The sequence below is a fragment of the Anguilla rostrata genome, chromosome 14 (genome assembly GCF_018555375.3).
Source record: "Anguilla rostrata isolate EN2019 chromosome 14, ASM1855537v3, whole genome shotgun sequence".
NCBI lineage: Eukaryota > Metazoa > Chordata > Actinopteri > Anguilliformes > Anguillidae > Anguilla > Anguilla rostrata.
The window spans coordinates 613,871-674,818 of NC_057946.1; the positions used below are offsets into that span (position 1 = coordinate 613,871).

A 60,948-nucleotide genomic window follows, 5' to 3' on the forward strand; every position below is an offset into this window, starting at 1 on the left:
ACTTTCTCTATCCTGTGTTCAGACTAATGGCAGTGTAACTAACGCACCTTGTTAAATGCATTAGTTAAAAATGAGCAGGAGCGTTCTGTACCCTGTGCTCCGTAGTAGACTCCTCTCAAGCACATTAGAATTGTCCAGTTACTGCACGTACCTACCAGTGTTCAGGTCAACCACATACGCCCCCCAGAGCTTTGCACTTCCTGCCTGCCTCTCAAGCTGAGTGAAAATGTTCAATAAGAGGAGCGAAAAAGAAAGAAAAAAACCATGGCAACGAGTGGTCTCTTACAGCACAATAAATGCAGATCATGTTATCAGTCAAATGAAGCTGCATGGTGGTGATTCTGATTGGCTGCCATTTGACCACCATGCTAAATAGGTGATCAATAGTGATCGATTATAAATGCAAATGATTCAAAATGGTAAATTCTGACACAACATCTCAATGTTACAAACATCGGGTTTTCAGAACAATGCCTTAATATCTTAGAAGTTCCTCTAATCTTGGTTCCTCAGGAATTCCGATTTAACCACAGCAAAAAGTGCGTCTTAATTCAAGCAGCCCAGCAAAGCCTTGATTAATCTCATCATAAAACTCTGTATGGGAATTCAAGTCAGTCGCAGAAGGTTGAGAGACATTCTGATATTCTGTGTCGTTTTGAGTACTGGAAACTGTAATACAGACAAACCATCTTTCATGGGAGGCCCCAGTGTTGACCAATCAGAAATGTGATGTATGGCCGTCATTGTTTGTAGAAGTTTCTAACATGCTAATCCAGGGCAAGGTGAAAACATGTGAAAGAAAGAAAAACAGATTTTTGGCAAAACTGCCTGTCTATCACCAGCACGGTCCACCACCGAGTACATGGAGCCATTTTCTTTTTGAGAACTGTAAGTATGTGCAAACTTTTATACAGCTGTACAGAACTTGAAAACTGGACCCTGAAGTTTGATGTGTTTTGGTGCCATAATATCATTTAAAGGTTCCTCATTTCATTGCAGACGCTGCCTTGCCACAAAACACACTGATTGGTTTGCCTTTCACTGCCATAAAAAAGAAAAGAAATCACCAAACTGGCACTTAACATGGAATTTGCTGCCACTTTTCTCCATCCGCCTGCAGTTGCCATGGCTGTCAGAGAGGAGAGTTAGGACCCCAACGGATGTAATATTACTGCTCAAGCGTTTCCATGCCAACAACCCCCCCCCCCAAAAAAAACAAAAAACAATGTGATTCATTACAACGCAGCTGACCTTTCACACAACTGAATGGATTGATTATTTAATCTACATATGAACGCATTAGTCAACAAATGAGTGATTGTTTAAAAAACTTCTCAATAGATTTTTGCTGTAAATACATGTGTTTTTAGGATTGTATTTTAGGCCTGCAGGTGGACCAGATTAATCTGTGTGATGTGTGAGCCAGAGGCACTGCTGACTCACCCATGAGCTAATGCTATTATTAAATTCTCTCTATGAAGTGGGGACCAAATTCATTCATGCCAGAACGCTGGCAAGCAGATTATCGATTTGAACTCCAAGCCTGATCGAAAGCTCTCCTGTACAGAAAGAACATTCGCAGTTAAGGGCATAACAGAAGAACAATGTGTGCTTGGAACATGCGCTGTATGCATTCGTAATGGATTATTATAAATATTCCACTTGTCTTTGTATTTGCCGTTTGTGTATGTTTCTCTCGCCCTATGCTGCACGCTGCTGGTTGGACGTTCACTGACTAAGGGCGGAAGTAGCGTTGTGTTCGTCCCAGTCGCATGTTGCAAAGAGATGAACAGACAGGCTGTTGATAAGATGTTTCTTGTTACAGAATAAAACATGAAAATGATGATGGATGCTAAGTAATTTATAAAACACAACGCAGAAGAGAAATGTTACACATTTAAGGGAATAATTCATCAGAATAATAATTTGTTTGATTCTGAATGGTGCTGGTGTCCGATCACACTAGAAATGAGCTCCAGTGTGTATAAGTGGAAAGATGAAATAGAGTCATTAACTGAGTCATTTGGCTAAATTATAGGCCTTATGATAGGACTGGACATAACTGCCTGTGGAGCCCAACATAATTAAATTGTCCTCAGGCACAAGTGAACCATTTTTTTGGAGAGAAGGGAACAGCAGTACATAGATATGACTCTACTAAATTAATATATTTTCAATCTCCTGGTCAAAAATAACCTTCCAAATGGCAACTCTTTAAAGATTTGCGTCATGTGTTTCCTTTGGTAATAGACTATCAGAACAAGATTTTCATTAAGGTCAAAGCAGGGGGTTCTTCTTTTGTATTTATTATTTAACATTATTCAAACAGGGAGAAAGCAGAAAAGGACACAGACAGAGAAGAGAGGACAGCTCAGATGGTGGCATTGCGGGGATCAAACTCGCAGCCGCGTGAGGGGACTTCAGTAAGGGGCTGCACCACGTGCCTCACCTGAAACAGGAGGCTTGTGAGTGGATCCAGTTTATTTGCTCTGAAAATGGTTCCCTTTTCATAGCAGTGCTGGCTACTAAACACAAAATGGCTCATAGATAGACACATGGTTATATTTATGACCCTGTGTGTGTCTATGGGCTATTTGGGTTCAGGAGCTAGGACTGCTATAAAAATGGAACGGTGGTTTTATGCAACATGTGGTTAAACAAGGAGACCGTTAAATCCATGAACATTACAGCAAAGTTTAATGAAATCGGGATAGCCTAAATGCTATGGACAAGTTGCTGGAATTCAGGCTATATCCAGTAAAGGTCTGAATATGATCTGAAGGCATCTGAAAGACAACGGCACAACTAGCAAGAGTCTGGCTGTTTGATGGATGTGTCCAGCCCATGCCCCCATCTTTGTGTTCTGCAAGACATTCCGGGTTTGTATTGGTTTGTATGAGGAGGAACTGGAGTGTGTAGAAAAGGGGCATCTTCTTTAAAGCTGTCACAGCCCAGCTCTCACACTACCCCCTCACAGTCTCTTACGTTTGTTGGAGACCTTTTCCTCGTCTCTGTACAGATTTTAAGAAAATTTGGATAGAAAAGGACGGTTAATCTGTACTTGTGTGAAGGGATTTATCCTGTATCCTTCCGGACAGTCCCGACATTCAGAGATTGTTCATTTCTGATCAGAGACGTTATGGACTTAGTGTCAAGCAGGCTTTTCATTTTGTGGATCATGGGATCCTGACAGAAAATACGAGAGCTTTTCAGTTTGGGGAGAGCATGGTTTCCTGGGTGCAAGGGTTTCCCTCATTAAGGATTTTCCAAGGGTGCAAAACTTGAATTTCTTTATACCTTCATGCTGCTTGAGTATTCATATTAAGAATATATTAACATTGTTCACTTTCATGCTTGTCATGTAAATTCCCTGATGGACTACAATCTGACTACAATGGCTACAATCTGACGTTCTCATTCATTTGCATTGTAGTCTGTGTATCTTGTTATTTTCTCCACCACATATGCCTGTGCTGAGCATATTTGTTCACCATTAATTCCCCGTTAATTCCTAGGCTTTACCGGCTGGCCCATCCTAGCCTCTCCAGTTGCTATATACGCGCAAGGCAATATATACTACAGATGCAAATACAGATAATTGTATTAATCCCGATGGGAAATTGGACAATTAAGAAGAATATCATTCTCACATTAAAACAGTAGGCTAAACAATAAGCACGCAGTGTAATAAATCTATGTTGGCGACAAGTACGTACAGATATTCATGTTTCTTAAAAAAGTAACAACTAAACTCATTTTCATTTTCTGCTTTAAATAAGAAACACAGCGATCGAAAATCAAAATAAAATTTATAAAACTTATAAAAAGTCATATATTCTTCATTGACTTCAATGGGAAGGTCCAATGTTTTGAACTCACAGTAGAGACATGCGCAGTGCAAGTTTACTTCCGGGTACTTGACAAATGAGGTTTGTTGAGGCACTGAGGCGGACCTGATACCTTATGATTATCACGGTCTCTCTGGGCGGAGACAGGTTATTAAAGTATCTCTGGGTCGCCTTTCTTTTTATAAACACGTGTATTATCGTCGGGAGCGACCACAGACCTGGGAGCAGCAGTATCAGTAACGTAACGGTAGAAAGATCCGCTTCCACTCAGAAAGTGTGTTAGGAAAGTAAGATTATAAGCATGCTATCCTTGTTGCAGTGTAAACTTTTTCGTTTTGAATAGTTCCTCAACGTTAAAACAACCCGAAACGTTGCATATAAAGCTCGTGTCAAGGGTAGCTGCTTGTTTTCTAAGGCATGAACTTTGACCGACTTTTTAGCTAGCCAGCTAGCAAACGCTGTACCTTGTGAGGTCGCAGGCATTCAGACAGAAATTAGAGAACCATTTTTATGTATCATAGCAGGTACATCCAACCGTGCAATGGTGCTTTCAGCTCGCTGTTTGCCCGGTAGTATGAATGCCTGTGTGAGATATAGCTGAATTAGCGAAATGTTTACAAATTTAAATTGAAATTCACCAGCATTTGCTGTGTCCTCATTTAGATTGATTTAGCTAATCAGTAATGAAATCAACTAGCTTTAGTGTAGTAGCCTGTCGTCATCTTAAGTAAACTTTTACCCATTCAGACTCATTTGATCTGTACTCCTGTGGTTTCCTACAGTAGCTATTCGGGTATGTCCCGTTCAGGTTCTTCTAAAACAATTTTTTGTCCCAACATGTCAGGTTACCAAATACCCTCTGACAATATAGTTTCATGAATAATCATTAGAAGGAAACACGTTTGTTACGGATATGTGCTACTTTATAATTTGCCTAAGTATTAGGCTTTACATTGTGAACATTTGTTGATGTTTGAACTTAATGTTTCCCCTATTTCTCTCCCAATTAATTGTAGCTTTATTTTTTCAGAAATAAGTGAAACCCTGCTTTTGTGCAGCAGAGAACCAGAATTCGTTCAGGTTAGTTGCATCTTCAAATACTTATTCACTTCAGAGCCAGTGTGCAGGAACATTAGTTTAAACTCGTGTGGATATTTGTTCGTGTGTATTCAACAAGGCAATGCCGAGATTAACGCATCTGCGCTACACTAGCAAGCAATCTCGCACTATAATCTAACCAGCAAAATATCATTTTAAATTAGGAGAACTGCTCCATGAAGATCATTTATTACCTCCACTTTTCGAAAAGGTCAATAATATTTTATTGTATCGCAACCACCAAAGCAGCTCTGTAATGTATCTTTTTCCATTTAAATAGCGAATCGAGTCAGTGAAAGTGTCAAAGCAGTTGAAGATGCCGATTAAATTAATACTGGAGCTACTCATTCGCTGATTCTGATTGCAGTTGTCTAGCTGCTATTGAGCTGGTCATGTTTAGCTTTGATGAGGTTAGAATACTGCACCAATGCATGTTTTAAAAAAAATTAGGTTTAACCAAGATTTCATATTCCGTAGCCGAAGTGATGGCATCCGGAACACAACGGTCTGAACGAGTAAAACACAGCAGATGCTCACATAAATTTGAGGGGCGTGTCCCATGTTCGACATAGGATTAGGACGGGCTCGTTCGTAGATAAATCGGGGGAAGACTCTTCACGTGCGGCTGAGCAGATAGACCTACAGCAACCAACAGGGGTCGCTGTAGGACGGTGTGACATGGATCTCGGCCGCTGAACCTGCTCTTGCCCTGGGCGAAGCTGCTGCCCATTTTACGTTGGTTATTAGCTAGTCAATACAGGGAAGGTCAGGATTTCTGCCGGGACCGTGGATAATAGAAATACTGCATTCACCCTTTAATTTTATTTAATTTTATTTAATTTTTTACCGCAAAGGCACAGTTGTGAGGACTCCTTTAATTCAACAATCTTTTCTTATTATATTCTCAGGGCTTGGAATACAATGTAATTGGAATTCTAGTGCCAGTATTTTTGTGCGAGTTTGCTTAACCTGAACAGGTTGACATTTTCCCTTGCTCCCAATATCAGAGGCAAGCAGGTGCACAGAGCAGGTCTGAATACCTGCTTGGAAAGCGTGTAACATAGCAGAGTGTTCAGAACTGCAGAGTACGGCTCGTGCCTTAAAGTGGGCTATTTTCAGATGGAGAGCTGGCCTGGCTCACACGCTTTTCCTTCCAGTCAACTGTGCCCACGTTATTAATTGGGCTTCATTAAAGTCAACAGTACAATCCGTTCTGCCTTTTAATGTGAATACAGCAGAATTGTCAGATTCTTATTGGTGCATTGAAGAGTGTGATTTTTTTCCTGTTTTACTTGATAACTTGGAAAATGCAGTTTTTCAGATGGGGGTGTGTCCTAAGAAAAGACATCTAGCGCTTTTGCACTCTGACAGTTGATGGCAGGAGAGACAGTTCACCTGTAAACTGGAGTGTAATTGTGTTGATGGCAGGAGAGACAGTTCAGCTGTAAACCGGAGTGTAATTGTGTTGATGGCAGGAGAGACAGTTCAGCTGTAAACCGGAGTGTAATTGTGTTGATGGCAGGAGAGACAGTTCAGCTGTAAACTGGAGTGTAAAGCCGCGTTTCCACCAAAATTACCCGGAACTTTTAGTCCCAGGAACTACTTTTCAAGGAACTAAAAGGTTCCTTCAGCCCATGGTTGTCTGCGTTTCCACCGCGGTCTAAAGTCCCGCGAAGATTAGGCAAATTAGCCCACTGACGTATGAAAAAACGACGTTGTCGTCGGTCCATCTGTCCTATGATTTCTTCTGTAACCCCATACTACCACCGAAGTAGCCTACATTATTTTCTAATAACCGGGACAGCCCAGAGGGGTTTATTCCACTTATATACAACGGGTCACCAACAATGATTATATATGGTTACTTTTGCATTTTTTTTATTTTTATCGATTTAATCACCTGGAATTGAAATATTCTTCTGCAGCCGTTTGGGCTTATTTTACCGTTGTCAAGCAAAACTGTTGTTGGTAGTTGAACTTGGACCGTTGTTATGCAACAAATAGGATATAACAGGCTAATAGTCAGATTGTAACTGTTTTATATATCCTCTCAAACACATTCATTATGTTTTTATGTGAACATTCGCTTTCATGTCTTGACATCCGAAGCGACCGAATGCATTCACATTTATATGTATAACTGGCAACAACAGCAGAAAACATGCACACGTTGTAAACAATTTGCTGTTTGATTACTTTCTCATCGTCAATTCCATATCGCAAATCACAAAATGACAAGAATAGAACGAAAACTCGGACTTGCGTGAAAATTTAAATTAGTAGTGGTACAGCCACCGTTTGCTTTCCTTCAAAGTTACTGCTAGCCGAGCAGCGAAGTGTGCCCTCCAGATGCGAACCATGCACCATAAATTAGTCCATAGTCTTTCTGGTCTTTTTGTGGAATTGAAGAATGGCAGAGTAAAATTACGGCAGTCTGAAAAAGCTAAAGGGACGATTACTAGAATTAACCTGTTATTTTACCCTGACAAAAAGTGCGGAAGGTGATTTCCAGTTTGCTTTTACTGTATCACCAATGTGAATTACGCAGAACTACCGCATACCTCACATAACTGTATCAAACGTTTTGAGACAATTACAACGGGCTAACAAAGAAAATCCGGAAGAAAATATTCAGCAACCAAATTAATCCGTTGAATGTTTTGGTACGTAATATGCTGTCCCAGCACGAATGCTTTTTATAAAAAAAAAATTATAAAACGAATACTAAAGCAAGAAAAGAACAGAAGAGCACACGTTATAATTCCAAGACGTTGGCAGGCTATAACCAAAACTAGGCTACTGCGCCGCATAACATACAAGTTATTATGAAAATAAATTGGTTTGCGGCTGCATATTTTTAAACGTGGCGGCTGAAAACAAACACAAAAAATGCTGCGAGTACTCGACCAATCAGAAATGTTCAGCGCTGTAAGCTCCACCCAAAAGGTTCCTGTACTTTCGGAAAGTACTACCCCCCGAGCAGGAACTTTTTGGGGGGTAAAATAAAGCCCCCGGATCTAAATTTAGACCCTAGTTCCTGCGGTGGAAACGCACTGAGTTCCTCAAAAGGTTCCTAGTTCCGGGGTAAAGTTCCTGCGGTGGAAACGCGGCTTACGTGTGCCCCAAACGCATTTACAGTAGGGTGTGAAAAATTAGGTGTTTCCTCATTAATCAGGAATCTGACACGGCGCTGTGCTGGTGAGGCCGGAAGGGAGAGGATTCGCTGTTAATCAAAGCCAGCTCGCTCTCCTGCTGTTCACAGGGATTATGGGTAAAGGAAGCTGGGAGATTAGCGTGGAATGCCTGGCGGATGGCGGATAGCGGATAACGATTCCTTCCTGGGGAAAAATCAGGCTGGCCTGAGTGATAAAGCCCGTCTCGGTCTGCAGACGTCAGCTCCACACTTGGTTCTGTAGCCAGCTTTGTAGCCCGGGATGATTGGCAGCAGGGGGATGCACGTACTGCTCTCTGGTTTCTGTGCTCTTATTTGGAGCTGTATTTGACTCTTGCTGTTCTTTGTTTTGCCCTTTTATGAATTTAAAAGCCTCGATTAAATTACCCCTACGTCTCTTTTTACCGTGCTTGAACAAATTCCTCATAACTTTTGTCTTTCATACCGGAACCAATTTGGTTGCCCTTCTTTAAACCTTTTCCAGAGCCTCTATATCTTTTTTGTAGTATGATCCCCAGAACTCCACTCATTACTCTTAAATGTAGTCTGACGAAAGTATCGTAAAAGATAAGTTTAACTTCCTTGGATTTATACTCAATACTTGGCTATATATCTTAGCATCTTGTTTTTTTATTTTTTTCACTGCTACAGCACAGTGCCTAGATCCTGAAAGGCTTTGATCAACCATTACTCCCAAGTCTTTTTCAAATTGAGCATATTCCACTTTTTTCCTCCCATAAAATAATCCTGCCTAAAGTTTTTAGTTCCCACATGCAGAACTTTACATTTGGCTATATTGGCTAAATTTAATTTGCTTGTTTTCCTCCCACTTCTGGATTCTCTTTCAGATGTGGACAGAAACCTGGCAAATGAAATTCCTCAGGTTGAGTTCTGTTAGTGGAGTGAGGGGACATAAATTTGCATGAAGGTTCAGTTTAACTGTTTAGCTAATTCCAGATAAACTTCTGTTTCCAGAAATTTTTCATGCACTTGAATTATTTACTTTTAAGAATTTAATTTTTAAAAATTAATTTCTTTGAAATATTAATTTTCCATGCCGAGTTTCCCCCTCTCCCTGAGTGGGAATGTGCAGTTATCTGTTTACAGCTGCATTCCTGTTGCAGTCCCTGTGGTTGTATCGGGAAAGCGTGGATAACTGCACTTCTCCTCCGAACCACATGGTGTCGCCATCCTGCCTCTTTCACACCGCCTCTCACAGGCCAAACGTAGACGTTACTGAATCAGAGGAAGCTTCCTCATGTCCAGAGGCTCTTTTCAATCGCTTATTTTATCCGTCCTTGGTCCTCGTCTGACCCAGAATTCGATCAAGGTCTACCATATTTAAGGACATTCCAGCCCATTAAATGCTCCTATGATCGAGGAGCTAGGAGGGTCCTGAAGGATGCTTGGGCAAGGAAACACCAGCGCATTCTTTCCTGAATAATTTTTTTCAGAACGCGTGTATAAATGATCGACCTGTGGATCCACCTCTCCCCATCTGCCACGTCTGTAACTGACGTGGCTTCAAACTGACGCATGACTGAACAAGGACATTCCATTTCCCTAAAACACATGTGCTCAGTTGGTCCCTCCTTGTGTAATTTCCTTGCTTCGTTTCCTCGCTTCCTTTCCTTAAGTCCTCTGATGGGTGGAGCTGAGGAAGCAAGGAAAGGATGCAGGGTGGTAAAGTACGCGATTCGGAAGAGCCCCAGCTGTGCCAAGCAAACCCTGTGCGCCTGATCGACCAGCGGGTGTCACTAGAGAGCAATGAGACATGGGCTGTGTACCGAGCAAACCCCTCCCATCCCTGGGGGACGCAGTTGGGAATTACGCGCCCCCTTCCCCCCCGGGCCCTGGCAGGGTCTGGATTGTATCTGCCGCGGGCTTTATTACACATCTTAACCGAATAAACCACCCGAGCTACAGTGCACATAATCGTTATGCTTACAGTTATTAAATATAATTAAACATAAATAAATGTCATTATTAAATCACTCTCAATGGTCGCAGTCAGGAAATAAAAACCAGGCATATTATCCTGAGGGAAGTGGTGCCTTTGGCCATTTTATTACTCATGTTTAGGGATTCAAATTCATGGAATACATTTGCTTATTATGTTACCTTTATGTGAGTTAGTGATTTTAAACATTCTTTAGCAGGTTCTACCAATCAGAAAATGAATGATACCCATGCAGCAATGGGGACGAAAAAATCTCGAGAGTGAATTCAGAGTTCATGCTCTTTGATTGAGTGCCTAATAGGACAGTGGTGCTGAGGCCGGCACACTCCGCCCTAATTTATCCGTTTTAACATCTGAAATGCAATCTGCTATTGATGGAGTTGCGCCTCGTGCTGTTGAATGTGTTGGGTGTTATAATTCAGCGCGCTAGGGGCCAATGAGAAGCGAGTGTCGCAGTGCATTGTGCTGTGCTGGGTTTCCTGATCTCTGAGGAGCTGAACTGCGGGCAGGAAGCGGTTTTGTGCCAGACTGTAAAAGGAAGAACGCAGGGATGAAATATGAGAGCCCGCCTGAAGCTGTGGAAGGCCTGGCTCAGGCGGTGATGGACGAGGGGGAGCCTGGCGGGTAGAGATGGATAGCCCAGGGGGCTCTGTTTTAACAAGGCGGCCCTGTGTCTCCTGTGGTTTACGGCTGTCCTTTTCAGAGGACGCTCTGCTGAACAGGGTTCTATAGCCGGTACGGGACGGTCTGATCTCCTCGATCTGAGGAGCCGTCCCCTGCCCTGATCCCACTGACCCTCATCAGATCTCTTGAGTCTCCTGTAGTGTTCAGAAATCAGAATTGGATGTTATTAGATGGATGAAAGGATTTAGAAAAGTGAAATACACAAGAGTTTCAGATTGAGTTCTGTCAGTATAACAAGGGAGCATGGGGGAGAAAATGGCAAAGGTAAATATGGTATCGGGAAGTATTTTTTACACACGAGAGCTGTCAATGTGTGGAGGGTCTGTCTCCTGGTCTAGTCCGTGTACTTAATGAATTACGTAATGAATTCAAATTTCTAAATAATGACATAAGCTTAGATTTGATCTTTAACATTCTCTCCTGCTATCAGCTGTCAAAGTTCAAAAGATCTCGATGTGTGTTCCAAAGTCCAAAGCCTCTTCCTCTGGGTGATTTATTTAAGGTCTGGAAATCGGGATTTCTTCGGTAAGTAGGGGAAACCTCGTCCCTGGTTCACACAGGCGCTCCTCTTTCTCTCTCTCCTCTCTCCTCTCTCTCTCGGGCGTGGCTGTGCAGGACATGGCTCTGGCGGGTGTGCGGGTCATCGAGCTGGCCGGGCTCGCCCCGGCGCCCTTCTGTGGGATGGTCCTAGCGGACTTCGGGGCCCGGGTGATCCGGGTGGACAGGACCAAAGTTGCCATGGCGATGGACAAGCAGGCCCGAGGGAAGCAGTCGGTGGCCCTGAACCTGAAGAAGCCGCAGGGCTTGGCCGTGCTCAAGCGGCTCTGCCTCCAGTCTGACGTCCTCATCGAACCGTTCCGCACAGGTCAGCACGTCACCCGTGCTGAACCCGTGTTCAGCAGTTGTCTACGATCATGAAAATGCACTTTTTGTACGTCGCTTTGGATAAAAGCGTCTGCCAAATGAATGTAATGTAATGTAATGTAATGTCACCCGGCACGCTAGCGTCTGTTAGCCCCCACGTGTCACCGAGCACGCTAGCGTCTGTTAGCCACCGCGCGTCACCCAGCACGCTAGCGTCCGTTAGCCACTGCACATCACCGAGCATGCTAGCTTCCTTCTCCCCCCCTGTGTCACCCGGCACGCTAGTGTCTGTTAGCCCCCGCGCGTCGCCCAGCATGCTAGCATCTGTTCAGTGTCCGTTAGCCCCCGTGTGTCACCCGGCACGCTAGCATCTGTTAGCCCCCGTGTGTCACCCGGCACGCTAGCATCTGTTAGCCCCCGTGTGTCACCGGGCACACTAGCGTCTGTTAGCCCCCGCGCGTCGCCCAGCATGCTAGCATCTGTTCAGTGTCCGTTAGCCCCCGTGTGTCACCCGGCACGCTAGCATCTGTTAGCCCCCGTGTGTCATTGGGCACACTAGCGTCTGTTAGACCCCGTGTGTCACCGTGCACGCTAGCGTCTGTTAGACCCCGTGTGTCATTGGGCACGCTAGCGTCTGTTAGACCCCGTGTGTCACCGTGCACGCTAGCGTCTGTTAGACCCCGTGTGTCATTGGGCACGCTAGCGTCCTTTAGCCACCGTGTGTCACCGTGCACGCTAGCGTCCTTTAGCCACCGTGTGTCATTGGGCACGCTAGCGTCTTTTAACCCCCGTGTGTCACCGTGCACGCTAGCGTCCTTTAACCCCCGTGTGTCACCGTGCACGCTAGCGTCCTTTAGCCACCGTGTGTCACCGTGCACGCTAGCGTCCTTTAACCCCCGTGTGTCACCGTGCACGCTAGCGTCTGTTAGACCCCGTGTGTCACCGTGCACGCTAGCGTCCTTTAGCCACCGTGTGTCACCGTGCACGCTAGCGTCCTTTAGCCACCGTGTGTCACCGTGCACGCTAGCGTCCTTTAGCCACCGTGTGTCATTGGGCACGCTAGCGTCCTTTAGCCACCGTGTGTCACCGTGCACGCTAGCGTCCTTTAGCCACCGTGTGTCACCGTGCACGCTAGCGTCCTTTAGCCACCGTGTGTCACCGTGCACGCTAGCGTCCTTTAGCCACCGTGTGTCATTGGGCACGCTAGCGTCCTTTAGCCACCGTGTGTCATTGGGCACGCTAGCGTCCTTTAGCCCCCGTGTGTCACCGTGCACGCTAGCGTCCTTTAGCCACCGTGTGTCACCGTGCACGCTAGCGTCCTTTAGCCACCGTGTGTCACCGTGCACGCTAGCGTCCTTTAGCCACCGTGTGTCATTGGGCACGCTAGCGTCCTTTAGCCCCCGTGTGTCACCGTGCACGCTAGCGTCCTTTAGCCACCGTGTGTCACCGTGCACGCTAGTGACCGTTAGCGACCACGTGTCACCGGGCACTGAATAATATTTTCCAGAAAGGGTTATTAGATAATCATGGTGTGTTCTGGCATATTTAATGGTAAATGGACTGCATTTATATAGCGCTTTTATCCAAAGCGCTTTACAATTGATGCCTCTCATTCGCCGGAGCAGTTAGGGGTTAGGTGTGTTACTTCGACATGCCCAGGACGGGGTTTGAACCAGAAACCCTCCGACTGCCAGACAATCGGTCTTACCTCCTGAGCTATATCGCCCCTTTAAGGTTTAAAGTGCCCCACATAAGCATCTTACTTATGATAAGTGTTTGAGAATTTGCTTTGTTAGGCACTGAAGCCATTGGAATGTGCATTATTGTGTTATTTGATCAGGGAGCATGTTTTTTCAGATTTCTTTTCTGAAGTATGCATATATGCGCGTAGCATTCAGTCCGGCGAAGAGGCAGATTGGCCTCGGCTGTCCTGGCTGATGGAGAGAGCACACGCACCTGGGCTGCGTTAGCTAATCAGCCCAGTTGCTTAAAGGTGTGCTGCTCTCCACAGTTCGGCGCTGAGACCGGGAGCTCACACCGAGAGCGCAGTTCCGATCTTCGTTTGGTTTTATTTTTGGCATTGTGTTTGAGACGATGAAGAAAAGGGAAATAATCCTCAGCTGGGATGCTGGGGGAGCTTGAGCCGGCTATGGGCGGGGCACGGAAAAGTTTTACTTTCTTTTGTCTTTGTTATTTTAGTCTGTTTTAGTTTATTGTTTTTGCCCAGAACCCATTTCGTGTTTGTGTGAGTGCCTTCTCTCTCTCCCCATGTGGCAAGCAACGGCGTTCCCTGGCACTGCCGCATCTCCCCCCCCCCCAGGGGTTTCACGCTGGCGTGTGGCAACGGGTCTGAACAATATAGAAAACATTAATAACACAGTCTGTGTAGTTTACGTGTGCCTGTGTAAACATACATATCCAGTATTCAGAAGGGTTAGGGCATGCTGAGAGAAATGACAGAACCTGAAAGGGAATAAGGCAGCAGTGACAGTTGGAAACTCGGAGGAAGTCTCTGAAAAGCTGGCAGAATACAAGATGACTGGAAGCAAAGCAGCACGAGGGGATTGGTTTTCCGCTCTTGAGCACCTGAGGGAGTTTTGTTAAGAGCTCAGAATGCTCCTGTATGCTTGTAAGGTTGCTAGGTAGCGTTGTGCGCGTATATGAGTGATCTGGGCTCATTAAGCACTCTTGTTTTCTACTGCTCTGGATGGCCTGAAGGTTCTGTTCTCCTCATTATGTATGCTGTAATATCCCAGATGCAGTGAAGGGTCTGTTGTCCTTGTTTTCCCTCAGATGAAGTGTATTGTCTGTGGGCTTTCCCTGTTCTGGAGAAGCTGGGTTTGCCCCAGATGAAGTGCGTTGTCTCTGGGCTCTCTCTCTAGGAGTTATGGAGAAACTGGGTTTGGGACCAGATGAGCTGTTGCAGGAGAACCCGCGCCTGGTCTATGCACGGCTCACTGGATTTGGGCAGTGTGGATCCTACGCCACGTCCGCTGGGCATGATATCAACTTCCTAGCCATGTCAGGTAAATACCTAGCCCTGTCAGGTAGCTACCTAGCCCTGTCAGGTAGCTACCTAGCCCTGTCAGGTAACTACCTAGCCCTGTCAGGTAGCTGCCTAACCCTGTCAGGTAACTACCTAGACCTGTCAGGTAGCTGCCTAGCCCTGTCAGGTAACTATGTAGCCCTGTTAGGTAACTGCCTAGCCCTGTCAGGTAACTGCCTAGCCCTGTCAGGTAGCTAACTAGCCCTATAAGGTAGCTATGTAACCCTGTTAGTTAACTGCCTAGCACTGTCAGGTAGCTAACTAGCCCTGTCAGGTATATATGTAGCCCTGTCAGGTAACTGCCTAGGCCTGTCAGGTAGCTAACTAGATTTGTCATGTGACCTCCGAGTTGGAGGACCAGCCCTCAGCGTTCTCTGTGTCTGTCCCAGGCCTGCTGTCCATGCTGGGGAGGCCGGCTGACGATCCTCAGCCCCCCCTCAACCTGCTGGCGGACTTTGCGGGGGGCGGGCTGATGTGTGCGCTCGGGATCACGCTGGCCTTACTGGAGCGCCACGCGTCAGGGGCCAGGTCCGCGCCAGTGTGAGTGCAACCGACGCACACGCCACAGACACCACACCACACACATCCACACACCCGCACACAGAACTCCAGACACGCCACACACACAGACACACACACACCCACACACACGCACACACACGCACACGCACACACGCACACACAGACACACACACACACACAGACACTCACACACACGCACACGCACACACACACACGTTTGTATTGCGATACTTGTGAGGACTTCCCATTGACTTACATTCATTCCGTAACATCTAAACATAACCCTAACCATAACCCAAACCACTACATGCCTAACCTTAATCCTAACCATAACCTAATTGTAACCCTAACCCTAACCCTAAGTCCTAACCCTAAAACAGCCTCTTGAACTTGTGGGGACCAGCAAAAGGTCCCCACCTTGTGGGGACATTTGGTTCTCACAAAGATAATAATACATGCCCAGGTGTCTTCACACCTGAGCCGTCTTCACTCCACACCTGAGCCGTCTTCACTCCACACCTGGGCCGTCTTCACTTTACAGCTCAGAAGGAGGAAAATTACAGAAATACATAATCAGATCATAAATGATTTTCAGTCATGTATAGTGCCCTTTATCACTATTGCAGTGTCTTTTATGCTAATGTTTACCAATAAACAAACAAAGCTAAGATTGAAAATTGGTGAAGCGTGCGCTGAGCTTCCACTCCTGCGCTATGCGAAAATGCAAAGTGAAAGTGACTGGGTACACAGCAGAATAGCGAAGCCTAATTTCAAGCTAGAAGGAGGCGTACTAGTTTAAGCAGTAATGAGCTCGAAGAACACGAGACGTAGGATTACTGACAATCGGGTTCAAGCAGGAAAGTCACATGGTAGGCTAGGGGGTGACTCTGGTTAAAATTGGCGGAAGGGTCATTCAGAAACTTTGAAATGGATGTGTGGGTCTAAGAGGTGGGGATTCCTCCTGGCGAGCGCCAGAGCGTGTCTGATCGGGCACGTGCGCACGGCTGCTGTAGTTCTCCGCTCCTCATGGGTAGCGCCTGTCCCGGTGTCCCTGATTACCACACAGCGCCACATCAGGTAATGCCTCTAATGCCACTAAGCACTGTGGCTACAGTATGAATCCGCGCAGTGCTCACAGTAATGTTTGCATGGTGACGGTGGTCAGCAGCAAATCAGTGGCGTCAGAAAAACCTGCCCAATAAATGGCAATCTCCAATGGTTCCCTTGTAATTTCAGGGAATTCATCATGTAACTGGCGAGAACGGACATAGTGTGTACAGACAGTGGCTGTTAATTGATGGTTGTCATTCTTACTGATGATTGGCCAACATCCGGGCTTTTTGCAGTCCAATGGGAGGAGGTCACGCTGTAAACCAGTAATGGCAGGAGGCAGGAGGTCACAGTAACGGCAGGAGGTCACAGTAACGGCAGGAGGTCACAGTAACGGCAGGAGGTCACAGTGATGGCAGGAGGTCACAGTAATAGCAGGATGTCACAGTAACGCAGGAGGCCACAGTAACAGGAGGTCACAGTAATAGCAGGAGGTCACAGTAACGACAGGAGGCAGGAGGTCACAGTAATAGCAGGATGTCACAGTAATAGCAGGAGGTCACAGTAACGGCAGGAGATAGGATGCTGAGTGTTTACATTCTGTGGCTGTGCCAGGATGAGGAGCCCAGCGGATGACTGAAGCAACAGGCTGGATTTATCGCTCACTCGGTCGGGAGGCGTGTCTGAAACCGTAAATGTGAGGCTTACGGTGGGGGATGCTCCTGGTGTCACACTATCCCCCCCCCCCAGTTTATCATTATGAGCTGCCCGTCTGGTGTGCATGCAAATAGGGGAGAGGGGACTGGACTGTGTGTCTGCATGTGAGTGTGTGCATGTGTGTGAGTGTGTGTGCGTGTGTATGTATGTGTGTGCGTGCGTGTGAGTGTGATGTGTGTGCTGTGTATGTGTGTGTGCGTGTGTGTATGTGATATATGGCCCAGGTTGGGAGAGTATCTCTGATGGGACGTGAATGGCATGGTTATTCTGCTCTTTTTATTGCAATGCCCCCCACCCCCCCCTCAGTCTGGAATGTCCCTTATGCAGCTTTGACGTGCAGTCTTTAGAGCCCCCTCTCTTGAGGGAGATGAAACATGGATCCCTGTCTGACTGATCTCTCCCTATCCTGGGCGGTGCAGGGTCCAATCTCCCTATGGAGCCTCCGACCACAGTCGGCACTGACATAGCCTGGATACTGATGGCATTGTGTACTATAGGGCAGCCTGTACTGATGGCATTGTGTACTGTAGGGCAGCCTGTACTGATGGCATTGTGTACTGTAGGGCAGCCTGTACTGATGGCATTGTGTACTGTAGAGAAGCCTGTACTGATGGTATGTGTATTGTAGGCAGCCTGTACTGATGGTATGGACTGTAGAGCAGCCTGTACTGATGGCATTGTGTACTGTAGAGCAGCCTGTACTGATGGTATTGTGTACTGTAGAGCAGCCTGTACTGATGGTATTGTGTACTGTAGAGCAGCCTGTACTGATGGTATTGTGTACTGTAGAGCAGCCTGTACTGATGGCATTGTGTACTGTAGGGCAGCCTGTACTGATGGTATTGTGTACTGTAGAGCAGCCTGTACTGATGGCATTGTGTACTGTAGAGCAGCCTGTACTGATGGTACTGTGTATTGTAGGGCAGCCTGTACTGTAGGGCAGCCTGTACTGATGGCATTGTGTACTGTAGGGCAGCCTGTACTGATGGCATTGTGTACTGTAGAGCAGCCTGTACTGATGGTACTGTGTATTGTAGGGCAGCCTGTACTGTAGGGCAGCCTGTACTGATGGCATTGTGTACTGTAGAGCAGCCTGTACTGTAGGGCAGCCTGTACTGATGGTACTGTGTATTGTAGGGCAGCCTGTACTGATGGCATTGTGTACTGTAGGACAGCCTGTCTTAGAGTTCACATCAATCTGAAGTTGGGGCCATAGAAATCTCACCAATTTAATCACTATGAAAGAATTTTGAAAAATTGTTTAGAATTTTGACCTAGTATTTAATCACTGATAATTTTCATTGTAATATTTTTCCAGAGCATCCGTTAATGAATAAACGTTGATAATGGCTTTGGGAAGTGGCTGTAACAGCATGGCCATTGCAGATGGGTCCTTTCACTGAGTGTAATTACATTCCTGAAGGTTTCGTGGGCGGATTGGCATCCAGTAGAAACTGCTTCATAACGAAGCTAATCTGGGACAGTGTGAGACGGGAGCGGCTGGCAGGGCGTTGAGTCTCCTTCCTGCCAATTAAAGGGGGGCTGCTTGAGAAGACTGGGGGTCCGATCCTCTTAAAACGGAATGCCAAGCGCCGTTAGCGTTGCGTGTTGAGCTTCGGATGTTAACGGCTGGCTCCCTAGCGTGTTAATGCACCTCTCGTACCTGTGCGACCTCTCTCAGATATTTATCGAGCTCACGTAGCGACGGTACTGAGGAAGAGGACCCTGGGACACCTGGCCTCCGAACGAGCGCCAGCGACGGCGGGAGAGCGCCACGGCGGGTTTCTGAGCAGCAGCTGGGCGCCATGGCGACGGTGTGTCCGTGCTGACATGCCAGGGCTGAACCTAACCGTCTCCCAGCGGCGGGACGGCCTCCCGTTCGGGTCTCCGCGGCGGGACGGCCTCCCGTTCGGGTCTCCGCGGCTGTCGGCGTCGCGTACGGCCCTGGGGCAGACGTAGGGAATCTTAACGGGAATAACGGTGGTCTTCAGTCAGCAGGAACGGGTGGGGGGGGTGAAGTGAGGGGGGGCTCCAGCTGAGCAGAGACTCTGTAGTAATGTAATGTAATGGAATGGAATGGAACGTTGTCTATAATCGTGCAGAAGCCAGAGCATGCATGACTGCACACTGAGCACTGAAGGCGGGTTAGTTAGATTACTCCACATTACACACGCTGTCCTTTGGGTTTGTTTGTTCCTCACATTGGATGGGTGTGTTCTGCATAGTCCAGACCTGCTGCACCTCCTTGCAGTGCGCTACACTGAGCACCGGCCTGATTCAGCGGCTGGGAGAATTCCCGCGGCTGTCAGGCAGTGTTTCCTGGAGCTGCCCGATGCTCTGGCTCCGCCCACTGCACTCGTCCTTCAGCCCGCGGGTTTAACTGATTCCTGCAGCGTACAGCTCTGAGACGACTGCGTGACATCACACTGCCAGGGTAACATAATAGTCAGCCGTCCTATAAATCTTTGTAAAAAAACGATGGTGCGTTTCCTGCTCTGCTCTAACCAGTTCACGTTTGAGGCTGACGGTGCGCTCTGTCAACGTCACGTCCGCTCGCTTTTATTTGGGGACTGCTTTATCCAGAGGCTGTGGCTCTAAGGTGATTTGAAGAAAACCCCTTTGTGTAAATTCAGTTATTCATAAACCTGGACCATTTCAGATGAGTTGGTTTAATTACAGTGTCATGTCTGATGGGAAAATGGGAGGCCTAATGTCTGTGGTCCTGCAGTGAAATGGCCTACTTCCATTAAAGCATTAAAACACAGGCGGCAGCTTCAACAGCAGTTCTGCTGTCACACGGGTTGAGTGTGCAATGGCTCAGTGCGTTTACTGTTCCAAATTGCCCTGTATGCTGTGTGCATGAGCACGCGCGTGTGTGTGTGCGCGCGTGTGTGCGTTTGTGTGTGTGTGTGCGTGTGCGTGCGCGCGTGTGTGCGTGTGTGTGTGCGAGTGTGTGTGCGTGTGTGCGTGCATGTATGTATGTAAAAGCCCACCTTATTGGTACAGGTAGGGTATGTAAAAGCCCACCTTATTGGTACAGGTAGGGTATGTAAAAGCCCGCCTTACTGGATGAAGCTGTGCATTTCATGTTCCTGTGCAGGTGTATTTTATGGTCATTCGCTGTGTTGTTGTAAAGCCCTGTATCGCCATGACGATGTGCAGGTGGAGGGTGCGGCCTACATGGGCTCGTTCGTGTGGAAGTCTCGCGCGATTGGCCTGTGGAACCGGCCACGCGGCCAGAACATGCTGGACGGCGGTGCGCCGTACTACGGAACCTACCTGACCGCCGACGGCAAGCACATGGCCGTGGGCGCCGTGGAGCCGCAGTTCTACGACCAGCTCCTGCAAGGTGAGCGTGCTCTTCTTCTTCCTCTCCTCTCTCATGACCAGCTCGTGCAAGGTGAGCGTGGTCTTCCTCTTCCTCTCCTCTCTCATGACCAGCTCCTGCAAGGTGAGCGTGGTCTTCCTCTTCCTCTCCTCTGTCACATGACCAGCTTGTGCAAGGTGAGCGTGGTCTTCCTCTGTCACATGACCAGCTTGTGCAAGGTGAGCGTGGCCTTCCTGACCAGGTGTAACCTTGCAGTACTGTTAGCCTGACCTGGTCACACTCTGTCTCTCTGCCCCTCCCATCACTCTCTCCAGGTCTGGGATTGGACGCTGCCACGCTGCCGGCGCAGATGAGCATCTCTGATTGGCCAGAGCTGCGGCGGGTGTTCACGCAGGCGTTCGGCAGCAGGACTCAGGCGGAGTGGTGCCGCGTGTTTGATGGGATGGACGCCTGCGTCACCCCGGTGCTCCCTCTGGACCAGGCCCACTTGCACCCCCACAACCGGGACAGGGGCTCCTTCGTGCGGGACAGCCAGGGCGAGGTGAGCCCGCGGCCGGCCCCCGCCCTGTCCCGCACACCCGCCGCCCCCTCCCTGTCCCGGGACCCCTTCGTCGGGGAGCACACGCGGGCCGTGCTGGAGGAGTTCGGGTACGGGCCAGACGAGATCCAGCAGCTGCTGGATAGCGGGGCTGCAGAGTGCTGCAACCAGGTCTCAGCTCACCTGTAGAGCGGGACGGGGTCTGCGGGACGGGGTCAGCGGGATGGGGGCAGCGGGATGGGGGGCAGCGGGGCGGGGGGCAGCGGGGCGGGGGGCAGCGAGACGGGGGGCAGTGGGGCGGGTGTCTGCGGGACGGGGGGCAGCGGGGTGAGGGTCAAACCGGGCACCCCAGTGGATCACACACCTCACCCGGCCTCTTCCTCACCTCACCTGGCCTCTTCCTCACCTCCCCTCACCTGGCCTCTTCCTCACCTCCCCTCACCTGGCCTCTTCCTCACCTCACCCAGCCTCTTCCTCACCTCACCCGGCCTCTTCCTCACCTCAACCGGCCTCTTCCTCACCTCACCCGGCCTCTTCCTCACCTCACCTGGCCTCTTCGGCCTGAATCAGGCTGCTGATTTTAAGATGGAAACGGCGGTCAGTGACTGAATGGGTAAAAAATTAAATTAAGAACTGGGAAAGGTTTTGAGGGTTTTGCAGCTTGATTTCCTAAAATGGCTGCTGTCCTGCTGAGTTTCCAGCCTCTTTGTAATCAGGTGGCAGCTCACGAGAAAACCGTTTATCGGCCCCCCTAAAGGAATGAGTTTCAAAAAAACATTAATTTTTACATTAAGCAAGCATAATTTTTTCTAATGCATCAGGGATTTAAAAAGAGAGAACAGTTTAAACCAAGGTTAGTTCTGTGGCCTTGAGGTTCGCTGGTAACAGGCAGGATTTTGATTCCTCAGCTTTTTCTCTGCTCTGCTTTGTCAGCTCTGCTCACACCTGTGCCGTGTTCGTCTGGCACGGTTGCCCATGGCACCACTCAGTAAAACAGGTTCTTTAAAAGAATAATTGTAAAATAAAAGTATATAGTTTCCCTTTTGTTCAAGCTAAAAAAAAAAAAAAAAAAAGATAAAATAAAGGTTAAATAAAATAAACTTTGTACAGCCTTTTCTTTCTACCTGACTGTTGGTAGTTTTTTATTTAGTTTCAGTTTCAGGGGGAGAACATGTTTGTTAAAGTTTGTTAAAGTTCTGTAAGAATCAAACAGTGTTGCCTGTGGGCACCACAGATGGACTAGTTAGATGCTGAACTTTGGTGTTTTCGGAGTATAGATCCATGCATTTTTCATTTACTCTAATGAATGCCTTTCGTTAAAGGGCTGCTGTGTGTGTGAGTACTCTGTGTGTGAGTACTCTGTGTGTGAGTACTCTGTGTGTGAGTACTCTGTGTGTGAGAGTACTGTGTGTGTGAGTACTGTGTGTGTGAGTACTGTGTGTGTGAGTACTGTGTGCGTGAGTACTGTGTGTGTGAGTACTGAGTGTATGAGTACTGTGTGTGTGAGCACTTTGTGTGTGAGTACTGAGTGTATGAGTACTCTGTGTGTGAGTACTGAGTGTATGAGTACTGAGTGTATGAGTACTGAGTGTATGAGTACTGTGTGTGTGAGTACTTTGTGTGTGAGTACTGTGTGTGTGAGTACTGAGTGTATGAGTACTGTGTGTGTGAGTATTGAGTGTATGAGTACTCTGTGTGTGAGTACTGAGTGTATGAGTACTGAGTGAGCATTTTTCATTTACTCTAATGAATTCCTTTCGTTAAAGGGCTGCTATGTTTCAGACTTTCATAATTATTGTCCCCCAAAATTCCAGTTTTGGGAGGCGAGCTGCTGGCTTCAGTGTAACACACCTGGGCTACAAACCTGCTTTAAATCCTTTTATCTCTTTGCAGGCTCCATTTTAACAGCTCTGATCTCTGAGAATTCTCTGCCAGTCACAAGCCAAAACCAACGGTACCATAATATGAAAAATGTATTCTGAATGTGGGTGTAAAAAGTGATTTTTACTGGGCAGGCAGTTAATCCAGTCTGTGAGTACTGAGTGTGAGTACTGTGTGTGTGAGTACTAGCTGTGTGAGTACTGTGTGTGTGAGTACTAACTGTGAGTACTGTGTGTGTGAGTACTGACTGTGTGAGTACTGTGTGTGTGAGTACTGTGTGTGTGAGTACTGTGTGTGTGAGTACTGTGTGTGAGTACTGACTGTGTGAGTACTCAGTGTGTGAGTACTGTGTGTGTGAGTACTGACTGAGTACTGTGTGTGTGAGTACTGAGGTAGTGTTAGGTGGATTTACGTGAGGTGGTGTGAGTAGCGGTGCTAGGGCGTGCTGGATAGTTTAGGGGTTACAGGTGGGTTAGCGGTGTGCGGCGGTTTGGGGGTTAGGTGAGTTAGCGTGCGGTGTTGAGTGCGTGTTAGGGTGTAGGGTTAGGTAGCGGAAGTAGCGTCTTGGGGTGGTGTAGTGGTGTAGGGTAGCTGCGTGGTTAGGTTAGGTTAGCGTGGGGTTAGGTAGCTGCGTGGTTTAGGGTTAGGTGCGTGTGGTTTAGGTTAGGGTTAGGTTGCTGCGGTGGGTTAGGGTTAGCTGCGGTGGTTTAGGGTTAGCGTTGCGTGCGGGTTTAGGGTTAGGTTGCGTTAGAGCTGCGGTGGTTAGGGTTAGCTGTGCGGTGGTTAGGGTTAGCGTGCGGTGGTTTAGGGTTAGGGTTAGGGTTAGCATGCGGTGGGTTAGGGTTAGCTTGCGGTGGGTTAGGGTTAGGGTTAGCTTGCGGTGGTTTAGGGTTAGCGTTAGCGTGCGGTGGGTTAGGTTTAGGGTTAGCTTGCGGTGGTTTAGGGTTAGGGTTAGCGTGCGGTGGGTTAGGGTTAGGGTTAGCGTGCGGTGGTTTAGGGTTAGGTGCGTGTTAGGTTAGGTGGTGGTGGTTAGGTTAGGGTTAGCGTGCGGTGGGTTAGGTTAGGGTTAGCGTGCGGTGGTTTAGGGTTAGCTGCGTGTTTTAGGTTAGCGTGCGGTGGTTTAGGGTTAGCGTGCGGTGGTTTAGGGTTAGCGTGCGGCGGTTTAGGGTTAGCGTGCGGTGGTTTAGGGTTAGCGTGCGGCGGTTTAGGGTTAGCGTGCGGTGGTTTAGGGTTAGGGTTAGCGTGCGGTGGTTTAGGGTTAGGGTTAGCGTGCGGTGGTTTAGGGTTAGGGTTAGCGTGCGGTGGTTTAGGGTTAGGGTTAGCGTGCGGTGGTTTAGGTGTCTTAGCGTGGTGGTTAGGTTAGCTGTGGTTGGTTGTAGTTAGGTGGGTGGTTGGTTAGGTTAGCGTGCGTGTTAGTTACGGGTTAGGTTAGGTTGCGTCGTGGTTTAGGGTTAGTAGTGTGTGTAGGTAGGTTGGTGGGTTAGGTTAGAGTGGTGGTTGGTTAGAGGGCGTGGTTAGGTTAGGTTGGGTGGTTAGGGTTAGTTGCGGCGGTGGTTGGTTAGCGGCGGTGGTTTAGGTTGCTGCGTGGTTTAGGGTTAGCGTGTGGTGGTTAGGGTTAGGTGGTGCGTTTAGGGTTAGTGTGCGGGTTTAGGGTTAGGTAGGTGGTGGTTAGGGTAGGTTGGGGTTTAGGTACGTGGTGGGTTGGTTAGTGCGGTGTTTAGGGTTGGTACGTGGCGTTAGGGTTAGCTGGGTTAGGTTGGTTAGCGTGGGTTGTTAGGGTTAGCGTGGTGTTTGGTTAGGGTTAGGTAGTGTGTTAGGTTAGGCGGTGTTAGGTTAGCGCGGGGTTGGTTAGGTTAGCGTGCGGTGGTTTAGGGTTAGCGTGCGGCGGTTTAGGGTTAGGGTTAGCGTGCGGCGGTTTAAAGGACACCGGCCCGCATGCTGGACCAGCGCCTGCCGTCTCCAGGGTGACAGAAGAACATCGCCGCGGTGAGCGTGGGTGCTGCAGTGGGACTGTGGGACAGCCGCTACTCTCCGAACGCTGCGCGCCCGTCATTAAGAGTTTGGGGTGTTGCTGTCGGGCCGTTTCTCAAACTTTCTCTCATGAATAAATCCATCAGAAGTTGCCGCTGGGCCCCGAAGGACCACGAATGCAGCTTTCTAACCGACAGACAGTGTTATACAGCTGCTGGCCTGATGGATATCAGACTGACCAGACTCGTGTTCAGGCAACGCATAGCGCGTTTAGATTCTTTTTAGTGTTCAGATTAGCAAGATGGCACTTTGCATAATAGTTGGACATTCATCTAATTAGACAAACAATTTAGCAAGGTGTGACTAACCTCGCCTAATAAATGTATAGCAATGCATACTTGCATGTTTAAAAGTTGTACTTTGGGTCATGCAAAGGCAACGCATATTGGATTCTTCTGGCTGACGCAGAACCGATCCCACAGGGGGTTGCGGTTTGGTTGAAACACGCTACAGAGCGTACAGGATACAGCAGGGGGTCCAAACGTGATGTGACTGTGTATGGATTTGTCAACATTTAAAACCTTTTTCTAAAATATTGCCCTTTGGGAATCTCTTGGACACATTTGAGCCTTGGTGGGAGTCCCTGGATGAGAACAGGCTGAAAACTCCTGGCTAATGTCATTCTCTGATCCTGTACTGATAACTCGACAGAGTTCCTCTCGCACCCTACAAAACCAACAGGGAGCTGACAAACTAGACGTCTAAGGGGATGAGTATGCTACTGGAATATGGAATTTGGTGCCGTTCCCAGGGACATATTCCCCCAAAAGTATCAGTAATGCGTTTTAACTGCCTGTGGATCAGTGGTTCTCAGCCTCGGTCCTGGGGGCCTGCTGTGTATTTCCCATGTGGTTCCCATGGGCCCACATGTGGTTTTCGTTCTAACCACAATTGCAATCCCAGAATTGTAACAAGCTATTATTTTTCCTTAATTAGGTGCTTCTCATGTCAGAGGGATTATTTGCCCACTTAAGCCACCTTGTGTCAGAAATAGCTATGCATGCCATAAAGAATAAAAGCCCCATATTCACACTGTGCTATATTGTAGACGATTACGTAAAGAGGTTAAAAAATGTATTTTATTTTAACTAATCAAAATAAAGACAGGCAAATCAACAGGATCCTAATTGGGGAAAGTGTGGACACCTGGCCATTAAGTCTAATCATTTGATAGATAACGAAGAATTCAAAAACAAAGAAAATGATAACGTGTCAAACCTGTATTGTGCTAATTAGTTTATGGGAAATATTACACTGTATATGCACTTAAAGCACTTAAACACGTGTTCAGCAACCTAATTAGGAGCCTGTTAATTTGATCTTTTTAAGTGATTGTTTGCAATCACTTGAAAAGCAACACTATAACACAATGAGATTTTATTCTTCATGCCATGCATAACAATTTCTGACATAATGTGGCTTAACAGGTTAAATAATTCCTCTTAACATGAAAAACACCTAATTAAGAAAAATGAACAGCTTGTTAAAATTCTGCGATTGCAATTGTGGTTAGAACGAAAACCAGCATACACAGGGGTCCCCCAGGACCGAGGTTGAGAACCACTGCTGTAGATGATGCACACAGCCGGAGCAGTGAGGTCCATAAGGATTCGGGGAGATCGCACCCACTGATGAAGGTGAGAAGCACACACTTGTGTTGTATGAGAAGCAGATGTGCACCCATGTTCATGCCCTCTGCTGCTTGTTATTCTACCTTCGCGAATTTAACACTTTGAAGAGTAGGATTTTTTTTTTTTTTCAAAGTTTCTAAGTCGGTGTTCTAGAACCCCACTGCTTTCAGTTACCAGTAGTGATTGTAACATCAGCATTAGAATGTTCAGTTTAGGAACATTCTAATCACATATTTGTGATCTCAAACCTTAAAGGGTTAAAGCCCGTATGTGTATTCTCTCTTGCGTCCTTCTTTCTCCCAGTTTACACTGGTCTCCTAAATCTGTGTTTTTTGACTTGTCTGACTTGGATCTGATAAACTGCTCATTGTCTAAATGGTAAGTTGATTGGTGTCTGACCTTTTACATTGGTAAAATCACATGACCCTGAGGGCCATTTTTATTGGGGGTTTGAGGGTCAGATGACCTGTCTGTGTGCCATGGATCATTTTCTCCAGTTCCAATCCATTCACAGAAAAAAACACACACACACATTTCTGAAGTTTGATTGAAAAGTAATAAACATAATATGATGGTGTTAGTATTTCATTTTAGTGGAACAATAATTGTAGATTCCATAAACCCAATTTGATTTTATTTGGGTAAATTTGGCGTATGATGCATAATGTACACTAGCCTACAGGCCCCCATTGATTTGCAGCAGGTTCTCTGTTAAAGTAGTAGTTTCAGCTACCAGTTATTTTAGAAAGAACAGTTTTTCACCTTTTTAACAAGCTGAAACAACGCTGGAATCATTTGTATTGGACGTATTGATAATTCAAGGGGAAAATCTTTGTTTCTGCTTGTGAATTCTACAAGGAAGCACGGCATCATTGGTCTGGAAAAAGGATTCCTTTATTTTGTCCATCAGAATGACAGAGAGCTTGTTTTACAGTCTGGAATCTGATGCTGTAGTGTCTGAAATATGAGAACTGTCAGAAGCCGGAAGCCCTGTGAAGCCAGCTTGGCCAAAGGTCTTGTTTTCTGAGCCGGAGAAAAAGGAAAAGTCTAAATGATCAGAGCGCGTTTGTTTTTCTTGTGTCTGTGAGTGATAATTAACACTGGCGTGTGATTTCAGATGATTTGCATACGTACATATTGTGTCACAATGCACGCAAAGTCTGAACACACAAATGCAGTATTGTCAAATTTTCTTCTTTTAAATAAGAACATTTGACTCCATCTGCCGTGTAAATGTTGCTTGGGTAAATTTTATCCGGTGAGAACACAGAGATCCCCATGTTCCCCTTGCCCGAAGCTCCCATGGTTCATTGCAGAATCTGTGGCAGTGATGTCTACGAGGTCTATGATTACAGAAACACCTGATTGGAATTGCAATACAATGGCAAATCAGATGAAGTGTAGTACAGAACATGAGTGCCTTGCTTAAATATGCACAAATATCTGTAATAACTAAATTAATAAAGTTGGCCCTCAAAGTGTGTGGGGAGGGGGGTTGGCTGCTCATGGGTAAAACAGCAGTTTTCCGGCAGGGAATCAGATCCTTGGTCTTAGAGTTTCCTAATCCCAGCTGCATAACCATTATACTTCACTGCCACTGTCCTGTGCAAAACTGGACCTCAAGGAATGCAAACCAATAGGCTAGATTGCTTCATTTAGAGCAGTGTCCAGACCATAGGCTTAAAATATATAACACTCCTGCAGATCCCTGAAAATGGAAACTAACCAAAATGCACAAGCATTCATATAGAATAATATTGAAATTATTTAATAATTGTCAGTATAAATTGCTTTTATTGTGTTTAAAGGCTTTTTAATTTTTAACCCTCCTGTTATGTTGCGGGTCAAATTGACCCTTTTTAAAGTTTGAAAATCTAGTAAAAATACTTAAAATTATTTTTTCAGTATGAAACTTCTTCTACTGGCCTTAATTAGTGTAATCAACATTTTAAATGAAAATGGTTCATTTCATGTATTTGCAAACCCCCCCTGTATGGGGATTGACCCGGGAACATTTTTGCTGTACCTAAAAAATGAACAGAACAGGAGGGTTAAAAGCAATTACTTGACCCTGGTCTGGTGATTTTCCAAGTACTGGAAACGGACTAAAAGGACCAAAGTGTAAAACCCAAAAATGTGGGTTTAGCTCATGTGAGCCAATATAAATTCCTCTGGTGAGATCACCCGTCTCTCACGATGGGTCAGGCTCGGGGGGGGGGGGGGGTACTGTATTGGATCTGTGCAGAGTGGGGTACTGTATTGGATCTGTGCAGAGTGGGGTACTGTATTGGAGCAGTGCAGAGTGGGGTACAGTATTGGATCAGTGCAGAGTGGGGTTACAGTACTGTCCCAGTGTGGGAGTACAGTATTGGATCAGTGCAGAGTGGGGTTACAGTACTGTCCCAGTGTGGGGGTACAGTATTGAATCAGTGCAGAGTGGGGTACTGTATTGGAGCAGTGCAGAGTGGGGGTACAGTATTGGATCAGTGCAGAGTGGGGTACAGTACTGTTCCACTGTGGGGGTACAGTATTGAATTAGTGCAGAGTGGGGGTACAGTGCCACCTGGTTCTCCTGCTCTAAATGCCCTGCCCTCCCTGCCTCAGATCTGCCCCCCCCCAACCCCCTCCCCGCAGGGATCACATGGTACGTCACATCAGCTGATTAGCCTAATGCTCAGCACCACTGCCTTCATCCTCAGTCCAGCCCTCGTGAGCACGCACACAGAGGACGCATGGCGACTCCCAACCACAGCTTCTCCTGAACGCCACATTACTGTAACTTTACAGTTTTTCAAAGAGTGGGGGAAAAAGTACCATGATGTTTTTCTGCTTACAGACCGGGTCATCAGATGCCAAATGCATCCTCTCATCACAAGCTGAAGCTGCCTCTAACGAGCCACTAGTTCCCAGGAACGAGTGCGGAAAGAATCAAGCCTTTGTGTTGGGGTGGGGCGAGGGGTGAAGTTGGAAATGTCAGTCACGTGCTCCTAACTACACTCATGACTGTACGAGCCTTAAGGGAAGCACAGTGTAAGAGCCGGCTTCATTCAGCTCAGTCCTCCACCCCCTCCTCGCCTCCCCCGAAAAGCCGCTTTCCCTGGAGAGAGGTGATTTTCATGGGGCAGAGTCACTCTTTGGCACGCTGAGCTGCTATGCAGTAGAGCTTCCACTCCTGCTGCATTTGGGGCTTCGTTTGGGGCTCTGCTGTGTTTGGGACAGCGTTTGAGCCTGTGTTTGGGCATTTGGGGCTGTGTTTTGGCGTTTGGGACTGTTTGGGGCTGAGTGTGGGGCTTGGCTGTGTTTTGGCTGTGTTTGGGGCTGAGTTTGGGTGTTTGAGCCTGTGTTTGGGGCTGTGTTTGGGTGTTTGAGCCTGTGTTTGGGCCTGTGTTTGGGGCTGTGTTTGGGGCTGGGCTGTGTTTGGGGCTGTGTTTTGGCTGTGTTTGGGGCTGGGCTGTGTTTGGGGCTGAGTTTGGGTGTTTGAGCCTGTGTTTGGGAGTGTGTTTGGGGCTGTGTTTGGGGCTGGGCTGTGTTTGAGGCTGTGTTTGGGGCTGTGTTTGGGTGTTTGGGCCTGTGTTTGGGAGTGTGTTTAGGGGTGTGTTTGGGGCTGTGTTTGGGGCTGGGCTGTGTTTGAGGCTGTGTTTGGGTGTTTGAGGCTGTGTTTGGGGCTGTGTTTGGGTGTTTGAGCCTGTGTTTGGGTGTTTGAGCCTGTGTTTGGAGCTGTGTTTGGGTGTTTGGGGCTGAGTTTTGGTGTTTGGGACTGTCGGCCGTCCCTGGACCAGCTGCTTCTGCGGCTCGTTTAAACCTGTCGCCATGACGCTGCTGACGGAGGAGGAGCTCTCTCGGATCCCGGCCGCGGGGGCGGACGTCAGGGCGCTGGGGGGGAGCTGCTCGGGGGACTGCGGGCCGAAGGAGTGCCTGTCCAGCGCGGAGTGGGCGGTGTTCGGCGCGGTGGAGCCGGCCCGGCGCTCGCGGCGGCAGCTGGTGATGCACAGCACGGTGATGTTCGGCCGCGAGTTCTGCTACGCGGTGGAGGCGGCCTTCGTCACGCCGGTGCTGCTGAGCGTGGGGCTGCCGCGCAGCCTGTACAGCCTGGTGTGGCTGATCAGCCCCGTGCTGGGCTTCGTCCTGCAGCCCGTCATCGGCTCCACCAGCGACCACTGCGCCTCGCCTTGGGGCCGCCGCCGCCCCTACATCCTGGCCCTCGGGGTCCTGATGCTGGCCGGGCTCACACTCTTCCTCAACGGAGACGCCGTGGTGTCAGGTGAGCTCTCACACACCTGTGTGTGTGTTTGTGTTTGTGTGAGCGTGTGTGTGTGTGTGTGTGTGTGTGTGAGTGTGTGTGTGTGTGTGTGTGTGTGTGTGTCAGCGTGTGTGTGTGTGTGACTGTGCGTGTGTGTGTGTTCGTGTGTGTGAGTGTGTGTATGTGTGTGTGAGCATGTGTATATGTGTATGTGTGTGTCAGCGTGTGTGTACATGTGTGTGACTGTGTGACTGTGTGTGTGCGTGTGCGTGTGTATTTGAAGTGGGCGGCAGTGTAGTATAATGGGTAAGGAGTTTGTCTTGTAACCGCAAGGTCACAGGTTCAATACCCGTGTAAGACACTGCCGTTGAGCAAGGTGCTTAACCTGCATTGCTTCAGTATATATCCAGCAGTATAAAATTTATGCAATGTAAATTCTGTGTAAGAAGTGGTGTAAGTTGCTCTGGATAAAAGCCTGCGTTATATTATATTATATATTATTATGTATAATATAATGTAATCTAACGAGGTGTCATGCTCCAGTACATGTTTGGAACGTACGTTTAAAGCATCCACCTAAATGCTGTTCTGATGCTTGAAGGCTTGCAGCTGTGAGCTAAGGTACAGGACCCACATGTGAGACGTGTTGCACATAGATTTTTAAGTTGAGTCAGGGCGTATTGAGGTTGCTTTGATCCTTTCACAGGTGAAAAGCGTTGCCCATGGGAACTGTGCTCTGGCCTAATAACAACCTTCCCACAGAGATCAAAATGGCTCCCTCTGTGCCCTCTTTTAAAAACACTGCTGTAACCACTGCTGTTCGTCTTTTCACTTTTTATTTCTACATATATTTTGTTTCTGTTTGACTTCATTATTGTCTTTCTTCCTTTTAATTGTCTTGACTTTGCAACTAATGTAGTTTCTTTATTTAAATATTATTATTATTATTCTTATAATACTGTTCTCTGCAACATGGTAGGACAACTCAAACTGGCCCCAATAACCATCTGTGTGTACACTTCAATTTCAGGCTTTGATTTATTAACTTATTAGTAAAGAGAATTTATGGCCCATTTCACAGAACTAAAGTCCGAGGCCTTGAGGTAAAGGGTATGACACAGGGCAAGCCCACTTTGTTTCGTGACACAGGGCTGTCCTTTAAGATCCAACGCTTCTGCGGGGCCTGAAACAGGAGATCAGCTTACGGACCCTGCTCTCTGAGATGCCTTTGTTTTTAAAAGTACTTAGTGGAGCACCAAGTGCCGGGGGATGAAAGCTCATTGAATCAGTAAAATTCTGTTTAATAGTTAATGCAATATAACTTATTAATTTCAGCTGCCTCTCATCATCATCATGAATTCTGCATGGAAAAGTTCTAAATTGAAAAAAAGTTTTTCCACTTCCATGGATCAGGATTGAGTGTGTGGGTTTGTGTGGAGCCCTGTTTTGGGGCAGGGGCTCTGTTTTGGACCTTTAGTGGGGTAGGGGCTGCTGTATTAGACCTTTAGTGGGGTAGGGGGTGCTGTATTAGACCTTTAGTGGGGTAGGGGCTGCTGTATTAGACCTTTAGTGGGGTAGGGGTGCTGTATTAGACTTTAGTGGGTAGGGCGCGTATAGACTTTAGTGGGGTAGGGGTGCTGTATTAGACCTTTAGTGGGGTAGGGGGTGCTGTATTAGACCTTTAGTGGGGTAGGGGGTGCTGTATTAGACCTTTAGTGGGGTAGGGGCTGCTGTATTAGACCTTTAGTGGGGTAGGGGCTGCTGTATTAGACCTTTAGTGGGGTAGGGTGCTGTTTTGAACCTTTAGTGGGGTAGGGGGTGCTCTTTTGGACCTCTGAACACACAACAATTCTACAACAATTTCTCAATTATTTATTCTGCAAGATTAATTAAATTATGATCCTTACAATTGGTCCTGAAGGAAAATGCATATTTGACCAGTAAATAATGATTTTTCTGTTCATAAAATCCAGTTTTATCTTGTTAAATGCATCCGTTAAAGAAAATTAATTACACCGACGGCAGAATAGCTGAACTGGCAAATTAGTTTGTTCTGGAGGTCTGTTGAAATATTTATTCATATATGATACAGACACCAGTGTAGCTGCGGGTTCGATTGCCAGGTGGGTCTCTGCTGTTGTACCCTTGCAGAAGGCACTTTACTTGAATTGCTTCAGTAAAAATCTGGCTGTATAAATGGATTATATGATTTAAAAAAGAGAGGCGTGTCTGCCCAGTGCAGAGTAAGGTCACAGGGGTATATACTGTGCTGTGTATGTATTGTGAGTGAGCTGTTGGCAGCATACTCTGAACAGTAGTGTTGAGGTGGGACTGAAATTGTTGTTTTGTGCTTCCTCCTAAAATAAGGAATAAATATATAATATATATATATATGAATGTATTACATGTATAGATTTGTTTTCTAGCCAAGATAATAATGCTGAAATGATGGTCTACCCTGCACAATCTTGTTTAAATTCACCATAATTGTCTGCAACCTTTTCTGAGCCCCTGAGGACATTTCATATTTCTGAATTTTTATTACATTTGAGCTGAGAATTGAGAGGCTATTAGTGTGAAACAACATTTTAATACAATTTATAAACAGCTGAAATCCCCCCCCCCCAAGGGGTCAACGCATGGATGCAGTCTGTCTCAGCTTAATGTGTATGTCCGTGCTGTTTGCACCAAGTGCACCTTTTCCGAGTCACATTTATAATCTCCAAACATCTGGACTTCTGCTATTCCAGAAGACAGATGTCACATTGCATTAACCGATTTTAATGCGTTGTGTGACCTTTCAGTGCCCTACTGGTTTTAAATAGTGCTGCAGCTCCCTGCCGCCGATCAGAAAGCATTAAAGCACTTGTTCCCTAACCTGCCTCAGGTAGTCCCAGACAGATCCAGGTATCTGATGTGCTCCATCTCGAGATCTCCTGATACAACTAATCTAGGTCCACATACTTTTGGCCATGTAGTGTACCTGTATCTGGCTGGGGGTATCTGAGGAGAGACTGAGGAACCTCCGATTTAAAGTCTTAACTAACGTGTGCTATTATCATTCACTTCAGAAAGTACTTCTGTGCTGTAGTTACAGGTCTGGTGCTTACTACTGCATAGTACACCCTGTTTCAGGTCACTGGTCTGTACTGGGCACGACTGCATAGTACACACTGTTTCAGGTCACTGGTCTGTACTGGGCACTAATGCATAGTATACACTCAGGTCTCTGTACTAGGCACTACTGTAAGGCAAGCCCCCTTGTGTTCACTGCTCCACCAGTAGCTTTGAAGTGCTCTTTCATCCAGATCCCTAAAGCAGTACATCTGTCACACTCCTTTGTGAAACATATTGATTCAGCTGTAACATGGAAATGGTGCATCTGTCCTGTGACAGCAATCTATCTTCAGCAGTAATCTGTCTTCCTTATTGGAGGAAGGGTATGGCAGGGACTGCAGAAGTGTGCGATATCCCATCCCTGTCACATCACAGGCATTGTGTACTGAATATGTTTTAGGAAATCATTAATGTCCTAATTTAAGACCTTTTATGCACGCAAAACCAATAACATGACCAATTTGTATTTGTCACGGTAAGGTCATGGTATTTGTCTGGCTCCAGTCATCGGTTGTGTTATTAGTTTTTCTATGTACTAAAATGTCTGAATAAGTCAGGTGCTAAATCTCTTCATTCTTCAAACCACAACATTTTCATTCTGCAGTCATGTGGTGTCTTTCATCATAAAACCACGAAGGCTTCATGCCTCATTGGAGTTTTCTGTCACAAAGGTTTGATTGTACCGTTGAATTTTAGCTCATCTGTGGAAAGTTTAGTTAGCAGATCCTGTCCTCTGATGCTCCCCCCTTGTTGTAGCCATAGTAACAGAGAGGAACTTGAAGAGGACCTGGGCCATCGTGGTGGTGATGTGCGGGGTGGTTCTGTTTGACTTTGCGGCGGACTTCATCGACGGGCCTGTGAAGGCCTACCTCTTCGACGTCTGCTCACACCAGGACAAAGAGAGAGGTCTGCACTACCACGCCCTCCTGACGGGTGAGTACGGTGGCCTGAAGGCCCAAATCCAGCAGCCACATCATCATCTCTGAGTTTTACATGAATGTGTCAGACAGGCAGCACGCTGGGGAAAGTCTCAGTGAGGAATTTAGCTGTGCAGAGAGTTTAGCAGTCATGGAGAATTCTGAAAAAGTTATTTCCTGCACATTGGCATGTTGTTTATGAACATGAGGATGTAGTGCAGTGTGTCACTGAGCAGTGGGCACAGGGTCTGGGTGGCGCAGTGGACACAGGGTCTGTGTGGCGCACAGGGTCTGGGTGGCGCAGTGGGCACAAGGTCTGTGTGGCGCACAGGGTTTGGGTGGCACAGTAGGCACAGGGTCTGTGTGGCGCACAGGGTCTGGGTGGCACAGTAGGCACAGGGTCTGGGTGGCGCACAGGGTCTCAGGGTCTGGGTGGTGCAGTAGGCACAGGGTCTGGGTGGAGCTGAAAGCTAATCCAGCTCCTTCACGTGTCATGTGCTGCAGTCATGTGATTGAACAGTGAGGTATAGAGCGCGTGATTCGATTCTTCCTCCCCCCCCAAAAGTTATTCTCACTGCTGCTTTGATGCAGTGCATACCACACATTCCTGTCAGGATTAAATGGTGCCCTGTCTGCTTGGGCAGGTGTTTTCCACAACCCACTCTGCTTCCACAGACCTTTTCCTAACACCAGTATCTCTATCGCCTCTTATAGAGGATGTCATTTTCTAAATCTCGTACGATTGAGTGAAAGCTCACTACTGAAGGGCCACTAAATGCAAAGAACGACAGAACAGAAAATAGAAGTGCTGGGAAAGGAAAATAATTTGAGAACTTAATGAAAGACATGCATAATACATATTCTGAAATATATATATATATATTTATATATATATATATATATAAATCTGAAGAAAAAACAAACTACCCATTCAAACCTTGTTGAAGACATCCGTACAAGTTCTACGGATAAAAAGCGGTATGTGGTTAGATATGGTACACAATTCCAGTTGTGTAAATCAGTGTTTTCAGGGATATGCATCTGTGTGTGATACTCCAAGAAAAGAGCCTTTTCTGATCTTTATTTTCAAACATACAGTCTTTATCAGCTTTTTGTAATCATTTTTAATTAACCTAGAAATCATAATAGCATTGGGTGACTTTAACACAGACATAGTATAGTTTTTGCCTTGGAAGAAATGTACACTTACACACAGATTTTGAGTTATATATTTGTTATGTAACATCAGTAGCCATGTGCTGGGTAAGATCTGTATTAAGGCTGGGCTTCTTTAAAAGAATGCAGTAAATAAGATTTAATAAAAAAGTGTCACACATATGAACTCCTGACCCCTTTTTAACACAAGCCTGAAAGTCCATCCATCCATCCGTTATCTATACTGGCTTATCCTGGGCAGGGTCGCGGGGGTGCTGGAGCCTATCCCAGCATGCATTGGGCGAGAGGCAGGAATACACCCTGGACAGGTCGCCAGTCTATTGCATGGCACCCACGCCATTCATGAGAATGACATACCCAGAATAAAATGGTTACTATTGAACCCCTAAAACTGCAGCTGTAATCCTGGCCTCTTCTCCAAGGTAACCCTCGGGAGCTGGTTTTCCAAAAGTCAGAATTACTCTGGATATTGTCGAAACAAAGTCACATAAGCTGAAACACGGTGGAAGTGGTATTTTTGTCTCACCTAAAAGATCTCTGTTGAGTGGATACAGATGCTTGTGACTGAGTCTGGTGGGCTTAGAAACACAATGTAGCCACAATGCTGGAAAAATCCTGTTTCAATTCTGATGACAATGCCACCAAAAATGAGCACGCTGCAGTGTTTTGCCTGAGCTCTGTCTCGGAAGGTTTCCAAAAAGGCAATTTGGAGACTCCAAAAGGACATGGCAACCAAATGATATTATGGGTCTTCAGAGGTGTAAAATTCTATATATTGCATACTGTATGCTTGTGGCAGATGTATGCTTAAAAGTAGCTGGCTTTCTGACTGTCTGTCACCCTCCTCTTCCTTCTCCTTATACTTCTCTTCCCCCCACTCTACCACCCACTCCTTGCAACCTCTGGCAGCATCACTTCTGGAAGATTGTAGAAAATAAAGACATTAACTGTCTAGTTTACTAATCCATTGATTGAGGTCCATTAGTTGAAGCTTTCATCAAATAACCCATCCCCAACAACAGGTCAAAATGTTCTCAATTATCAATATTCTACAATTTTTAAAATTGTTATTCTGTATGCCTACTTTTTATTTATAAGAGTACTGATAATAATATGTTTTGAGAATGTATTGAAATGCTCGGCAAAATAACAAGTCCTTCACTGAGCATGTCCTCTGCTGTGGATTCAAAGATTTTTTCACCATTCTCCTTGGAAATAATCACTCAGGCGAGTGATTTTTTCCAAGGGCTCCAAATGCAGTCTTCTCTTTAGACTTAGCCATTGCAATATAAATTTCTGTTGTAAAACAACCTTTGTCGCCATAGTCTCAACATACTTGAGACCAGCAGGAGAATCAATGCATGTCCTTTTATGGGTGCCAAACAACCAATACAGGTTATACATGTCATTTCACAATCTAACATTTCATAATCACATTTCTCCAGGTTGTCACTGTAATAGCTTTCCACTGGCTGGCAATGTACTGGGCAGAAGTTATGCTGTCAATGTTGAGTCCTTGCGAGTCCCATTGGCTATTTTCAGGGACTGCTTGGTCAGTATTGTTCAGAGAAGCTTATTTTGTTCCAGAGAATCTATACAAACCAAAGATAACAACATTATTTTACACACAATACGTTTGGCATGTATGCATCAGCGAAGCAGAAAACAATGATATTTCCTCCAGAGAATTTCTAAGTAAAGACTGGACATTCTATCAAGGCTTCTCTGAGTTAGTCTGCTGTTTTTGGGACTAAAAATGACATTGGATTTTGTTCACCGGATTCTTTCCATGACAAGCATATCAGGTTTATTGTGATGTGTGTCGTCTGTGGATTTTGAAAAGTAAAAGAATGTGAGGACCCCCCAGCTTGCGCTGCCACCCCACCTGTTACAAAATAAGGAGCCGCTGCCGTGAGAACACTGGCATGGTAAAACAGTGCATAGAGAGAGAACCGTGAGTTTTAACACTTTCAAATGGTGTGTCATGTGACCATTTTACCAATTTCACAGTAAAGCCCGATATGAATGTAGATAAGTCCACTCTGGCCCCAGAATGGGCAGGGTGCAACTGCAGGGGTTAAAATAATGTCGTGGAATTTAATAACTGTACAGTTAGATTAAAATGTGGTAGAAAGCAATAGTACTTATTTAATGGGTAGCCTTCTGATTTCATTGTTTTGGAAATGGTTGAATACTGCATTCCTCTTCCAGTGCACCTCTAGGCAGTCTCTAATGGAATTACTCACAGCAGCATCACAGAATGAGCCATTCAGAACGCTGAGCTGTGTGGCACGCTGCCCTGTTCTGCCTCTTTACAAACATTCCGGAAGCATCCTGTGTTTGACAGCGCTGCAACAGATGGAATGCTGGGATTTGTAGTTTGAGATATGGTCTTGGGAAGTAAGCATGACTTGGTGATTAATAAAAGGAAGTGGATGCACGGGCCAGTATATTACTGTAATTACAGAAAGCATATTCCTGCAACTTCAACCTCCCCGGTTTTGCATTTTGCACTCTCCTGTTCACGCCACTGCAAAAAGCACGCAGTGCAGTCTGAGGACAAGAAAAACAGAAACAAATGACTGTCTGTCTTTACTTAAATTCAGTGAAATGTTGAAATGTACATGTGGATGTGGATCTTTTCACAATCCCCAGAAACCTGTGTGAGAATGTCAGCAGACCGCATGTTTACATTCCAGCGCTCTGAACAGGCTGCAGAAGAGATTAGAACACTCAGAATAGAACAGTACCGCTCAGCTCCACATCGCCGAGCTGGCCTGGCGCATGGTGCCGGCTGTCTCAGCTCTTATTGATACAATATCTAGAATAGATGCATGGCGTGTGTAATGGTAAATGGTAAATGGACTGCATTTATATAGCGCTTTTATCCAATTGATGCCTCTCATTCACCAGAGCAGTTAGGGGTTAGATGTCTTGCTCAGGGACACTTCGACATGCCCAGGGCGGGGATCGAACCGGCAACCCTCCGACTGCCAGACAACCGCTTTTACCTCCTGAGCTATGTCGCCCCTAATGATCTATTTAAATATTTTGTGGGTTGATGGAAAGAAATATCAACCCACAAAAAATATGAAAATTTGATTTATCTGTGAATTAACCCCTTAAAGGATATGGATTGATGCAGGCCAATGTACCATACTGTACCATACCCTGAATATTTACCGCATTTACACACACATTATGCACATCTTCACACACATTTTACACACTTATTATACACATTGACATGCATGTTATACATTTACAACAGCAGTTCCCTTCCTCATCTGGGAATCAAACCTTAACCCGCTGCGTTACGAGCCCCGATCCCAGACTGTTTCAAATCAAGTCAAATCAGAATGTATTTATATAGCGCCTTTCACTACCCCTGTGTGTGTGTGGCGTGTCACAGGTCTGGGAGGAGCCTGTGGGTACCTGGTCGGGGCGATGGACTGGGGTCACTCCGCTCTGGGGGTACTGCTGGGCTCGGAGTACCAGGTGATCTTCTTCTTCTCGGCCCTCACCTGGGGATGCTTCCTGTGCCTGCACCTGTTCAGCATCCCGGAGACGCCGCTGGAGAAGGGCGGGGCCCTGGAGCCCCGCCCCTCCGACACGGTGCTGCTCCTGGGGAACCAGAGCAGCGGGTACGGGACGGTCCCCAAAGAGCCTGCCCCAGAACCGGAGTTCAGAACCCGCTCCTTCTCCGCCCTGGGTGAAGCCAACTCCGTCACTTCCAGCGCCAAGCAGCCCAACAAGGAGGTCAGTCACTGCCGTGGGCTGCACATGCATTCAGTGTGTTCACTGCACAGATATGCATTTTGAGTTCCATGAGCATGCTCACTGCACAGATATGCATTTTGAGTTCCATGAGCATGCTCACTGCACAGATATGCAGTTTGGGTTGCATGAGCATGCTCACTGCACAGATATGCATTTTGGGTTCCATGAGCATGCTCACTGCACAGATATGCATTTTGGGTTCCATGAGTATGCTCACTGCACAGATATGCATTTTGGGTTCCATGAGCATGCTCACTGCACAGATATGCATTTTGGGTTGCATGAGCATGCTCACTGCACAGTTATGCAGTTTGGGTTGCATGAGCATGCTCACTGCACAGTTATGCAGTTTGGGTTGCATGAGCATGCTCACTACACAGTTATGCAGTTTGGGTTGCATGAGCATGCTCACTGCACATTTATATGGCTCCATTCTGAGCACTTATAAATGTTAGATTAGACTGGATCCGGTTGTAGTAGATTACACATAGATCTTTACACACATTCCAGTGGGTGGGGTAGACCCTCCCGCCCTTTACACATTGCTTACATGTGACGGCTGTGCAGTTATGTGGATTCTTGTCGGCTAAATCCCTACCTGACAAAAAACACGCAGCCTTGTTCTTTAACTTCTTTTCAGAGATAACAGCAGTTTTCTACCTCAGGTTTTATCAGGGTTTATCGATTGCTCAGTGTGTCCAAATGCTTTCTCAGAGTAATCAGTGGTGACCGATGGCGATACGTAATATGCCAGCGTGTTTTTATAAGCTGGTTAGTACTGATGCACACAAACGTATAGATCAGACACTTTGCGTATGTGTGCTTAAATGCTTCCAAATAATCGCACATGAATGTTACAAAATGTATGAACAGTCCAGAAAGCAGTCAGGGGTCAAAGAGAACTTCGTCGCAGATATCAGCTCCATATCTGTCTGCCCTCATAACCAGTCAACCCCAGAACCTTCTGGAAGCTTTGCTCTTGGATAAGGAGGAAGCTGTCACGTGTGCCTCTGTCACTGGTCCCTAAGAAACCAAAGGTCAGAGGTCAGCTGTGCACCTGCGTGTGGAGAGTTACCAGTGCTCTCCATAAGGCAGAGAAAAGCGCAGACACCCACTAATACAAGGCAGGCATATTCACACATACTGTACTTATCCATTCTAGCATTCTGTAAACAGACGTGGGTCATGTCTCGAAGTGTAATCTCAAAATGTGAACCCGACCGTCGCCAAGAGTCCCAGCGGTCCACGGCTCGTGTCATGAAGGTTCAGTTCAATTCCATTCGATTGTAACCGAGAGGTAATGATCGGGTAAAACTGTGTGATTGCATTTTGCAAATACAGACAATGTCCTTTTGAAGGTAACCTAGAATTAATTGCATGAACAATGGGTAGTGATTCATTGTCATTGGCAGGCGTTCAAGGAAACGAATGGCCTGGATAAATCCCTCAATAAAGTTTTATCTCCAAACTGTAATTTTCCTTTTGTTTTCTAGGCGGAGGATGACGTCACACCGCCAAACTCCAGTTTTCCCTTTTGCTGTTTTTAGATTCTAATTGCCACAATTTCTTTTGTCCTTAATTGAGTGTCTAAGATTGCATGTTTGTGCAAAATGAATCACATCTGTTTGTGCGAAGTGATCCAGGAGAACTATTGTTCCGCTCTAGATGACCCTGGCGTGTCCGTGTTTAACCTTGGAGACGTTCCCTTTAAACTGAACCATAATGCGTTTTGATGACTAGCGCTTTGTACCTAATCAGCTCGTTGCTGCTATCATCAGTGGCATCTGTGCTGTTAATTATGTGATAATATGACACATTGGAGAGTGCACGGCAATGCTCTGAGAATAATAGCGCCAGTCACATGGGCGCTAATGTCCGCAGGCTCCGCGCATGCCTGGCTGTAGCGCCCAGGGCGGGAGGAACACCGTCAGCAGGATGTCTCTTTCACTGCGCACCAGCGCCCCCTACTGGCAGGCGAGGCACCTGCAGCCTGCCTGCGATGTGAGGAGTGTACAAACTGTAGTCAGAGGAGAATCAGTGTGCCTGGCAGTGCACGCTTTGGAGGAGAGGGTGGTTTATTAATTCTACTCTGGCTTTCCAAGGTTGGTTGAAAGAAGAGCTCAGTATTAATTTGTGGCCCTTCTTCAGATTGTTACTAGTGGCTGTAAAATACCAGAGCTGCAGGTTCAACTGATTTATTATGTGTGATTTGGGCAGTTTGTCTCAGAGTAACAGAACTGTTGATGTTTGTGTGATTGGGGCAGTTTGTCTCAGAGTAACAGAACTGTTGATGTTTGTGTGATTGGGGCAGTTTGTCTCAGATTAACAGAACTGTTGATGTTTGTGTGATTGGGGCAGTTTCTTTCGGTCCTTCAGCCCAGTTCAGCTCCCGCCCTTTTCTCCTCGGCTACAGGAAGAGCTCCTTTGTGGAGGCAGTCAGGGCGGGGTCTGGCTGATTTGGGTCATTGATGGCCAACACCCCTCTGAGATGGTGAACTTAGCTGTGTCCTGGGAAAAGTGCAGAGTCAGCAAAAAGACAATGGCAAAAAAGTGAAAAAAAAAACAGAAGCATAGAAAATGTTACATTACATTACATTACATTATAGGTATTTAGCTGACGCTCTTATCCAGAGCGACTTACAACAGAGTAACCAAACTCAGGATCAAGTCCATTGAACAACATGTAGATAAAAAGCCTTTACTATGATGCATACAATAAGGAGAAACAAGATAGTCTGAACAAAATTTTTTTTTTTTTTTTTTTTTTTTTTTTTTTTATAGTTATGGGAGGGGGTTTAGGGAAGAGGAGAGAGGTACACAGAGAAGAGGTGCGTCTTGAGTTTCCGTTTGAAGGTGCTCAGACACTCTGCTGTTCTGACCTCCACTGGAAGATCGTTCCACCATCGTGGGGCCAGAACTGCAAAGAGTCGAGACCTTGTTGCTGCTCGTGTAGGGGAGGAATCAGCCGCCCTGTAGTAGCCGATCGGAGCGATCTGGCCGGCTTGTAGGGTCTGATCATCTTCTGCAGATAACCAGGAGCTGACCCCTTGACTGCTTGGAAAGCAAGCACCAGTGTCTTAAACCGGATGCGAGCTTGCACTGGTAGCCAGTGGAGGGAGATGAGGAGGGGAGTGACGTGGGAGTCACGAGGGAGGTTGTAAACCAGACGTGCTGCTGCATTCTGGATGAGCTGAAGGGGTCTGGTGGCTGATGCTGGGAGGCCAGCCAGGAGGGAGTTGCAGTAGTCCAGACGTGACAGTATCATGGCCTGGACCAGGAGCTGTGTGGAATAATTGGTGAGGAGTGGTCTTATTCTGCGGATATTGTACAGGATGAACCTGCACGACCGGGTGGTTGCCGCGATATTCTCAGAGAGTGACAGCCTGTTGTCGAGCACAACTCCAAGATTTCGGGCACTCTGTGAAGGGTGTAGGGGAGTGTCTCCTAAAGAAATGGGGAGATGAGAAGTGGGAGAGGTAAGAGAAGGAATATGGAGAAGTTCCGTTTGTTTGTGTTGAGCTTGAGCTGGTGTTTGGTCATCCAGCTCTGGATGTCACTCAAGCAGGCGGATATGCGATCGGAGACCTGAGTGTCTGTGGGAGAAAAGAGTAGAAAAGTTGAATATCATCTGCATAGAGATGATATGACATGCCATGGGCGGCAATAACAGGGCCAAGGGACCTAGTATACAGAGAAAAGAGGAGGGGACCAAGGACAGAGCCCTGAGGGACCCCAGTTGTGAGGGGACGAGGAGCTGATACTGCACCGGCCCAGGCAACCTGGAAGGAGCGGCCGGAGAGATAGGACGCAATCCAGTTGAGGGCTGGTCCGCAAATTCCCAATTTTGTCAGGGAAGACAGAAGTGTAGGATGGTCAACGGTGTCGAAGGCAGCTGAGAGGTCAAGAAGAATTAGGACAGATGAACGGGATGCTGCGTGTGCTGCGTGGAGAGACTCAGTGACGGAGAGCAGGGCAGTCTCCGTCGAGTGACCGGGTCTGAAACCAGACTGCTGAGGGTCTTGGAGGTTATGTTTAGAAAGAAAAGAGGAAAGTTGGTTAGACGCAGCACGTTCGAGAGTTTTAGATAGGAATGGAAGAAGGGATACCGGTCTGTAGTTTTGGGTGAGGCAGGGGTCCAGTGTTGGTTTCTTCAGAATGGGGGTGATGTGGGCTCTTTTGAAAGAATGTGGATTGCCGTCTGTTTTAGTCTTTATGTTCCTCACCTTCCTGTAGCTCCCCAGGTATGCTGTGATGTAACCTTGTTTAATCCAAGCTTAGTTACAGGACGGTGGATGACAGGTGAACGCTATCATGCATTAAATGCTTTTGTTCCTTTGTAACTGTCGCCTTGCTGCGACCGGCGGTATCTGACAGTCGAGATCGACGGGTCTTCATCTTCCCATCATGCATAATTAGCTCATCTCTGATTGGGTCTGCGGTGACAGAATCAGGCTCAGCTCAGTCCCTCAGTTTGGATCGAGGCCTCATTAGATCCCACGGCTTTGGGAACAGTTTCAAGCAGCTGTCACGATTCAAACGAAGCCGTGGCAGCTTGACACTTTCACAACAAACCGTCAGCACGCACAGCAGCCGCGTTCGAACGGGAACTGCCTGTTTTCAGCCAGACACTGGAAATCAGGCGTCTCCCCCATATTAGCAAGAACAAAAAATTGTTTTCTTCAGATCTTAAAAAAACCTGCTATGTTTAGACTGCAACATCCATCATATTCTCAACCCCATTATCATTGCATCTCTATCAGTACTCAATTTGCATAATGTACTGTCTTCAATATTTTTTTGTCAGTTTCTATCTAATTTCTGCATTTATTTTTCCTATTCTAAGTATTTTTTAATATAATAGCTTTCCTTCTTTTATTTGCAATTTACCTTGACGCATATTGACATTACACATGTATTTGGGTGCCTGGATTAGGGGTTGCCCACAGGGGTGTGAGGGGGGCAGGGGGGGTAAGAGGGGGTGGGTTGGGGTCTGAGATACATATGGAGTAAGCTTCACTACGGTTGGGGACACTCTTTGCGTACAGTTCATTTACTTTATGTGTTTCTCGTCAATGTATTCTTTCATACGTTTATATTATTGTTTAATTTTGTTTCTTCTGTTAATATCCTTGAAATGTAATGTTTTTTGGCTGTGGAGCTGTCCCTTACAGCTGGAGCATGACAGGGGATCAAACAAAAAAAAGAAAGTAAAAACTGCCATCAGCATGTAACGCCATTCCCAGACGCAGGCAATGTACCAAAACAAATCTCTGGTCTCATCTTCATTAAAAGTATTCAGAGCAGATTTTTGGTCTCATCTTCATTAAAAATATTCAGAGCAGATCTCTGGTCTCATCTTCATTAAAAATATTCAGAGCAGATCTCTGGTCTCATCTTCATTAAAAATATTCAGAGCAGATCTTTGCCGTGAGCGTTTGCCCTTTTCACACAGCGTGATGTAGATCTGAGTTAACCTCGTCATCAATCACCACACCCATCTCAGCCACAAACTGAGGCTGCTGCACTGGTCTCCTTTCAGGCTGTCTGGGGCACTGACCGCACTGGTCTCCTCTCTGGGGCACTGACTGCACTGGTCTCCTCTCTGGGGCACTGACTGCACTGGTCTCCTCTCTGGGGCACTGACCGCACACAGACAAGGTGACGACAAATCTGCATGAGTCTTGGGGGCTGGCTGCTGAAGCGGCCTTTTCTGGGTCCTTTCACCTTGCACCTTTCCTCTTCAGGCCTATTGTGAGCTGTGTGGGGGGTGTGGTGTTGGAGGGGTGGTCCCAGTGGTCCAGGGCAGTTAGATGCATTTCCATGCGTCAGTACGCATTCAGTATCACAGAGTCACATGAGAAGCACAGGGGCAGAATAGGTGCCTTTCTGTTCCCCTGCTCTTATAGAACTGCAGCAACGTCCCGTTGCCCTGAGTATCGAATGGAATTTAGCAGATGTAGTTTTAGCATTCAACTTAGCATTCAAGGTTTATTATCATAACTGTATTTCTAGCTTATGAACTTTTGTCCATCTGTAATAAATTTGGCCATAAGTTCTTCAAACTGATGAATGTGGAAGATTTTCTCACAGCTGTCCACACCACTTGCTTTGATTGAATAATTAGATCCATTACAATAGACTCATGTAGGCAGTCAGTCAGTATTGCAGTTAGGGCAGTTGGTCCTTCTCCTTATACGGGTACTAGTTTATCATCTTTTGAATGGGAATTGGAGTTGTTTTACAAATAATTTGGTCAAATGTATGACAATATATTTTTCTATCTTTATACAGTTAAGGAGGATGTGCATCTCTGTGCAGCACATCTCCTGTCTGGCACTGATCACCTGTTTGCTCTTCTTTAGGAAACCATTAGGCTTTGTGTCTGCCTCTGTGCAATTGTATTGTCTCTGAACCTGTACTTGGTGAGGATCTGTCTCTGCTTCGTATCTCTGCAAGGGTTTAGTTTCTTTTTAAGGTCCCATAGCAATTTATCAGACTTTGCATTTTAGTTTTTATTATTCCAGTACTCCAAGTAAATATTTTTTGTTTGTTACATAATTTGGATTACACTGCTGTGTGGCTGGTTAACAGAGCTGGTCTGAGCATGGTGCAGGTTAGTTTGTGTAGTACCAGCTGACTGGGAGGACTCTTTTTTCTTCTTGGGGTTACAGCACTTTAAATCACAGATTGAATAATTGTCTGGGATGAGAATTTTAGTCCTCTCTTTGCATATCTAATATCAATTGACATCATCTTAATTCTGCCCTGTGTGCATTACTCACACCAAATGCCCCATTTTTCTTTGTGTTTGTGATGTTATAGAGTTTCATTTGAATGCTTGTCCCATGCACTGCGGTTTGAGTTGAGTGTACCTCAAGCCATCGCTTGTATTTAGCGCAGTGGACTGAATTACACTGCCAAACAGTCAATACCTGATTCTAATTGGTGTATTTAAATGGAAAAACTTTAAATTGAAAAGTTTTCTCCTTTTTGTGTAAAGTGCTAGTTGAGCCCTTTTTTAGAGTGCCTTGCTACTGCCTGCCGCAGTGATTGTCAAACCCAGGTGAGTATAATTCCGGGTGCTGGAGGGTGCTGATGCCTGGAGCTAATGTTTAGCATTGCCCAGAGCTGGGCTTTAAAAACAGTTACTGCCAGGGCCCAGTTGTGACAGTATTTCTCTAGCCGGTCCAGCTCCTACTGTATCACTCCCTCTCCTCTCTCTCTCTCTCTCTTTCTCTGTCTCTCCCCCTCTCTCCCTCTCGCTGTGTTTTAGGTGCAGAAGCGGATGACCCTGAAGTCGTTGCTCCTGGCGATGATCAGCATGCCCAGCCACTACCGCTGCCTCTGCGTTTGCCACCTGCTGGGCTGGACGGCCTTCCTCTGCAACATGCTCTTCTTCACGGACTTCATGGGGCAGGTGCGTGGCGGCGCCCTCTTCCTGCGCGGGGAGGAGAAACGCCCTCATTTCCTGCCTTCTATTCACGCGCGGGACGCAGGGCGGAAATTAAAACCCTGATTAGTGCAGTTGCGTCTGTCAGCGTGCGCTCGTTCCACGCTGATAAAAAGTTTTAATTAAAGACGTTAAAATGCAGATTAGAGGTTCTGCTTTATGCTGACGTTAGACTGGAGTGAGTGAACTGCGCTTGGAGGCGCTGCACCACCAGTGGTTATGCATGTGGCGAGAAACTCGAGCAGAACGACGACTGTCAGACAATTGCTCTCTCTGAGACCAGCTGCGTCAGCCATAGCGTGACAGAGCTGTCAAACCAGGCTGAATAACACCGAGTTTAAACAAAGACTCGTGAATCAGGCCCCACATCTCCCTAATGGTGGCTCTGAATGTTAATAGGCTCTGTCTCTGTCTTACTATCTATCCATCACTTTGATTTATCTGTAATGTAACTGAGGGTCCTGTTCTTGCCAAGGCTGTGAGTTGCATTTTTCACATTTGCAAACGCATCCCAGCACGCCGTGATTCATTGGCAGGTGGAGACTGTTGCATGGTGATAAGGGAAAGGGAGGGGCTGAGCGTTGCTTTTAGGTCGGTGGAGTTAATGAAAAAGCACGCCACTTCGCTGGAGGATAGGTACGGGGCATCCCTGACTAAAGCATCTGAAAGTACGGGGCATTCCTGACTAAAGCATCTGAAAGTACGGGGCATCTCTGACCAAAGCATGGCTCAGTCTCTGCCATTCAGAAGCTCATAAATTGGTTTAGCGAGGCTGAGAGCCATTTCAGTCGAACCTCTGCTCCTGTTGGTCAGGTGCTTATCTTTCATCGTAGTGAAGCTGTGCTTCTGCTAAATAAAAACCTCACCCTCACCCAAGACCCTGCTGCTCAAAGCCACGATTCTGTTTGAGCAAAACCGTGCCTGAAATCCGTGACAGTGGCTGCGTAGCTGGGGCGTGTTCAGGATCCACGCCAGAATGCTCCTCTTCTCCTCTTTGTTATTTAATTAGCACAATCATTTATTCGATCTGACATTTCTTTTTAATTAAGTTATGAGCTGCAGCTGCATACTGCTCATGTCTTTCGTGACAATGTTTTAATGTGGTCTGATATGAGCGTGAACCAACCTTGGTGTATACAGAACAGAGAAAACAAAAATAGTTACAGTGCTAAGAAATTTAGAAAATAAAGGCTGGATAACTGGTTAGAACTGAAACCAGCACATGCAGGACTGGAGTTTGTTTTCCCCTTTTCCTGTTGTTCCGAAGAATAACAATTTGTAATCATAGTGAGTGAAGAATAAATGGCTCCTCTTAGTGTGCAGTGCCCTCCCTCTCTTTAGCCAGTCTAACTCAACATGGCTGCCCACTTTCTCTGTAAAATATTTATTTATGAAATAAATATCTGCTGCACCCAGCAGAGAGTTTGGGCCCATAATTCAGATGCTTTTATCTTCCTCCTCGCTGGCCTCCCTGCCTCCACAATCTGACCCCCGCAGCTCCTCCAGAATCCCATGATGCAGTACCATCGCACATTGTCTGACCGCTGTTGTGTGTGTTTCCTCAGATTGTGTACAAGGGGAACCCGTATGCTGACCACAACTCCACGGCCTACAGCACGTACGAGAGAGGAGTGGAGGTGGGCTGCTGGGGCCTGTGCATCAATGCTGTGTCATCTGCCCTCTACTCCTGTGAGTTACCCCACTTTACCCCGAGTTACCCCCACTCTGCCCTGTGAGCTACCCCACTCTGCCCTGAGTTACCCCACTCTGGCTTGAGTTACCCCACTCTACCCTGAGCTACCCCACTCTGCCCTGAGTTACCCCACTCTGCCCTGTGAGCTACCCCACTCTGCCCTGAGTTACCCCACTCTGCCTTGAGTTACCCCACTCTACCCTGAGTTAGCCCCACTCTGCCCTGAGTTATCCCACTCTACCCTGTGAGTTACCCCATTGTGTGTCCATGCTGCTAATTCTCTCCTCTGTCTCTCTCTCTCTCTCCCTCTCTTTCTCTCCCTCCCTCCCTCTCTCTCTCTCTCTCTCTCTCTCTCTCTCTCTCTCTTTCTGTCCCTCCCTCTCTTTCTCTCTCTCCCTCCCTCTCTCTCTCCCTCTCTCTACTCTAGATGTGCAGCGCCTCCTCCTCCCGTATATCGGGCTTAAGGGGCTGTACTTCGTGGGGTACTTTGTTTTTGGGCTGGGTACCAGCCTGATTGGCCTGTTCCCCAACATCATCGCCACCCTGACCCTCTGCAGTGTCTTCGGAGTGATGTCCAGCACTCTCTACACCATCCCGTTCAACCTCATATCTGAGTATCACAAGGAAGAGGAGGTCAGTTTTCATAAACACAACCATATCTCCGTTTTCATAAACACAACCATATCTCAGTTTTCATAAACACACAACCATATCTCAGTTTTCACAAACACAACCATATCTCAGTTTTCACAAACACGACCATATCTCTGAGCATCACAAGGAAGAAGAGGTTGGTTCTCATAAGCACACAGACTCATATCTGAGCATCACAAGCAATAATAATAATTGTTGTTTGGATAGTTTTTTTTATCACCATACTACCTTACATCAGTCATTTAATTGCTGAGCTGTTGGTGCATTTAATTGCAGGGTACTTTGAGTAGTAGTTTTATGGAGTCATCAAGATGAAAGATATCACTGATAACAAAATCGTGCTCAGGTTGTTGAGTATTGATAGCGTAGTGCTGATTGCTGAATATTGATTGCTTAGCGCTCATTGTTGCGTGTTATTGATCAGTGTGAATCGCTGAATGCCGATTGCTCAGTGTTGATAACTCAGTGTTGATTGGTCATTTTAGTTTGCGCTGTGTTATTTTGGCCAGTGTTGATAACTCAGTGTTGATTGTCCATTATTGTTTGCACTGTGTTATTTCGCACTAGAGCACTGTCCCTGTAGAGTCTGTGAGCGCTGTCCCTTTAGAGTCTGTGAGTGCTGTCCCTTTAGAATCTGTGAGTGCTGTCCCTGTAGAGTCTGTGAGTGCTGTCCCTTTAGAGTCTGTGAGCGCTGTCCCTTTAGAATCTGTGAGTGCTGTCCCTGTAGAGTCTGTGAGCGCTGTCTCTTTAGAGTCTGTGAGCGCTGTCTGTGTAGAGTCAGTGAGCGCTGTCCCTTTAGAGTCTGTGAGTGCTGTCTCTGAAGAGTCTGTGAGCGCTGTCTCTGAAGAGTCTGTGAGCGCTGTCCCTTTAGAGTCTGTGAGCACTGTCTCTGTAGAGTCTGTGAGCACTGTCCATTTAGAGTCTGTGAGCGCTGTCTCTGAAGAGTCTGTGAGCACTGTCCCTGTAGAGTCTGTGAGCGCTGTCTCTGAAGAGTCTGTGAGCACTGTCCATTTAGAGTCTGTGAGCGCTGTCTCTTTAGAATCTGTGAGCGCTGTCTCTTTAGAGTCTGGGAGCGCTGTCCCTGTAGAGTCTGTGAGCACTGTCCCTGTAGAGTCTGTGAGCGTTGTCCCTGTAGAGTCTGTGAATGCCTGTAGAGCCTGTGAGCGCTGTTTGTGTAGAGTCTGTGAGCTCTGTCTCTGTAGAGTCTGTGAGCACTGTCCATTTAGAGTCTGTGAGCACTGTCCCTGTAGAGTCTGTGAGCGCTGTCCTTTTAGAATCTGTGAGTGCTGTCCCTTTAGAATCTGTGAGTGCTGTTCCTGTAGAGTCAGTGAGCGCTGTCCCTGTAGAGTCTGTGAGCGCTGTCTCTGTAGAGCCTGTGAGCGCTGTCCCTTTAGAGTCTGTGAGCACTGTCCCTGTAGAGTCTGTGAAAAATGTAACATAGCCTAAAGGTGAAATGTATTTCAATCATTTGTCCTGTTCTCAGCCTACAGTTCTAAAAATATCACTGCACAGAGGCAGAGCAGCCAAACTAATGTAGCAGTGTTGTCGGGGAAACCAAACATTATGCGCTGCACACAATATGATTTGTATGAGAATATATGAGACTATTTGAGAATATATGCATGGAATTATGCCCTGTTAGTACATGAATGTGGCTGTATTTAATTGATTTATAATTTTAGTTACATAATGCTAACATTATGGATCTTTAAGGACAGGTGCATTGGATGTAAAGGTCTTAGTTCCTGAGTGACATGGCTCAGGAGGTAAGAGCGGTTGTCTGGCAGTCGGAGGGTTGTCGGTTCAATCCCCTGCCCTGGGCGTGTCGAAGTGTCCCTGAGCAAGACACCTAACCCCTAATTGCTCCCAACGAGCTGATTGGTACCTTGCATGGCAGCCTTTCACCGTTGATGTGTGAGTGTGTGTGTGATGGGTGAATGAGAGGAATCAATTGTAAAGCGCTTTGGATAAAAGCGCTATATAAATGCAGTCCATTTACCATTTACTTAGTGCTTTTCATTGACTGTAGTGCCCATATTTCTCAGTATTACTCGAGTGAAGATGACATATTCTCTGAGTCCTTCACCAGAACATTGGTAATGCATCCACACCACAGTCTGTCTCACACGCTTCGGGTTAGCTGTTGTTCTGAAGTCACTGTGAGTGATGAAGTATCTATTTAGCTTCCTCGCAAGATGATCCTTACCCTTCCTGAATCCCATCCTGCTACCCCATAATGAGATAAGAGTCGAAAACAACCTCATACAATCACACCACACCACATAAGCAATTATACCACACTGCATAATCACATCACACACCACATTACAAACCACCTCATACAATCACACCACACCACATAAGCAATTATACCACACTGCACAATCACATCACACACCACATTACAAACCACATCATACAATCACACCACACCACATAATCAATTACACCACACTGCACAATCACATCACACACCATATTACAAACCACATCATACAATCACACCACACCACATAATCAATTACACCACACTGCATAATCACATCACACACCACATTACAAACCACATCATACAATCATACTGCACCACACAATCAATCACACCACACAATCACACATTCACATCACATCATGGGGCAGTGCTATAGGTTAAAGGTTAGGGAACTGGGCTTGTGACCTGAAGGATGAATTGCTTCAGTATATATCCAGCTGTATAAATGCAAGAACTGGAAAAGAGCATTTGCTTAGTGTAAGTAATGTAAACAACAATTACACCACATCACAATCACACATCACATAATCACATCACACACCACATTACAAACAACATCACAATCACGCAACATCACATAATCACATCACACACCACATTACAAACAACATCACAATCACACATACATAATACATACACACACATACAACAACTCACAATCACGCAACATCACATAATCCATCACCACATTACAAAAAACACACACGCACAAATCACATCACACCACATTACACAATCACAATCAACAAATCACTACACAACACCATTACAAACAACATCACAATTACACACCACCAATTAGGGGTGAAATGAAAAGCTACAGGATGTTAGATCTCCAGGAACAGGGTAAGGAACCACTGCCTCAGAGTCTGCAGCAGATGTGGCAGGTCCAGTCTTTTCCTCCTGTGATCTCACCTCCCCCCACCCCCTGCTGTCCAGGCCCTGAGGAAGATGAGGGAAGAGGAAGGCGGCAGTGGACGAGGCACAGGTGTGGACTGCGCGGCGCTCACCTGCATGGTGCAGCTGGCTCAGATCATCGTGGGGGCGGGGCTGGGCGCCCTGGTCAACATGGTGGGCAGTGTGATCGTCGTGGTGCTCTCCGCCTCCACCGTCGCCCTCATGGGCTGCCTCTTCATCGCCCTCTTCATCAGACACGTGGAGTGACCCCTCTGAACGACCGACCAATAAACACCTTCCCCACAGCCCTCTCTGTCTGACTCCTCATTGGCTCCTTCAGAGTGCCAACACCTTCTGAGAATTCACCTTTAATTCTTATTCACTGAAGAATGGGCTGGAAATCTGAATTGTGAGATCAGGTGTGTAACCTGAGATGTGCTGCCCAGAACAGCCTGGTGTTTGTATGAGTGGTTACTGTCTCTCTTCATCTTAACAGACTGGTGTTTGTATGAGTAGTTACTGTCTCTCTCCATCTTAACAGACTGGTGTTTGTATGAGTGGTTACTGTCTCTCTCCATCTTAACAGCCTGGTGTTTGTATGAGTGGTTACTGTCTCTCTCCATCTTAACAGACTGGTGTTTGTATGAGTGGTTACTGTCTCTCTCTATCTTAACAGCCTGGTGTTTGTATGAGTGGTTACTGTCTCTCTCCATCTTAACAGCCTGGTGTTTGTATGAGTGGTTACTGTCTCTCTCCATCTTAACAGCTGGTGTTTGTATGAGTGGTTACTGTCTCTCTCCATCTTAACAGCCTGGTGTTTGTATGAGTGGTTACTGTCTCTTCCATCTTAACAGCCTGGTGTTTTGTTATGAGTGGTTACTGTCTCTCTCCATCTTAACAGCCTGGTGTTTGTATGAGTGGTTACTGTCTCTCTCCATCTTAACAGCCTGGTGTTTGTATGAGTGGTTACTGTCTCTCTCCATCTTAACAGCCTGGTGTTTGTATGAGTGGTTACTGTCTCTCTCCATCTTAACAGCCTGGTGTTTGTATGAGTGGTTACTGTCTCTCTCCATCTTACAGGCAGCTCTGCTTTATAAAGATGAATAAAAGATTGCAGGAACACAGGAGTCCTTGGCATGAGTCCATGCAGTTTTTATATTTGTTTTTTTTGTTTTTTTTTTTATAGCTGACTGACTCAGTGAGCTATAGCTATAGCTATTTTCCACTTTTGATGAAACCGAAAGATGCAGTTTTCTTTACTTTTCATAAGAGCTACTAAAAAAAGAAATTAGCATATGTGTTTTGTCACCTGTGAATTCTCTGATAGACATCCTTCACCAGGCTGTCCAATAGCAGCTCTGGAGCTGTAAAGATGACTTACACGCCTAGTAAAACCGAGCGGGGTGGTAGTAAAGCGGTGAGATAGCAGAAGCTCATTCTGCATTTAGGCTGCCATTAGCTGTAGAATTTTATGCACTACATCACTGTTTCGGTCGGTTTTAAAGAAGCAGTATAACGACCCCATGGAAATGGACAGTTGGCAGAACAAGCATAATTTTAATGGCAATTTTCGCATTTTGTGCACATCCATTACACTCCCTCTCTGCCACACTGATTGAAGAAGGTGTTTTTCTGTTTTTGTTTCTAACCATCAATCAGAGAAATGAGTCTGTGGATGATGCATGTATTTTTAGATCAATATGTACAGGTAGTTTTCTTGCCCTGTTCTGCCGATTGATTTTTAATCATTTAACCTTTTTCGGGGGGGGGGGTATTTTATAGCTGTGCAAGGTATCTGTGTTTCTGTTTCATGACTTTGCAGGGTGGGGGACTGTGTCCCTGTGTTATAGCTGTACAGGGGGACTGTGTTCCTGTGTTATGGCTGTGCAGGGGGACTGTGTTCCTGTGTTATGACTGTGCAGGGAGACTGTGTTCCTGTGTTATGGCTGTGCAGGGTGGCTGTGTTCCTGTGTTATGGCTGTGCAGGGGACTGTGTTCCTGTGTTATGGCTGTGCAGGGAGACTGTGTTCCTGTGTTATGGCTGTGCAGGGAGACTGTGTTCCTGTGTTATGGCTGTGCAGGGTGGCTGTGTTCCTGTGTTTTTATGCTGTGCAGGGTGGGGGACTGTGTTCCTGTGTTATGGCTGTGCAGGGGACTGTGTTCCTGTGTTATGGCTGTGCAGGGAGACTGTGTTCCTGTGTTATGGCTGTGCAGGGGGCTGTGTTCATGTGTTATGGCTGTACAGGGGGGCTGTGTTCCTGTGTTATGGCTGTGCAGGGGAGACTGTGTCTCTGTGTTATGGCTGTGCAGGGGGGCTGTGTTCCTGTGTTATGGCTGTGCAGGGGACTGTGTCCCTGTGTTATGGCTGTGCTGGGGGCTGTGTTCCTGTGTTATGGCTGTGCAGGGGGCTGTGTTCCTGTGTTAAGGCTGTGAAGGGGGCTGTGTTCCTGTGTTATGGCTGTGCAGGGGGACTGTGTTCCTGTGTTATGGCTGTGCAGGGGGCTGTATTCCTGTGTTATGGCTGTGCAGGGGGTTGTGTTCCTGTGTTATGGCTGTGCAGGGTGGGATATTGTGTTCCTGTGTTATGGCTGTGCAGGAGACTGTGTTCCTGTGTTAAGGCTGTGCAGGGGGGCTGTGTTCCTGTGTTATGGCTGTGCAGGGGGCTGTGTTCCTGTGTTATGGCTGTGCAGGGTGGGGGACTGTGTTCCTGTGTTATGGCTGTGCAGGGAGACTGTGTTCCTGTGTTATGGCTGTGCAGGGTGGGGGGCTGTGTTCCTGTGTAATGGCTGTGCAGGGTGGGGGGCTGTGTTCCTGTGTTATGGCTGTGCAGGGTGGGGGGCTGTGTTCCTGTGTTAAGGCTGTGCAGGGGGACTGTGTTCTTGTGTTATGGCTGTGTGATCGTTTCCCAGTGGCTCTGTTGCAGTAGCATGCTACGGCTCTCCAGCTGTTATCTAGCAGGGGTTTTTACTCTCAGTTGTTCTGAGTGGAAGTGGATGTATCCCCTCCCTCAGACTCACTCAGAGTTATTGGCCATCCATCATGCAATCACAACCTCCTCCACCACCACGCTGTTCTCATAAACACAGCAAGGTGTACATTTAGAGCACCGTGCCAATTAATAAGATGGAACGGCTAAAATATGCACTGCTTCTCACATTGGGTTGTCCTTGAATCTCTGGGCTCACGCACACCAGTACGCCACAGTGCTCTAACTTCCATTGGAAAATGGCGCTAATTTGATATCTTCCTCTTTGTAGTTTGCAAACAGTATGTCTATTATATATGAATAAAAGATTATGGCAATATCCCACTTGACAGGAGCTGATGAGAAGACTCGGTGGACACAGTGAATTCGTCTCTGTTTTAAATTGTTTGCACAACCTTGAATCTGTGCAAATTGTGCAGACCTCTAAGCCAATTACCCACTTAGCCCTGGGGTACCTTTCTGCAAAATCAGAGGAACTGACAGTAAAAAAGGAATGTCGCTGTGTAGATGAACGAAAATGTGTTAGAACCTCGTTGGGTCGCGTCTTTAATGTTTTTATTTATAAATATTATCCCTGGCTAATTACAAGGAAAAATCAAGGTTAGAAATGTGTTAATAATCAATTGTAGTTTTAAATTCTTAAAGATGATACTATTTTAACCATCACAAATTTACTACCAATTACATTCTAAACATGTATAGCCCATAATTAATATAAATCACCAGAAACTACGTTTTAAGTTAAATGTTTGTGTTTGTCAAAAGCCTAAAAAGACAAGAAATGAAACTGATCAGCCTGCTCTCCATCAAGTGGTTAATTTTAATAGCCCACTTTTCCTGAGCATTTAAATCTTTACTGGAACAAATTATGACAATAGGTACCTACACTACATTTTTTTAATATATAAAATTATAATTCATATGCGCCTAGATGCTCAGAAACTTGAATTCGCCGGTGTAACAGACATCCCGTAGCAGCGCTATTCACAGCCTGCTGAAGAAAGCCGCGCGTGATGCTTTTGAGCTGCGTTCTAGGGTCCTGCGTGTTACCACTCCTCAGTCCCTCAATCCCGACAGTCGGGGATTGCTCGGTAACATCATGAATCGTGATCAAATCGGGGGCCCTTAGCAAGGATTTGAGTTCTTAAGGTGTACCTTCGGAGCACAGCCATGGACGCGCAATAGAAAAATGACAAACAACATGTACAGTAAGCCTCATGTGCACGGTAAACCCGTCCGCTCCTCTTTTACTTTCCATTCGATTCGTGTGGGTAAAGGTAAGCTTGTTTTCCCCGCCCAGCTGCGTCGTATTTCGTGCTCTTGATTATCAGCCTCTCACACATGATGAGATTCGGTAGAACAACAAAACGTTTGAAATTCCCGGCATACGAAAACACTCAATTGGAAAAATGTAGAGGTGTACAAACGCGGAACAGAAATTACCGCACCCAATCTTATTAAATACTTTCGGAACAACTTCTAAGAGGTATTTCCTCCCCCTTGAATTGGGCCAGGTGTTCGGTGGCGTGGAAACCAGATGGGTTTTTAATGTATAGGTCGACATCAGTAGTTTTTTTTATACCGTAGTTGATCTTTTGCAGGTCGGGTACTTGGTTTGAGAATATTTAGTGTCAAGTCAGCATGTCCACCCTAGCACATTGAGAAGTGGTGAATTTATACAATGCCGCTACGCAGCTAAAAGCAGAGGTATGGAGGTGCCTCACTCTTCTGGTGGTTTCCTTTTAACCGCAACGGATCACAAAGTTCTTACACAGATACCCGTCTGCGTTTAGTCAACTTATCACATCTTAGATCCACACCAGTAAGAAGAGTACGGTTCAGTGTCATACAAGTGATGTCAGTGCCCCAGCAGAGGGAAAACTGTGATTTTTTTTCTTTTCTCATTAGCTATTGCTCTATGCTAATTATGAAAAAGTTGTATATAGCCTATACAGTAGTTACATAAGATGAAATTGTTTTAAAAACAATTATTAGGGTAGGTCAGTGGTTCTCAAGTTAGGTCCTGATTTGTCGTGTTTTTCTGTCACTTAAAACATTTCCCGCACAGTTAGGGTTATCACGGTGCTCCGCTCCGGACTGAACTGCGCATGAATCATATGTTAGATTTATGGCGACTCTCCACTTTCTCTCTGTGCACGGTGATTTAGCACAGTGTGAACATAATTCTTAATGACACGCATAGTTACTAGTGGGGTTGCTATTGTGATTGGAGGACCGAATTTCAGAACCACTGGGCCAGATCGAGAGAGAGACAGACGTGACACAACCCCTGACACGTGACACTTTTCATTCATTTTTAACATTATTGAAATGTAAGATTTGGGGCGACTCTCCTGAAAACTGTTGCCTATAGCGAACTGTGGGATTATAGCCTACGAAGGCTATAGTTGTCTGCTGTAGTTATTTTGCATGAAATACGAAAAAAGGCTATTTGTTTGATGTGGACGAATGATTATGCTCATAATCCACAAATGCGCGTTTGTCCTATAAAGTATCTGCAACACTGGGAAGACAGAGAATAAATGTTTATTTTTCACAGTTTTTGACACGTTTAAATGTAACAGCGCGCAAGCGATACGCACGGACTTTGAATACTTATATAACCAACAATATTAGCAAACTTTCGACCCGGCATATCGGCATTTCTCTTTTTAAAAAAATAAATAAAATTTGACACAAAAATACAAGCCAAATAAAAGCATTTACAGACCTGACATTCCTAAGGACATAACATTTTGAAAAGCCCACACCTGCCTTCGTTACCATCCTCGTAATTTACGGTTCATAATTGTCTACAGTAAGAGGGACTCCATTTGTTCCATTCATTTTCAATTGTCTTCATGACCTGGATTCAGAACCTGATTGCAAATAGGATGAATGACCATTCCTTCACGGGAAGGATAGAACCATAACCCTATTTTGTTTTACATTTCTACGTGCTGTTCGGGAGAATATCGTTTCTTCCGTGATACATAACAGCCCCAGGGGGGTAGAATACGAGTCCGGGTTCGGCGGGACTCAGGTGAACCAAGGGGTTTCCCTGTTCATCCTGTTCCGGCTTAGTCGTCGCCGTAAAGGGTCGCATGTTCGTGACCGAGGGCGAGGTGATTTTCCAGAAGAGTTTTTTCAACGCCTTTCTGAATTCTTTCCTCATTAAGCAGTACAGTATGGGGTTCAAACAGCTGTTGGAGTGCGCCAAGCACACAGAAACTGGGAAGATGTACGACTGAGTTGTGTAATACTCGTAACTGAAATGTACTAAATTGAATTTAATGAGTATCCCCCAAGCCGTCAACGCCTGATTAGGTAGCCAGCACAGGAAAAATGAGAGGACGACAATAGTCACGGATTTAGTAACTTTGGACCGTCTTTTCGCGCTGGACGTGTTAATGTTTTTGCTTGTAATGAAACGCAGAAGGAGCAAGTAGCATACGGAGATTATCCCGAGAGGGATGACAAACCCAAGCAGTACTTTTTGAGCGTGGTAGAGCCCCAGCCAAAATTGGGCATCGCCCCTCTTGTCCGGAAACTTAACCAGACACAGCTCCTCGTTCGACACCGTGGCCGTGGTGGAGAACACGGCGTGAGGAAGCGCCGCGACCACGGCGACGACCCAGATGAGAACGCTCATCCACTTAGCCGAGCAGCAGTGGCGGCGCCGCTTGCTCTTGAGGGCGGACGCGACGGACCAGTACCTCGCCACGCTCATGGCCGTGAGGAAGAATACGCTGGCGTACATGTTCATGGCTGTCACGTAAGAGACAATTTTGCACATGGCATTGCCGAACAGCCAGGTGAAATCCAAAGCGTTCTCCACAGCCCAAAATGGCAAGGTCAGTACAAACTGGAAGTCCGTCACGGCTAGGCTGGTAACAAACAAGTTGATTGGCGATTTCTTCCACACTTGTTTCGACTTCATTAGATGCAGGACAAGGATGTTTCCAATTAGTCCCAAAGCACAGACAACTGAGTAAGTTATAGATATGACTATTCTCAGGATTGCTGATCCATCACCCACAAAATCTGCTTTATCCAAATCCAGGATATCGAACAAGTCAGCCCAAGAACTATTTGTTTTGTTGAACATGAAAGTTGCGTTGTACGGGTCAACCGGGAAAATTCCAAACACCTCATCATCTGGCTGTTGATCCGCGGCAGAATTTACTGTCGCACCGGTGCCATTCAAGACATCCATTCCATTTCATCCGAATCGACCACGATGTGAAGAATTATTCCGAATGATGAGGGCTTTGGGGGGTGCGGCATCGCCTATCACCCCGCTGGTCTCGGCAGTACCGTGGTACAGCTTAATATTCCTGAGATTTGGATGGCCATTGCAAAATGAACCATTTGCCGCCGGAAACCACACACGTTTAATTATTTTATTCGAAACCTGCTTCAGTCTATCTTTGTGAGTGTTCATTTAACGTAATGTCCTTGGTACGAAATAAAATTGCCAGACGTGGCGTTCTCTGCCTGTTGGGGTGAGGTTAAGATACGAAACAATCTGTCTCGAAAACGGTGAAAAATGCAGCCTTTTATCGAAGCAGCTCTCGGGGATTGGACAGCGCGCGCATTTACGCAGAGCGCTCTCCACGGTCCTGAGGCGTACCCCTTTTAAAATAACGCCCAGGTAACTGACAACGTGTTCGGGAAGAACTTTTACTTAGTCCGTTAAATGTCCGTTATATAAACACAAATACATCAGTACAGAGGTGGAAATCTTTTCTTACTGTGTTCAACTCTTAATGGTGTACTATACTTGTATGCGCCTAAGGATATATACACATGATAGCCTTTGCATTGCCGTTTTTTCAATAATTCGTGGGATTTTTCGTCCCAAACTTTGAATATATGATGAAAGAGTGACTCACTGGTTAAGTCAGTAAACGCCAGTGAAACACATAAGCTTTCAACAAGGTTACCGACGTAATAAAGAGGGCAGCGCGTGTTATCTCTCACAGAAACACTCTTGTTTGTGTGAGAACGACCAGACTCCTATATGCACTGTTCCTTACCAATTAGCAAAATGTGGAGATGTGCGTAAATACCATCTAGCAAATACAGGCATAAAAGGTAAACGTCTTCCCCTAAATTGGGTTATTCTGTTTATATTTTATATATTTAAACATATCATGTTTGAATATGTGAAGTTCAGTATTGTAAATATATTAGAATTCAATGTTCTTCTTAAAGGAGGTTTTTGTCTAATTTTACATATTGCCTGTTTAAATTGCTCTTATTTCTTTCGAATTTTGCCCTGTTCTTGCTGTGCACTCCATCGCCTAGGCTATAGTGTAAGCGCAATTCATGCGTCTCCGCACAAGCACACGCTTTATACCGATATTTATTTTATTGATAGTATCTAAATCAAT

General features: G+C 46.3%; 3 protein-coding genes across 3 annotated transcripts; 2 read left to right on the plus strand and 1 right to left on the minus strand.

Moving 5' to 3' along the window:
* The first annotated feature begins 3,917 nt into the window (after positions 1–3,917).
* On the plus strand, positions 3,918–21,911 carry amacr (alpha-methylacyl-CoA racemase). The gene is made up of 8 exons (XM_064308853.1): positions 3,918–4,084; positions 4,879–4,928; positions 11,378–11,627; positions 14,509–14,652; positions 15,062–15,212; positions 18,643–18,775; positions 19,950–20,310; positions 20,604–21,911. Exons 1-8 carry the CDS (start codon positions 3,964–3,966, stop codon positions 21,014–21,016), a joined length of 1,623 nt encoding a protein of 540 aa, XP_064164923.1. The 5' UTR covers positions 3,918–3,963; the 3' UTR covers positions 21,017–21,911.
* A 6,785-nt stretch (positions 21,912–28,696) lies between these two features.
* On the plus strand, positions 28,697–52,874 carry slc45a2 (solute carrier family 45 member 2). Its single transcript, XM_064308602.1, has 7 exons — positions 28,697–30,631; positions 34,484–34,660; positions 39,233–39,579; positions 46,874–47,017; positions 48,616–48,739; positions 49,171–49,376; positions 52,609–52,874. Exons 1-7 carry the CDS (start codon positions 30,181–30,183, stop codon positions 52,831–52,833), a joined length of 1,674 nt encoding a protein of 557 aa, XP_064164672.1. The 5' UTR covers positions 28,697–30,180; the 3' UTR covers positions 52,834–52,874.
* Positions 52,875–58,084: 5,210 nt separating this feature from the next.
* On the minus strand, positions 58,085–60,214 carry rxfp3 (relaxin family peptide receptor 3). Its single transcript, XM_064309068.1, has one exon. It carries the CDS (start codon positions 59,766–59,768, stop codon positions 58,506–58,508), a length of 1,263 nt encoding a protein of 420 aa, XP_064165138.1. The 5' UTR covers positions 59,769–60,214; the 3' UTR covers positions 58,085–58,505.
* Positions 60,215–60,948: the final 734 nt, after the last annotated feature.

Bases quoted from the DNA above. Each gene is read 5' to 3' on its own strand.
- amacr (XM_064308853.1), top strand. From the start codon at position 3,964: ATGATTATCACGGTCTCTCTGGGCGGAGACAGGTTATTAAAGTATCTC. The intron at 4,085-4,878 runs GTAACGTAACGG...TTATTTTTTCAG, and splicing joins ACCTGGGAGCAGCAGTATCA to AAATAAGTGAAACCCTGCTT. The intron at 4,929-11,377 runs GTTAGTTGCATC...GTGGCTGTGCAG, and splicing joins GAGAACCAGAATTCGTTCAG to GACATGGCTCTGGCGGGTGT.
- rxfp3 (XM_064309068.1), bottom strand. From the start codon at position 59,768: ATGGATGTCTTGAATGGCACCGGTGCGACAGTAAATTCTGCCGCGGAT.
- slc45a2 (XM_064308602.1), top strand. From the start codon at position 30,181: ATGACGCTGCTGACGGAGGAGGAGCTCTCTCGGATCCCGGCCGCGGGG. The intron at 39,580-46,873 runs GTCAGTCACTGC...GCTGTGTTTTAG, and splicing joins CCAAGCAGCCCAACAAGGAG to GTGCAGAAGCGGATGACCCT. The intron at 48,740-49,170 runs GTGAGTTACCCC...TCTCTACTCTAG, and splicing joins GTCATCTGCCCTCTACTCCT to ATGTGCAGCGCCTCCTCCTC.